Below are 69,428 nucleotides of genomic sequence, written 5' to 3' on the forward strand. Positions count from 1 at the left end.
TTTTAGGATGTAGACAGATCAAAAAAATATTGTAAAAACATTAACAAAATCCCATGAAAAAAGACTACAAATAAGCAACAAGATTTTTTCAAAAGATTTTAGGAAAACTCAGAAAGGTATTGCTTTAAGTGACTTTGGAAGAATGTTTAATTTGACCTGTCTCTATATTATAGGTTCAATGCTGCGTTCCATGAAAAAACTTGTTTGCATACATGTTTACATCTTTATCTTTTTGACTGAAATAAACCAGAATGAAGTAGTCACATAAAGTTTAAACATCTTTCAGTCAGAGGAGATGAATTGGAACCAAGAAACTTCAGTCTCCATGTTGCATTAAACAAAGCACCTCCTTGCTCACAAAAGAGTCATTTTTTTCTTGCACTTTCAAGGATTCCTACATGAATGTACTGATAATATTACAGATGCATGCAACCTTGTGGGTTGAATGCATGATTGTGGCTCTCTTAATGCAGTATAGATACTTTGTTTGAGTCATGCCTTTGATTTTAGATAAGAATTTGCAGCATACTTTTTGAAATTTTTAAATGTGTTCCATATTGATAAAGATGGTTTAAAAGTGTACATTTTTTCCAGGAGATGGTTGCATCTTTTCCAAGACATTCCCTATTGTAAGGACAAAGTCCAAGCTGTATTTTATTCCAACGCAATACATTTTAAATAAATATATTGCTTATTTGATCAACAAAAGGATTATGCTGAACCTATAGACTGCCGCAACAATAGGGAAGTGGAAACTTTAGGGGTAGTTTAATAATTTAAACACATTAGATATAAGGTCTAAACTTTACAAAGTTAAGCAGACTTATAACACAAATGTATGCTAAATTTGGATATTTTCAAATAAGGAAATACAATTTGAGCTAAATGAATTATAATAATACATTGTCTCCTATTTATAGTCATTTTGTTTTTTACTGATGTGTAGAATAAAATGGGGATGTATGTACAATATTCGGCTTTGGAATGTCTGAAATGCTACTACTTTTTAATAACTGTTGGCTAATGCAAAAACAGATGTCTACTCTCGGGTTTTATACTATCCATCATCTAAACTTGATTAAATCATTTTCAGGGTTGCTGGAGCCTATCCTAGCCGGGCTACAGTTTGCCATCCCATTGCAGGGCCTGTAATACTTTAGCGAATATCTAATGTTGTAATCTAATATCTGGATGGAAATAGATTGCACATTCTATGTAATTTGGGATTAAAACATAGTAAGCAATAATTATAGTTAACCCTTGTGCTATCCAATGGGGTCAAGATGACCATTGACGTGTTATCCCTGCCCTGACAAAGGTGGATAAAGGTGGAGAGGGTTTCATGTAATCCATGGAAACCAGTGAAGATCACAAATCATTGAAGAAAAAAGTTCAGCGCACTGTCTAGTGGGTCTAGATGACCTCACTCCCATTTTCAAAGTGCTTAGTTAGAGAATTTTGAGTGTGACAAGGAAAGCGCACATCAAATCTAGGACACTAGAGAATGAGTGCAAAGAATGGGGTGCTGCTGGAACATGAAAAACACACTGTATATGCGGTTTTCTGTGACACAAACCTTTGGGCAGAACACTTGGGCCATTGCATCTCACACTCAATGGATAATCAGCTGGTATCTGCGCTGGTGATGAACAACCTTTCCCTCGCAGGAAGGATGAAAGATGGGGCACAGGGACTGGTCAGGGCTCTCATCAGCTGTTTCAGGACACAGCAGCTGGGCTTACAGAGAAACAAGAGTGCAGTTGAGCAGCAGACTGTGCACAAATTAACATCCAAAGTAAACAAGTTACAATAGAAAAAAAAGTGGAAAAACATAATTATAGTCTACTTTAATTACCACCACTGGTTCCATTTCAGCCCTTAACTCATTCAGAAGCACATATATTGTAAGACTTGATGTTGGAAAGCCCATGACTCAATAATCTTTGCCTCTGGCTTTCCAAAGTATTTGCATGAGCAGAAAAGATGCACTCTCTTTGTTGCTTCTCATTGTACCAATGCTTCCTGACTGAAACAATGACTGCATGCAGTCATTGTTGTGCCATCAAGGTTGTGCCAGTTTGCACCTGCCTTTCAGACGTGCAAAATGTAGACACAAAAAGCTGGATCACATAGCAGATTCTAAATATCAATGCACAATTTTCAATTTTTTATGCATTCTGCTAGGATCGATCATAATGCAAATATACACAGTGAATTACATGTGTGATGTCAAGTTGGCTTGTACTTTTATGATTGCAAATCTTTGGAAAATCAGTGTCAAAGTCTTCTATTTTTTATATTTTTAAGTTGATGAAACTTTTTGTTGTTGCAAATTAAATGTTGTTTTTACCCGCTGATCCACTGTGCTGTTTGACAATTACAAAGACACCTTGCTAAATCATGGTTCACCTTTCATCTCTGTTTCACGGATTTTTCAGAGAAATTTTGCATATTTTTCGCTGTTTTGTTTTTTTTGTACATTGCAATGTGTTCTGCTTCCTGATTGGCTGGTGACTTTGTCAGTCAATCTTCTCTGTGCCATTTCTGTTTGCCAGTTACATACATTTTTGATTGCCAGCAAATCTTTGTTTTTTTTTCTACAATACTGGACTCAGTGTTCTGTAAAGGAGAGAGTTTAAACAAAAGTGTGAAAATGAGCATGTTTGTCTGAGAGAAGTGTATAAAGTGTGTAGTGAAGGGTTTTACAACCTTAGAACATCTATAATCCTAAAACATAGATTTTACCTATCACAGGTGTCTCCTGCGATAAACGAGGGAACACTGTACTGACAAGAAGGTTGTTGTCCATTTAAAACAAAAAAAAAAAATAAGAAACACCTCTACATTCCCAAAGTGTTGAAATGTGTTGCATGGATGATGATGCGTTTTTTGTGGTTGTATAGTCAAGACAGAACATTTTTGGTGAAAATCATTTACATAAATCTCAACTAATTTCAGCAGGTTAACAATAATTGACTTGTTTAAGCTAAAATTTGAATCAAAACTGTTCAATTGGATTGCCTCAATGTTTCTCGCCATTTTTGTTGAAGTGGTAATGTTAGCTTTGGAGTTATGAGGTGAAAGGGAAAGAGAGTGTACTATCCTGCTTACAACTCAGAAGCAAACCTCTAATGAAGTACTGCCATTCTGCAGAAACTATGTCCTAGAAAACAAAATTTGGCTAAAAACGACATAATCATAATTAAAAGACCACCTGAAATGCTTTTTCAATAGATCAAAAGATGATTGGAGTGGGACTTTAATGCACTGCATGCTGTGAGTTCACAGTTTCAATCGACTGGGCTGCAGTAAATCTAACTAAACCATGCCATGCACAGTTTACTTAGACCCGGATGATACTTTGGAAGTTCTACCATGTCATTGTTGGTGACAAAGCTGCCATTTATAGTGAAAATCATTGTAATTAAGCAGTCTCATGATGATGGGATTTTTCTGTCTGTTTGTGTTTAAGTTCACTTTTTCTGTTAGAAAGACTCAGAGCTGTGTTTGAAGGGAACATCTGTGCAGTTTGTGCGTGCATGCCATGTGCACACGATGTGTGCGTTTGTTTTCTTTTGCGTTTTTCGGGCTGTTTTCGGAGCGGTGGAGAAATCTGCTGACAGGTAATGTGTCAGGAGGGGGACAGTGGCGCTTTTGAGACAGACACAAGAGACACGTCTCAGAGAGAAGGCGGGAGAAAGAGGGCCTCTTTCATGTGACTCTGCATTCCACCAAGGCACAGGCCGGGGGAGGCACAAGACGAGACATGCGTCCCCCTCGTCACTCCCCTCTACCCCCCTTTCAGTGCCCATTCTCCCCGCCCTCCCATCCTATCCAACCTCTGTACCTCCCCTCCACCAAACCACCTCAAATTTTTATCAAGAACGCTCATGCTGGAATTCCTTCTATGCCAGTGTGCTTTGCAAAGAGGCACAAGTGCACACAAATGTGCACACACAGTGTCACAGAGCAATCGGTTTTAAATATTGTGTCGCTGTGTTAGGGCTGTCCTTGTTCTTCGCCAAGGAGACTTGCCTTGAGACACTCATGCCCAGAGACAGGAACACATGCTTGTACACACATTCTCTTGTCCCCCTTGCTTCTTTATTGTACCTCCTGTCACTTGGTCCTATTCATTTAACCTTTCATTAGTGCAAGCAGACAACGCTGTGTGTGTCTGCTCAGCTTTAGGAACAATGCCAAAAAAGCCCCACTGTCACAGTTATTAGATTCCTTTAGTCCCCTTTTACCCAGGCAACTCAATATTAGGAGAGTCAAAGTGTGGCAGCAGGGTGTGCGGGGAGGAGAAGGGGGGGGGGGGGACACTGGGCTCCATGGTTTAAACCGCTGCCCAGCTCCTATTGTGAGGGGTCTTTTTTTTAACTTGTCAAGGACATGTGCCACATGTTGATAGTGGGCAGATCCCCAACAGGGTGGTGAATGTCAGTTACAATAAGGAACAGAGACACAGACAAAAAGAAGCCGTCATCGACTGCTGTGGTAAGCAGAATACCCCTTTTAGAAGCTAATAAATCACAGGTTGTGAATGTATTTGTCAAGAAGGTGTAAAATTACCAGGACGCTATATTTCTTTTTTAACATTTCTAAACTATAAACCAGCTTAGTGACTCATCGGGTTCCATCCTGAGACTGGGAGGTGTCAGCTTGATTCCTCAGGTGGGTCATACCAAATACTCTAAAAATGGGACCCATTGACTTCTTTTTTGATGCTCAGCAGGGAGGATTGCATTGGGGAGCTAGATTGCCAAATGTATCCGAGGACGACTGTTACTGACTGCAGATCCCTCCCGCCAGGGGAGAGTAATGAAATGGGGAACAAACTTTCCACACTTACCTGAAGACTATCCAAGTTAGCAAACTGGTCTGAACGGAGCAGCATTTTTCTCACTTTAGCACTGACTAACCAGAGCACACTAACCTTATTTTCCTCTCACAGATGTGTCTTTCATGTCCACAAAAACAATTTGTTCACCTTTCAGCATATCCCTTCAGTGGTCGCCACAGTGATTCGCACAGGTGGTTTGGCAGAAATTTTTATGCCTGACACTGGATGCCCTTCCTGACACAACCCCGTATTTCATCCGGGCTGGGGACCGGCACAGGGGGACCCAGACTTGGGTTCTCTTGTGGCTACATAATTAGGCAGTAGCGTGAAGGGTCTTGCCCAAGGATAAAGCTCCTCACGCTGCCTGGGAAACGAACCCTGGTTTCCCAAGTGCCAGTCCGACACGCAGCTTACTGAGACAGGCATGTCCAAAGTCCGGCCCATGGGTCAAATGCAGCTTGCATTCAAATTTCTACCGGTCTGCAAGTTCCTGTGATGAAATCAATAAAATGGTGCCCCCAGGACTTTCTAAGTACTGTGTACGGTTTCATAACCTTTGTTACATTTCACATGAACCCAGATTTATTGTTTATGAAAGTTTTTTTTTTCAGACCGACTTTGTCTTTATTTAAATTCTGGGCTCCAAATTAGAAATTCACAGTAATTTTGGTTTAAATGTCTTTAGATATATTTCTAGTCTATGCAAAGAAATGACATTTGTTAAAAAGGTTATTAAGTATTTTTCATTTGCATTTTATGTTATCATAACAATTAGACTGAATGGTTGGCCCTCACACATAATCACTGCTCCAAATCTGGCCCTGAACTGAGCCATCCAGCCACTTCATTTCCACAAGAACAACTAGTTGCCCTAAAATTCCTTGTTTTTTTATGCTTATGAAAAAAGTCAAAATAATATATCAAAAACAAGTTCGCACAGCATACATTCATGCTCATTTTTGTTTTCTACATTCATAAAATCTCTCTTTTTTGTCATACTGTTGCATTTGCACCCTCTAGCTACTTGTTCTGTGACTATATTCTTCTTTAGTCTTTGTCTCTGTTTGGCCTGAACAGTATGTGTCTGAAATCCTTCCTCTCATCCTTTCTACCCCCTCCTTCTTTTGCCTTACAGGTGTTGATCAGCCTTGCTCTCTTTCACACAGCCATCTCTCCCTAATTCCTGGATTGGACGCTTGTCTTTTCCCAAGACTGGAATTAATGTTGGTTTTATTGTGTTCAGTTGCCTAGCCCTGAGGTGCTTCCTTCAGGTCAGCACAGCTCCACCAAATTCTGGGAATGTTACTTTAAAGCACTTCTGCTTTTGACTATGAATGCACGCTTTTGAATGTGCACACTTGTGAAGATGTAGAAACCAGAGGTCACTTATTTATCTTCGCTGTTCAAGCTATCAAAGAGCAGATTTCAAAATTCTCTCAAATCAAAGCGATTTTGACATTCACATTTGAACTCATGTCATTTTGAAAAAGCGACAGGATTCCTTCAGAACTTCATGTTTCTTCTTGCTTAAATGTCAAGAAATGCTTCCCCTTGATCACACAAGGTGGAATGCACACAGTCGCTTAGATGTCTTTGTTTGCTCAGGGGTTGATTCTTTGTATAAACAAAATCAATTTAAAAACATTTTAATCAAAAATTGTTGAAAAAAAGTTCCCAAAGCACCGTAATGAAATATTAAATGTCTTCGTTCTTTAGTAAATACTCCTTATTTGGTATCCTCAATATCCTATTTGTCAAAGAGTACAATCATCAGCAACAAAAGAAAAAAAATAGTATATATATATATATATATATATATATATATATATATATATATATATATATATATATATATATATAAAAAATTGCAGCAGTTTCATTGATAAGACTGTCTTTCTTTCTTTGTTCTTCTGTGGTGCTTCAAACATCCTCTTTTTTTTGTCACTGTATTCCTTGCTTTCTTTCTTTCCCCAATACCCCCCCCCCCCAACATGGACCTTGTATTTATTACCCTTTAAGTAATCACTTTGCTTTCTCTTTTGATAGACTGTTATTGCTCTAACTAGCTGAGGTCCCTATAGGTATTTGGAGGCATTCCAGTTTTATTAGACAAAGGCCTCATTATTCAAGGCCAGCATTAACTCTACCATTAGGTCCATTTTGCCCTCTAGTCACATGTATCTAGTAGCAGCCAATTCATATTATAGCCTCTGAATACTTAGTGTTTACAGGACAAACACGCTAATTGTATTAAGGCAAAGTTAAATAGTAAAACATATTCAGAAAGTGACTTTATCTTTGATGAGTTGATTGAAGTGCTCTCTTGTCTCCTTATATCAGTAGATGATGCGATTATGAGACATTAGCCAGTTTTGTCAATGAAAATATGTTACGTCTATTGGAGTTGCTTTTTTTAATGACTTTTTTGATTGTTAATGCTACGTTCACTCAGGCTCAGAAACGCACATTCGAGCAACCACTTCCAATGGAACAAAACACAAAAGTCCTAAACGTTGTAAACATGATCACGAAGGAGAAATTAATAATTGCGGTTTGTGCCCGGCCAGAATTATATGACACCAAGTCTGTCATGTATTGGAACAGAGCTGTGTAAGAAAAAGCCATGAGCTAAATTTGCTGGGTTTGCCCCGCTTTGACTTTTTGCACCAAGCCTCTACCAATTGTAGGTGGCAAACAAGCGCTAGTAAACAGTTAAAAAACAGAAGAAGAAGAAGCCTCTCCTTGTTGCTTCCTGCTTGTCTGGTGTGTGAACACCACTGGCTAAATGCCCATTTAATGCCCACCCTGTAAAGTGCATTCTTGACATGTCTGGTGTGAATTTAGCTTGACATCCAAGCATCATTACGCAAGCTTTCAAGTGTTTTGCGAGCTCTACATACAAAACGTGCAGGCATTGAACATGCGCTGAAAGTTAAACCATTTGAAATTTGACCAATCAGGGACTTGGATGTAGTAGTGACGCATGGGTTACGTCCTTTTCAAACTTGGAAGTGCCAACCGGTTGGAAATTGATCACAAAGGAGAAATTAGTCACTGTGGTTTGTGTCCGGGCGGAATTATATGACACCAAGATTTGCAACACTTACATTTCGCACCAAGCCTCTTCCAACTGTAAGTACATGCTCTTGTATTGGGTACCAACAGACCTGTGTGAACACCAGATAGTAAAAGCGCATACAAAAACCCACATTCGGCACATTTTTGAACGTGACACACATGTCCGGTGTGTACATAGCTTTAAGAGAGAGTGCTAATAAGTGAGATAAACAAACTAATAAAGATGCTATGACGTTGGCATCAACTGTACTAGTCATTTGAATAAATGTCAATACATTCTAAATTTAAAACACATCAGACATGTTCACTCAGCATAAGGAAATTGACCTATCAAGGCAAAGCATTAATTTAAAGCAGTACATCCATCCCTTTTTACAACTTCCTTAATCCTGTTTGGAGTCACTTGGTTGCTCGACCTAATACAGAAGAAACAGTTTTTTTTAATGAAAAACAAGTGCTTCTTGTTATTAAGTGTTAAGTAGGTGCTCATCACTGACTAAATGAGCATCAACTATTCCTGCCAGTAAGCACACAAAAACATTGTACAGTGTTAGAAAATTGTTCTGATTTTGAGATTTCTACAGAAAGAAGAAAATGTTGCAGACTTTGACATTTGACACAGCCTTCACATCAACCCTGGAAGAAATTCACGACTGGTAGGTATATGTGAAAACTGTTTGAGACTCAAAGCTCCTGCCACCACTGTGTCACTGTGTAAGTGCAAAAATGAGTACATGTTTTTTTCTTATTACTATGTCAGTTTTGAAGGACAGGCCAATTATTTCCCCTTTTTTTAATGGGATTTAGACATGTCAAAACAAGGCTAAGTTTGACCGACATCACAGAACTTGTTGCATGAAAATAAAACATTTTAGTCTCAATGTGTCACTTGCTGTTACATTTCAAAAAGCCTGTATGTAAGCTTTCAGCACATGGGGTACCCCACTGCTGTCATAATCGCAGGAAACTTTTAAACAACTGAATATTACCTGTTGTACCTGTTCTTCTGTAAATGAGTCACAACTCCACAAAAAATTGAACATTTGTATTTTAGTAAAACTTTCCATTTGTGATTATAGCAGGAGGATTTTAAGATATCATTGATGTTCAAGCTAGACCATGAGAAGTTTTGGAGAAATCTTTTTTTCTGCAGAGCTGGACGGTGATGCAGTGGTTAGAGCTCACGGAGAAAAGACCCTGTCTCAAATCCCAGCTGGGTCCTTTCTGTGTGGTGTTTGCATGTTGTCCCTGTGCATCTGTAGGTTCTCCCCGGGCACTACAGCTTCCTCCCACAGTCCCAAAACATACTTTAGAGGTTAATTGCTGCTTGGTGTGCATGTGATTATGTTGCCTTGCAACCGACTGGTGATTTGTTCAGGGTATACCCCAGAGCATGGCCCAACAGTAGCTGGGTTAGCCCTAGCGACTTCATGACCCTGTAAGGGGTATAGTGGGTTTAGAAGATGGATGCTGTTTTTAGCATAATTGTCCACAAAGGTTTTGCAATAAAAAACCCACAATCAGTTTCTTCAACTTAAAGGCTCTTTCAAAATAACAATTTCTATAGTTCATAGTGTCTCTAACATGTTTGTGTGTAGTGTACTGTGTAGTGCACCCATTGGCCATTCCATCTATCATCAATACCTTTTTAGCCCTGGTGGAGTCCTGGCGATCCCTGGAGCTTATGCCAGCTATCGTCTTTGTCCTTTTTTATGGGAAACTTGTTGCTGATGGTCTTTTTGGAACTTCAGTCAACTTTCTATTATTTTTGGAAAAATATTTGGAGCAACATTACCACAGAACAAATGTGTTTGTGGAGAACTGCAGATAATTCAGTTTGCCTTGAATCCTTTATTTCCTTCATGACTAATCAGAAAATACCTGACATGATACTGAGAACTTAACTGACCTGAAAATGTCTGTGTATCATATCATATTTCCAACATTTTTTATATAAATGTTCCCATAACACATATAATGCATGCAGTAAAGCTCAAAAATATGTATATGACTTGGCATCATTACAAAAAATTTTTTTAAATATTTTATTTGACACGGCAAATATTTTGCCAAATCAAACAACATTAATGCTCCAAAGTCAACTGAACATTTGATGCTGACAATTTGTGTGTAGCACATCTTTTCTGAAAGTTTACCGTTGTGGCTTTTTCTACTCTCTAGGAGCGAAATCTAAGGTGCCCCAGTTTTGATCTGGTCTATTTCTTTGTTACAGCTTTTTAATTTCTTTTAGCCACCTGAGTGTCCAATATGATCCTCATCCCTCCTAATCGATGGCCCCTTATTGACTTTCTTCGTTTGGTCAAATATCTCATCGCTTTCTGCCCTCCAGGGCAACAGGATCCAAACTAATAAGAAATCTCCTCAGTCTCTTGGGTTGGTTCTACAGATGAAAAAAAGTATTAGTGCAGAAATTGTTTGTATCTGTGACCAAAACCAGATTTTCAACAAGTTTGCTAAGTTGATACTAAAGTCTCTGACAAAGATGTTACCACGTAGACTGAAATGGAACAGCATGTTAGTAAAAGTCCCAATTCGTGAAGCTCACTGTAGAAAGTCTTTATCTCTCTGTTCAGTTATCCGTTACTTTTCCTTTTGGGTATGAAAATCCTAAAAAAATAGTGCAGAGATACCTTCATTTGTGATAAAGACATAAATATAAAGAAGAATTCTCTTTGTTCTACATATCTTCTTTCAATAAAGGAATGACGCATGACATGTCTTATAACATATCTCAAATGTTTTCAGTTATTCCTATCACACCGCATTTTTTATTTTCTTTGCAATAAAAAGCTGTTTAATCCTGTAGGCAATACACTAATTAGTTATCCTTGTATGACCTTTTAGTTGCTTTATCTTCCACTTGCATCCAGCATATAATAGGCAGAATGAGAGGAAGAAATATGTTTTAAACCTGTGATAACCACTGGACAGAATGACATCAGAAATATGTTCTGTGGTCCACTTCATCTGTGGTTTATTCTACTTAATTATCTTTTTTTGTGCAAAGGGAGTCTGGGTTCTTATGGGTTAATTTCAACTTTTTTAGAAGTTGGAAAATTTATATATTTTAAATTATACCAAATGTTTGAATTATTATTTTGAAAAATCCAATAGGAAATATGTCCTGCTGAAAAAAAACCTTTTATTGTGAATGTATAAAAAATATGAGAAAAGAAAAGTGTTCCAACATGTTTTAGCAGATATAGAAACAGCTAACAATCACTTTCTCTGTTTTCTACATTCAATGGTTTCAAATCTTTGTAGAAAATGTCAAAGGTAGCGGATTCTAAGGTTGAAAATATATTAGAGGGTGAATTCAGACTGATTTGCTTTGTTTTCCCCGATAAACCGGAACAAACTTCCAGTCTGAGTACACTCAAGTGGACCCTGGTCTGGATCCAGAATCCGCTCTCTGACCCATCTTTGTAGGTAGTCTCGGTTTGTTTCTAGTAGGACTGAGCTTCGGTTCGCTCTGAGTTTCCTCAGTCTGAATACAATCTGTTCCCGGAGCAGAACAACTGAACCAAAATGGCTACCGTAGCCGGTTACATCACGTGATGTAAACAGAGTAGGAGCCTCAGATAAATGTAAAACAACAGTTGTCACGTTATCAAAGAGTAAAAAAAGGGTCAAACTCCTAACTTGTTAGAACGTTTATTTTAAAGCGCAAGACTTCCATTATTTCAGACTCTAGTTGAACCAATCAAGGTTGAGGACTCCATCCAGACCAATTTAAGCAGATTCGGTCTGGACCAGTCTGAATACACCCAGAGGTATTTTTAAATTTATTTGAGGGGAAGCTTTGTAAACAACGTTTTAACACCAAAGCTTTATCTACAGTGTTGATATTCTTTGATAACTGCAACTTTTCAACCATTTACACAATGAATGTGATTCTAGCAGATTCGGAAAGTGGAGAAAAATAATCAACGTAAATCAGTTTCTTCTATCACAGAGAAAAGCGTCTTTGCTTTTCTCTGCGATGTGTTGCATAACGGCGCAAAGCCCATATGAAAAATCATCTTTCTCCACATCAGGATCAGCTGATTCATGTCAATCGCATACATGATTGAAGATTTACAATATTTCAAACAGTGTGTGTTATTTAGGGGTTGCCGGTAACGCCTCTGGTATCATGATCTTTGAGCTTTGGAATACGAGGTCGCTTCTTTTACTGTTTTGCACTGGTGTTTGGTGAAGTTAAAAACTATGGTTGGCTCAAATGAAACTCTTTAAATAAATGGTCCGCTGCTTGACATTCAGCATTGAGGGTTTGATTGGGGAGTTACAGTAAAACACTAAATAGTTCCAGAGCACAGCTGTGACTGCAGCTTAGTGCTCCCTCAGAGCATGGGTCAAATGTGGAGAACACTTTTTACTTGAAAGTAGTAGAAACAGTCAGAGCCACCTGAGAGCCCTAAAAGTAACTGAATCTGTGTAAACTTAGAAAATGTAGTGTATGATGCAGGTCCACCCTGTATGTACAGAGATAATTATACTGTTAAAAAAGGGGGAGAGAGACAGCCTGCCTCTTCAGAGCACAGCTGTCATTACTCTGACGGATCCAGTTGCGCACAAATACTGATAATGGGAATCTTTCAACTGCCCGATCACTGTTATTTGTAAAATCAGGCATTAATACAGAGGCTTTATTCCCCTATTATTGTTATTTTGTAGGATTGACTCTCTTGATTCTACTGTGCTAAAAATAAGGTTTTAGAAGTGAAAGTGGATAAAAAAATGTTTGTGTTGCAACAATAATTGGGGCTACTCTAATGGAGAAGAGGAGAAGCTTGTTTTTTTCTGGATCTCTAAGAGGGGTTTCTGCCTTCCTGCCTAAAAATGCAACAAAATGATTTGGCTGAGACAAGGAAAAATACTTTTTTTTAATGTGGCAGGTCAGAATAAGACCTTGGTGCAAATTTAATGCTACATTCACACTGGGCATGTGTCGCCCGTTCTTGACCATGAGGTGTTCACACTGGACTGTTGCTACTAGGGCATGTACTCATAGTTGGAAGAGACTTGGTGAGAAACGTCGAAGAGGGGAAAATCTGACGAATCATGCTCCAGACTTCTTTTTTCACAGCTGTTCTCTCTGATATACGAAAGACTTGGTGTCATATGATTTCGGCCGAGTTCAAACCGCAATTACAAATTTCTCTCCCATGATGAATGTTCAGACGTTGGGCATGTCCCTGATTGGTCAAAGTTCAACTGGTTTCATTTTTAATGTGTGTTCAATGGCCTCGCATTTTGTATGTGCAGCCCAAAAATGAACTTAGAAAGCGCAAAAGTTTTGCAAAAGTTTTAAATGCTGATGCCCGAAACACGCATATACACATGTTTATGCTTAAATGGGCTTTTCATTGGAATTAGTCTCTTGAACGTGTGTTGCCGAGGTCTGTGTGAACGTAGCATAAGACTAGCTGGAAGGACTTCCTGCTATCTTCTGTGCATCTAAGGATCTTCAAGCCCAATCAGGTCCACCTTCTAAAGTTCAAAATAAAGATGAAGAAGTCAGAGAACCTTAAAAAAATGTACATAACTAGACTGAAGGTTGAATAAATTGTGAAGATCTCAGAAGCTTTTTCAACTCCCTTTGTATTCTTCATTTGTATATTTAGTTTTATTTTATATTAACAGCTCCCCAATTGCTTTAATAGTTTCTCTCTGTACCGTCTCCGATCTACAGTGATTGGACAAACACTGATGTCCCTAGTGATACGAGAGGAATAGGATGAAGAGCTGTTGTGGTTTTCAACAGCCAGGCTGTGTATTGTTTACTGGGTTTGCTTGATTGCTCTCTGTCCAAATCAGATGGTACAGGCAGTCAGGGCAAGGGTCTGCAGGGATGGCCTACGTTGTGGAGTGTCCCATTGTGCTGAGAATATTCACTCAAGCCATGGTTCTGAGCTGGACCCTTTTCCATAGCTCAGTAAACACACACAAACTCACACATAGTGGGAGTCATACATTAGTCCACCAGGGAGTATATGGCCATGCATAAAAATCAGGATGTGTATTGAAGGATGTGTGTGGTAGGAGGCCCTGTCTGTCCTCACGTCACAAATAATTACCCCCTGTGTGACTTTGCTTTTCACAGTGGGAAAACACAGCAGACCCTCCTCTCAATGACAGTTCCAAACTAACAGAACTGAAGTTGTTTTATAAAAAAAAATACATGACAGGCAGGCTATGTTTGTATTAAAAATTTCTTAGCTTTTCAGTTTAACTTCTCATATCATCACTAGGGAATGTCCAGTTCATTTACAGGCAACAAATTCAATGAAAAACCTAAATAAAGAGGGCGATTCTGTAAGGTGTAATCTGCTACCTCCCAACGTAAAACTTACAAAAAAGCCAATTAATGTTTCTTTTTATATGACTGTAACTCATTGACTAGATAGTGGGTATATCCAAAGAGCAAGTTTGCATCTGATGATAGCTAAAGGCCAACACAGTCACTCAAACTTTAAATACTTCCTAAAGAAGGATTTTTTTTTGTTAATTTCACAGTCTTTTTTTCTGAGCTAAACTTGTTTTCTAAGTTTCATTAAATTTGTGTTTCATGGTCATGGTTACAGAGCGGGTTTGGTCCTGCAGGCTTCTTTGCTAACCTTGTTAACCAGCAATATAGCATTTGCATATTTTATCAGAGCAAAGCGTGGAATTAAAAAGTGACTTTTATTTATGTTAAACCTAGAACAATAATTGAACATGAGACCACTTATAAAGACCCACTCCGATGAAAATCATGTTTTGGGTGTTTTTAACATGTTCTAGTGATATTTTTCTCATAATGGAGAGCATGTATTAGTCAATTAAGCTAAAAATTGCATTTCTGATTATTTTTTTATTCAAATCATTGTGAATCAGGAGCAGACTAAAACAACATTTAAACAGGGCTTATTTGTGACAGAAAATATTGGGGGGATAGCTTTGTGTCAATCACAACTCAGATGTAAAGTCCTGCCGCCCTGCAGAAACTATGTCCTAGAAAATTACATACAAGTTTTTGTATTTTTTATTTTGGCTACAAACAGCATACAAAAGATTATCAGAGTAGGTCTTTAAGGGCCTTTTCACAGCATCTCATCTAAACCAAATGGTCCCGACAATATGATGGAGATTGCTTGTAACCCCCGGACCCACTCAAAGACCTTCTTTACTATCTTTTCTTGGCACGCTGATACAGCACAGCTTTGGCAGTCTCCTTTGCATCACCAACACTGGAGGATATCTGCAAGTGTTTTTGTGTTTTGTCAATTAGCTCCAGCATTGTCTCGTCAGCTAAAATTTTCAGCTGAGACTTAGCTAGCAGATGCTTAAGTTGTAGACAATATAAGCCCCTTAGTTGTCATGTTTGGAAGTTATTTGTCATAGTCATAAATGTTTTACATTCTATGTTTTGTCTCTTTATAGGAACCATAAAATTATATTAGGATAGTGTTTTTCCTGTTTTGTGCTCACAGAATGAATCAGTTTTAGGGTCATTATGGCATTCAATGCCTGAGAGTAGCAGCAAAGTGACCCCAGCAGCAAAACAAATTATACTGTGATTTAGTAGTTTGTGCTAGGAAGTGGAATTCATCCACAATCCAAAAACATGCTTCACAGGATAATTTTGACTTTAAGGGTGTTTTCCGACTTGAAAAATCAGTTGGTCTGGTTAATTTGGTCTGGATTGTGTCCTGAACCTTGCGTTTGGTGTGTATTCAAACTTGATATTTTGCTGACCAATTTTGAACATCTGTATTAAAATTACTTTGGTCCAGCGGAATCATGTTTCAAGGTGTGTACTAAGAAGACATCGGCTATCAAGTATGCTGATAAGTGTTAATGATATAAATAGATTGTCAGCAAAGTAGTGTAATCTGCAATGTGTATCATGTTAAAAGTTGTTTTAATGAGCCTGCATTCATTCAACCATGTTTCAGTGAGCTGCCGTGTCTCATCATTGCTCTCATTGGTTGCTTCTTTCCTGCTCTGTTTACATCATATGGTGGCTGTTTTGGTCCAGTTGCTCCAAGCACAGAGCCTATTTAGACTGAGAAATCTCAGAGCAGACCAGAGCTCAGTCCAACTGGACATGAACCGAGACCACCTCGAAAGATGGATCCGAGAGCGGTTCCTTCTCTCGGACTGGGTTCTGCTGGGGTGCCTTCAGACTGAACATTTGTTCCAGATTATCAAGGGACACAAACTCTGGTTTACTTTAGGTGAACCAAATGTGTCCAATCTGAATACCCCCTTACTTGTAGCTTAGGAATGAGTGTGTGTCTGGCAAAGTATCGAGGTTGTACCCCGTCTTTGCTCTGAAGTCAGAACAGATAGGTTCCTAAAAACAGGCCCCAGCAACCCTTATGACCCTGTGATCTTTATCTTTTTTATTTACTGGATATTTTGTTGCAGTGATTATCTGTACTTTACTTTATTTTACATCTGTACTCAATAAAGTAAAACCAAATAACTGTGTGTAAGTCCTGTCAGTGTGTGTGCCAGTGCTTGTTTGTGTGTATGTTTTTTGTTTACACCAGTAACACAATTTTTTGTTCAACCTTTTAAGACATGGGTATGGTCATGAAAATACACCAGGGTGACAATTCTTCTAATGTTTCCACACTGTGGTGAATTTGCAGCAGCTGAGTGAAAAAGTATTTGATTATCACTGACAAAAAATTGAGGGAATTCAATCTGTGTGTCAGTTTGGTGCTTTAAAAGTTTTGCCTGCGTCTTTGGGGATTGTGGTGGCTTGATGTTGTTTAGATTTATCTCCCATCCTTCTTTCCCAAGAGAGCTGTCTTCATAGCCATCCAGCATCCTGTTCCCTGCTTCACTGCATCCATATCGCACTAATGATCATGAGAGTGGACAGCTGCTTAATGCAGTAGTGTCATCAGTTCTACTTTCTGATAGCAGCTCCATTGCACTTGACGCGACTTAAATGTATCTCCCCCATTCGAACCCCCCGCATAGATCGGCTAATGTGGTTTTGAAACACCTCGGTAAAGGTGTATTAGATAGGTGCCAGATCACATTTTCAGTGTATGATTACAGACAAGGTTCCCTTTCATTTTTCATGGCTAAGGTAACTGTCAAACGTTTAGGCACAGCATTAAATCGTGTAAATACACCATGAATTTTTTTGGAAAAAGTGCTTAAATCCTGGTGCTTTACGTAATTTAAAAAATAAATAAACAAATACTCTCAGTCCTGTTACTTTCTACCATTTGTTCTGGTCTCTCTAAATATTGACCCATTTTCTTACTAAATAGCTGTACATAACCAGCTTAAAAATGTGAAACCATCAGATGTCTGTAACTGGTTGTAGGTTTTCCAATGAATTATTGCATTAAAGTGGCCATCCTACATTATAAAACTATTACATTTGTTAGTTTATTTATTTTTCCTTTACAAGGAAGGAGTCATGTTTAGGACTGTAACAAACTGGATTCACTGAACAAAGGAGGCTTTTTTCTATTTAACTAATTTTTTTAAATAAATAAAACACATTGTTTAAAGCCCATCTCCTGAACTGTTTTATTGCATAATTACACTCGTGAGAAATACTAGGAATCTGGAAAACATAATGCCATCTTTAAAAAATACCCACAATTTCCATTAAATAAAGAATTACACAGTGGGGATTGTCATCAATATCAAACTCGTCAGGTCAGCTCTGGTGATTTGATTGTTTTTTATTCGAGATGCAATTGTTTGAGAAGAACAGTGCTATTTAGATCTTCTGTTGCATGAAGTCAACTTTCTAGGAGGGCAAGGCTTATTTGTAACACATAGCATTTCAAAAGGATCTTAAAAATAAGATACTTGCACTATTTACAATAACTCTAATAATTTGTATGATTTGTTATTATGAGATGTATGTGTTGTTGGTATGATGGGTCCAAAAATGAAATTGTCTTGATTTTATTTTAACATGTGAAGCTTTTAAGGTAAATATGATGAATTTGGTAGGGTGAAGTCTCTGGTAGAGTTACAAATGGCAACATCAGAGATGCCATTTGCAACTTTGCAAGCAGTTTTATTATTGTTATTATTAATATTCATTTTAAAACAGCAGTTATTTTAGGTGAGGTCCTATTGCAAATGCTTATTGATGATTCTTTTTAAATATTTGTCTATAATGATACTAAATTTGCCTCAAAAAAAGGGAGGGGGGGCTTTTTTCATGGGGGGCAATGAATAGGTTCATTTTACTTTAACGTAAAAACGGCCAAGTTGAAACTGATCAAGCCATTATTGCAGTCCAAAGTGTGGAAACACTGTTACAAAGTCATGTGAGTCATGTAACCATACAGTGTGGCAGAATATTGTAATTATGATCCCTTATGATTATTTTAATGTGGAAAAACAGCAGTGGGCTGAACTTTATGAAACTAAAATGTGAATGGATTTGACAAACTCTTGGTTACTTGGTTGTTTGTACACATATTTAATTTACTCTTGATTATCTTGCAAGAAATACAAGGAATCTGGAAAACCTCAGCTTCACTGTTCAGGACCCAGATAGTTATCTCTTAATCACACTGATTGAATTTTTGGCTAAACATGTCCTGGATTGATTTGACGTCAGTGAATTAGATTGAATCGGATTGTTTAGAACGAACCAATATTGACTATGAATAATATCATAAACTATAAATATAGCTATGAATCCAATCGTTGTCAAAATGGATAATTAAAAACCTACAAAATACAATATTAAGCATTAAAAACGAACAAAAAAGGTGTTTACCATTGGAAAAGCTAAGTTTACATACACATTTTGGCTGTTGGCATTAGATAGACTCGTATGGTATAAATTAAGCCCCACAGGTGGCACTGACTCAAGACTGCCGGATATTCTTAACTGGCCTCTCTATCGTTTAAATATTGAGGTCATCACATGTGTACAACTTGGCCAGATTTGTCACTCATTACTGAGTCAGAGTCAAGTTCCTATTTCAGAGTCACAGGCAGAGTATGCTAATCCTACAAACTTTTAACTCTTAGTTTGAGGCAGACATACTTAACCAAAATAAAATGAGAAAAATACGAAACTAAGATGAAGCCAGAAAGACAAAATCTGTTTGATAAAGAAGCACAAGTTACCCCCAGTTTTGGTCCAGTGTCACAGGGCGAGGGATGTTGCTCCTTTTGAGAGATGATGTTGATTTAAAAAAACATGAAAATTGATTTGACCTCATTTAATTAAAAATGAGTTGTATTTTAATCTATTTAAGCAGATAAAACAATTCATTTGAATTAGTTTAGTATAAAATTGAGTTTGAGCAGAGACTTTCATTGCTTTTCTGAGGAATTAAGACGAGTCTACAACATAATTGTAGATCTCATTGTAGATCCATGTCTGTCCCTCTTGTCTTTCCTCTCCTCCTTTCATCTGTCCCTCTTTCTGTCCTCCCTTCTTGCAGTTCATATTTCAGTTTGCTCCCAAGAGCTCACAGGTCTGTGCCAGACGGAAATTCGCTGAGGCTGCAGGAGCCCCCTTGGAGGCCACATGGAGGTGGGACAGGAGGGGAACAATCAGGCCCAGTCCTCCCTGACTATCCCTCCCCCGTGTTCGCTCCCATGTACTTTTTTCCTTTTTTTTCTCTCTTTCTTACTCATGTTTCGTCTCTCCGGTCTCCGTGTGTCCTCTATCCAGCCTGCCAGGCTACACAGGTCCTCAGGGTGACTTGCTCTTGGCTGGGGTCCCTCAGTACAGAACCTTCCCCTCACCTCCTTTACCCACCGGCCCCTTTCTTTCCCCCACTCTCCCCTTTCCTTCTCCAATGCTCTCCCCAGGGGCAAGACAGCGAGGCCATCCAGTCCCGAGCTGTCCATCAGCCAGGGTGTTTACTTGCAGTGTGACAGGCCGACACATCTGGAGCACATATTCACCAATGTTCTCAGTCCATCTCCATCTCACTCTTTGCTGGCCCTATACATCCTTCTGCTGCCACCAGACACATTCCTTCCTCTCATTCTTTGTCCTTGTTTTAATGATCCTACTTCTCATCTACATACACACATTTGAAATGCACATAAACACACACAATTTTCCTTTTTCTATTCACCCTTCCTGTGGTTTTTCAGTTGCATGACAGAAATTGGAGTTAACTAACAGTAGGGGTGGGCTGGTGGCGAAGGGGAGGTAAGTAATGGCAATGGGGGCAAAAGTCAGGTTTCTTTCATCATTTTCTTTTTTTTTCTTCTCTCCTTCCTTCTTTTCCCCTTCTCTGTATCTTTGCCTCTCTTTTTTTCTCTTTCAGCAAATTCAAACTCATTACAGCAGCTCCTCCACCACCAATTTGGAAACCCATGACTACTTGTCTAATGAAGTGTCACCTTTTCTTTATCCTCCAACTTTGTCCCCCCCCTTCCAAACTCATCCTCCCATCCTGTGTCGCACCCACCATCCCACCCTGTCTGTTTTCCCAACATTCCTGCGCTGGTGTGTGACTGTGATGGCTTGTCATCTCGTAGGAATGTCCTGCTCTCCCACCTCGTCCCCCCAATTTGGCGTGAAGCATTTGCTCCTGGTTTCCGACTGCACATGTACACTCATACCCACCCACACGCATGCAGGCACACACTTGAAATGCTAGCTTTAAAAAAAAAAAGTGTTCATGCAGATGGTGTCCATTGGGCTGCATACCTACTCTTGGCGTGTGGCCACAACAAGCACAGCCATTCTCAGATAGTCCCCAGCTTGTTTTTCAACTGTAGCAAGTGTGCACAAAGTTATTTTATCTGATGTTGCCTGTGGTAAAAAGAACCATTTACTCTTTATGGTAAATCCGAGGAATTCTCTTGATTACACCATTGAAAAATAATCTGAGTCTTTTTAAAGTCTTTCAAGTAGTTTCATATATTGAATAAAGTTAACAGTGAGAGGGATTATGTTCTTTGTATAAAATATGCTGACATTTTTTTTCCTGAATAGTTTTAACAAGACTCCGATCTACACAAGTGCTCTGTACCTACAAATGGAAGAGATTTTTATAATATGAACCACATGTGACATTAGCTTGCAAAGGGATGCATAATGACTTTCCAACAGTCTAGGCATGTCTTATATTCCTCTATCCTTATATGGAGCGGACATATCACAGGTTAAACAGAAACTCAGGGGAGCAGGTTTAGCAAAACACAATAAAAAGCAAAGATTTGTACTTTTTTGATGTTTTACTCTTTGTGGGTATGACCTGACTGGCTTGGGATCTTCTGGATGTGGTTGGTTTGTGGCCATCTAAGTGACTCTTTGTTCGAGTGAATTTTTATTTTGTGTTGTTTGTTTACATCATGTCTAATGATTCGTTCACACCAAATGTGATTCTCCTCTACTCCCTCTTTTATGCCGTGAGGCAAATTCACTCCTATTTGTGTGTCCAGTTTATGAGGGAGTGTGGGAGAAGCTGCCATCATTTTTGCTGCGTTATTGAAGACATTTATGATGTTAAGAGAGTATCTTCAATTTATTTGTTTTAAAGAGCTGTGAAAAGAGTCTCGTCGTGTCTCGATGCGGCAATATGGTTTCATCAAATTGCAGAGTGGAGCCAACAGAAAACTCAAAAAACTTAATTAAGTGCAGGACTCTCTGATGCTGGAAGCTGAGACAGGCATATTTTAAAAAAAATAGAAGCCTTTCATAATAAATATCAATATTAAAATAGATGGACACAATAGACACCCTAAAACCCCAGGCTTGCACATAGAATGAGGTTTTTTTTCACCCCAGAGCCTACATGCAACCTTCCCATAGCTCAGGTGTGCGGTGCCCTACGGGTAGTTCAATTCAATTCAACTCAATTTTATTTATATTGCCCAAAATTACAACAATCGTAGAAATAAAATCACGAGAATTATAAAGTCATAGAATTCAATAGGTAAATTCTAAACTAACTAAACAGACTACATTAAACTTGTCCCTGCCCTTAGACCCTCCAAATGCCCCAACAATTGGAAGGGTAAGGAGAAGCCGTATGGGTAGGGGAAGAATTCGGTTTTGGCCAAACACTTCAAGTGCTACAACCTTTCCTGGCGTAGTGATAGCATTGGTTACCTTGCCTGTCCTTTTAACTCTTCTTCTGTACATTTTGTTAGTTAGCACATTTCAAACCAGTAGTCTACAAAAAGTTTAGAGAATGGCATAAATATTATTTTTATGTGAGTGAACTGTCAGAATGATGGAAAAAGTAATTCTGGAGTAAACAGCTAGGTTTTAATACTGGAGCTGTCGCCAGTGTAGCTTTTCATAATTTTCACCATAATTCACCATAATTCTTCAATAGGTTTTGTAATTAAGATAATTCCAATGGATTCTGAAGCTGAGAAAAGCAGCTTTTGGGCAGCTGTGGTGCGGTTGAAGGGCGGTTGACCTCTGGTCAAAGTGTCCTTGGGCAAGACACTAAACCCCACCTTGCCTCTGGTGTAAGGTTGGCGTCAGTGTCCAGCAGTCAGTGTGTGAATGTGTGTGTGAATGGGGCTGTAACTGTAAAGCGCCACAGGCCTTCAGGGAAGGTAGAAAAGTGCTTTACAAGTATACGCCATTTACCATTTGTGACAATATGCATATACTGCCATAATAAGGATAAGAAGGAAGACAACACACAGTGGTAACACAGTGCACCTTGCCCACTGTATTTCCATGATCGATTTGGTTATTACTGAAATTTTTGTCCCTTTTTAAGTTGAATTTATCCTTAACTATAAAAATATCGTTTTATTTGAAACCAAACTGTAGCTAAAGAGATACAATGAAAAACACAAAGTTATTTTTTAGAATTTATGGGGTTTTGTAAGAAATGAGGAAATAATCTTTAAAAGAACACAAATATATTACAAAGATGCAGTAACGACTGAGAGAACTATTATTAAGTATTATCAATTTGGTCTGATTACTTCCGTATTGAGATAAACTAAAACGTTGTGCATTTTGCAAACATGTGTATCAGGTTAAATATTGAACATTTTGGAAATGTACCTGTATGTTTTGTGGTCTTGTGAAACCAAACTTTGACTGTTTGGTGGTAACAACCTGCAACAGACTTAAAGAAAAGAAAAAGGTTGGGAGCTCACACGTCTCTAAACACTAAGCATAGAGGTGGCAGCATCATGTTTTTAATAATTGGCTTTGTAGCAGGAAAGACTGGTGGCTCTTTAAAAAAGATGCCACGTGTAAAGAAATTTGCAGAGATGTAGAAATAACATTTCAAGAGAAGAAGAAAGTTAAAATTGTCTGACATTAATAAGCTTTTTATATAGGTAATAACCTCAAAACATTACAGCAGAATTTTACATTTTCATTTAACCAAGTAGACCTACTTTTGTGTATCTGCACAAACCACACTAACTACGGCTTAACCAGCAGCAGGTAGTTTTTCATGTGTAGACTAGTTCAAACAGAGGTAACTTCAGTTTTAATACAAAAATTTTAAAACAGTACTTGTGCTTAATATTTAAAAGTTATTGTACATTTGTGTGTGTTGCCACGTGTCTGTGGTTTGTCATGTAGATTTCCACTTTGCTGAGGTAAACCCCTGCATGTGTGTATTTGAGAAGACCTATATCTGTTCAGGTAAAACGACTACTCTGGAGAAGCCTCTGCAAGCATGTGTTTGTCATTTTGCATGTATGTAAGTTTGAGCACATGTCAATTCAGACTTAGTCCCTGCGCCAAGACATAATGTTGACTATGGCTATGTTCCCCAGTCTGGTTTGCCCATAATAAATGCTGCAGATTAGAAAAGTAGAACCACATTGGGTTGATAAGTAGCCTTTGGAGCTCGTTCGCCATGCCATTGAGGAAGGAGGGAATGCTTTTCCCTCTTCACCTCAACTCTTGAGTATTGCCTTTACTCATGGTCGAAAAACTTTTTCTTTTGCGTCTGCATGCAAGCATGTGTATTCAAAGTGTTCACTGTGGTTTGTATGTTTAGAGTGAGGGTGTGTGGACTTTGAAGGAATGACCATAATGTGCCTTGCCAAATCGCATTTAAATACAAGTACTGCAGGGAGCACTCTGTAAGCAAGAGCTCACAAGAGGGCACACAAAATGTAGCAAAACACAGGGAGACGACAGAGAGGTAGTAGAGCTGGAACAAAAATACAAGAGGAACATGTCCTTACACATGAAAACTCAAGCTTGAGTAGGGAGGGTGCCGGTGAAACTCCTACAATTTCAAATGGTTGTTTTTGATACCAAGTGGCTGTTGACTCAGTGTGTTTGGCTTTTTTCTACATTTTGTTTCCCTCTTTCCCTTTTTAATTTATATTTGTAGCGAACGTCTGAGCACCTGAGCTGACACTCACACTTGCACTCACACTGAGTTGACTCCACTGATTCCACCGCCTCCTCTGACATTAGTGTTTCTCTCCCCTCCTGTCTCTGTCTTCTCCTTTTTCTCATAACAAATAACAGTGGAGAATTCCCCTTGCTTTTCTCCTGGGGAATTTTCATTACCGCCCAGTCCCCCTGCCCAGAAGGACTATCTCTGCCTTGAACCGTTCAACAGCTGTGGTATGGACATGCTCTTCCAAAAACAGGCCCACTGTTCATAAACACCCGCTGGGCTCAGGGTGGGGACTCAATGTCAATGTCCACTGCTCTAGAGACAAGCTTCTCTAACATGTGGCCCACCCCATGGTCTCTTTTCCTGCAGAGAGAAAGAGGCCTGGCAGTTGGGCCTTGCTGCACCTTATTCCTCTTATTCCTCTGTGTTAAACTAAGGTAAAGAAAAACATTATTTTGTTTTGTATTTCTCTTAGTGGCTATTTGTTGTGACAAGATTTTATTTGTACGATAGTCACCATCTATTAAGGATTACAAAAAAAACAAGTATATTTTTTAGATCTTGGAATATGACATTAGCAAACCAGGTAAAGTTAAAAAAATCTTTTGACCATTTCCTTAAAATTGTATTTGTTCATATTTTAATGACAATGCAAAGCTAGTGGAACGTTAGCTGAATTAATGAAACTCGTTGCTCACTTTTGTGGCATTGCCATGTAAAACTCAAACTGTTGTGACAATGTTGTTGAATTTGGTGCAAATATTTGCAAACATAATTTTATACGTCTTTTTGTGGGTAGTAAAGCTTTTTACAGCACCAGGTTGGCTGTGTCGAAGTTCATCTAGCCTCAAATTACGGCACTTTTGGTTGTTTGGGTTGCTCTTGTGTTGTCTTTGGGCAATAGCCCCTGGCCTGCCTTGCAGTGGTGCCAAGTCCAAGGCCCTGGTTCCAAACTAGACAAAAGTACCATATAGTCACAACCATGAGGCGCTGCTAAAAGTCGTACATTTTTTCCGAAATGTACGCTGAGCCCTATGCCTAATGTGTTGTTGTTGTGTGACTTCAGTAAAGAGGGCGTGGGAGAGGACAGCATGAGAACGGTAAGGAGGGAAGTGTGGACGTGAAGGAAGGCCCCACCCAAATAGTACAAAGTGTAGGTATGTGCATCATGCAGAATAAAATCGTTTTGGTAACCCTAAAAATGCCGCCTGCAAAGAGACACACTTATGAAGCACAGTTTAAACTTCAAAATCAGCTATGTCACTGAGTTACATCGCTAGAGGAGACACGCCCGCTTGGAAAGCCTAGCCAATGGTGGCGGAACGCGACACCATCTTGGTGAGGTCGCCGGCACCCAAATGACAAAGCCTTTAGTGGCATCTAAGTAGCTTTCAAATAATTTATATATATTTATATATATATTAATATAATATGAATGTATATATATATATATATATATATATATATATATATATATATATATATATATATATATATATATATATATATATATATATATACACACATCTATATATACACATTTGTTGTTGTTAAATAAGAGAAGCAGTCAGCCTTAAAAGCTCAAACTTAAATGAAAAATGCATAGTAGCAGGACTTCTTACAAATAAAAAAAGATTACAGAGAATTTTAAAAAACATCTTCTAAACATTTAGAAGTTTTAGACCTCTTTGACATGTAATTTAAATTATTTATTTAGAAAAGCCTAACAATATGTCAATAATTATAATAATAATATTAATAAAAATGAATAATAATAAATCAATAGTAAGTTAATAATAAATAATAACAATAAATCAACAAAAAGTCAATAATAATAATAATAATAATAATAATAATAATAATAATAAATATTAACTGGTGTCCATGGATTACATAAAATCCTCTTCACCTTTATCCACCTTTGTCATGGTGGGGATAACACGTCAATGTAAGGGTGGGGTCATAGGATAGCGTAAGATTTAAGTCTGAATCCATTGGAAACCTCCAAGAAAAGTTCAGTCACTGAGTCAGAAATTTATAAATCTATATTACTATAATAGCCTAGTCTTGGTATACTGTATATAGGTTTAACACAATAAATTTTACATTTATGTCAACAGTAAATTATACGTAGATCATGCCTACATGTTGATAATAGCCCTGCAGCATCATACATGTCAACATGTGTACTATTAATGACGCCACTGCAGCATTAAAAGGAAAAAAAATATAGTCCTTACCAGCAAAATGTTATGCCTTTCTCCTTCGAGGACTCATTTCTCAGATTTTGGCAGTTGAAACCTGCACAATGAACTGGCATTTTGCAAAAAAATGTGTTCACTTGCATGCACTGCAGCAGTGAGTTGACCTCACCAAGATGGCGGTGCTCTCCTCCCATGAGAAATCAAGTGATGTCTCCTCTAGCGATATAACTCATTGAGGACCATGGGAATCGAGCAGCTGCGAGTGAATTCAAGATTAATGAATCCATGGTTCGCAAGTGGAGGAAGCTGGAAAACGAACTCAGACAAGTCAAGAAGATGCAGCTGAGTTTCTGCGGAAACAAGGTGAGGTGGCCCGAGTTGGAAGACCGACTTGAGCGATGGATTATCGATCAGAGAACAGCCTCTGTCAGCAGTAACGCTGGCAGAAGAAATGAAAATTGGACATTTTCGAGGAGGTCAGTCTTGGTGCTTCCGTTGTATGAAACGGTGCAATCTTTCCATCCGGGCAAGGACTACGGTGGCGCAGCAACTTCCAGCTGATTACAATGAAAAGCTGTCCTTCATCCGCTTTTAGTAAGTCTTAGTCTTTTACTAAGACTGGGAGGCAGCGCCGGGTGAGTTACACCTCAGTTTGTAATTGAATTGTAGATCCTTGGGTTAATGTGTCTCCTTGCACTGTTCTGTGAGCTTTCGCAAATGCCGGCATCATTCATGATGAGCCGCGCAGCAATGAGACGGACTCTGACAATAATGAAAGGGAACCTTTACTACAGTTGTTCATTTCAGAGACAGAAGATGAGGACTTTGATGGATTTTAGGATGCTGATTGATGACTAAAAATTGAAAAATAAATCACAACCAAATCAGTTTTGCTCCCATTGCCTTATTTTAAAACACACACAAGCATTCATGTTTTACCGGTATGTTTTAACATGCCTGCGCCTTAAAACACGATGCATCTTTTGTATGTAGGAAATACAGGAAAAGCACCCTTAGCTGAAACTGCACCCTATAAGCCAGTGTGCCCTATGGTCGCAAAAATGTGGTAGATTGTCTTTTCTGGCTTGGTGGAGAGTTCTTGACCCAGGTGGAAGAGTTCAAGTATCTTGTGGTCTTATACAGAAATGATAGGATATCTGAGCGTGTGACAAAGTCTCAACAGGTAGATTGTGCAGTGTGGTGCAGTGTCTACTTTTATGTGGTTGATGTGCCTGTTTACTGGTCGATGTTTGTTTTAACCCTTGTCTGTGGTCAGGAGCTCTGGGTCACAATCGAAGGAATGAGCAGTCCAAATGAGAAAAGGGGTGGCAGGTTGGCTGGGTGCTTCCTCAGAGAAAGGGTTGGGAGCATTGTCACCTGAAGATAGTTTGGACTGCTGCTCCTCCTGAAGTGGTTGAGGTATCTGGTTTAGATGCCTCCTGGATGCCTTCCTGGGGAGGGGTTTTGGTCATATCCCAACTGGATGGAGACCCTGAGGAAGACCAAAGACATGGTGATTGTTGGCCGGCCTAGGAACACCTTGGGATTCCCCCGGAGGAGCTGGATGAAATGTGCTGAGAAAAGGAAAGCCTGGACACCTTTGGTTAAACTGTTGTCCTCATAACCCGACCCCGGATGAGTGAAAAACACTGGATGGAACAGTACATCTTGTCGGTACAACAGCTTCAAGTGTTACAACCTTTTCTCCAAGTCTGTTTCCTTGGTCTAACTGATTAAAAAAAAAAGACATGTAGAAATCCTTTATAAATGAACAGTGAGTCTTGTTTTTAGGCATTGTTTTGTCCAGACTATTGTCAAAGTGAGCTTTTACAACTGGCAAACTAATGTGTTAACCTGCTGGAATGATGACTGTCAAAAGTCCAGCTTGCCCTTTTTGAGCAAAAAATAAGAAAAAAAACAAGGATCTCAGTGCAAATTGAAAGAAGCACATCGTCATAACCCTTGTGCTATCTTGGGCACTTTAACATTGGGTTGGGTCATTTAGACCCACTAGACAGTGCTCTGAACCTTTTTTCTTCAATGATTTGTGAACCTCACTGGTGTCCATGGATTACATGAAATCTTTCCACCTTTATCCACCTTTGTCATGGTAGGGAGAACACGTCAATGTAAGGGGGGGGGGGGTCATCTAAGATAGCACAAGGGTTATAAAAAGGCTGAACATGACTTTCAGACAGATGTGAAACAGTGACATAGTGAAATGCACTACTGGCACAATTAAGTAGCTGGCCCTTGTCCTTAGCTTGCTTTTTTCTTTCTGGTCAATTTTGGTTTTCGGGACCACCACATAAAACCAACAGCTTTTGCAACTGCTCACTGTTGTTTGAGTAGTTTGGTCCACCACTAAATGTGCAGTGTGAAAGTTCTGTAAACCAATATACGATGTGATGGGACATCCATCCATCCATCTTCTAAACCAGCTCAATCCCTTTTCGGGTCACTGGGTTGCAGAAGCCTATCCCAGGCTCTACTGGGCGAAGGCAAGGTACAACCTGGACGGGTGGGCAGTCACACATATACATAGATAGATCAAAGGCAATGCACATCTCATGCTGTGATGCCCTACAGTAAAATGCAAAACAGCTTAAATACAGAGGCTCTTCCTCTGAATCCATGAAAACTTCACTGGAGGAGGGTTGCCTTGTTACCTGCCTGGCGACATCTCTTTCTGCCTATTCAGCAGATTGTAAATCTGCTGGTGGGGGCTCACTGGGGTGCAGTGTGGTGTGTGTCATAGTTTTTCTCCGAACTGTGAGAATGTGTGTTTACAGGAGATTCTTATATCTCAAGTCTTCCTTGGAAGAAGCCAGCAAAACTTGGCAGTAGTAGCAGTGGAAGTCCCCTATCCTTGGCCACAGTCCTGTGTGTGGATGTATGTGTGGATGAGTGTGTTTCTTCACATAGGAAACAGCTCATTTAAGTGTACCGAGGCAGGGATGGGATTAATGTGTGGGAGACATTTTGTTCAAATACCAAACATGAGATTATTACGGCCCAGACAATACATAGTTTACTCCTTACTCACATCAATGTCACAGGTCATTTGTGTACTGTCATGGATAGTTCACTGCAACACATAAATTCTGTCATTGTTCTAATTTCTTTCCCATCTACAACCACACTAATGAAAGTCACAGCTGGTAAGATGCTTCCTATGAATCCTCTCCTTTCCAAAAAACACACATCCTGGCAGTTTTCAGATTATCAGATTAAGATGAGAATTAGCACGGTTCCAAAGACAAAAAGTAGGATGAGCAATTCATGCAATGTAGCATGTAACCACATTACATATTAACGACGTTCCTGGAGCAATGTGATGATAGATAAATAAACAAATAAATAAATAAATAAATAAATAAATAAATAAATAAATAAATAAATAAATAAATAAATAAATAAATAAATAAATCCTTAAACATAGCACAAGTCATGTGATTAACACTTTCAATTCTGGTATGCAATAGGTATGCAACAATTCATTTCCCCCACAATTTATTTCAATGGTATAACATACAATTCGGTTTTAAACCTAGAATTGTGGCATCCCTGCTGTGCATGCCTTTGTCATAGATCAAATACTGGTAATGCTACGTACACACCAGACATGTGATTTGCATATGCAGGTTCTTGAACACGCTTTTACCGTGTGGTATTAACACTTGTTGCTCCCTGATACTAACACATGTACTCACAGTTAGAAGAGGCTTGGTGCGAAATGTCGAAGCAGTGCAAATATGGTTAATCTAACTCCAGGCTTTTTCTTTTACAGCTCTATTCCAAAACATGTAAGACGTGGGGTCATATAATTCTAGCCGGGCACAAACTACAAATATTTGTTTCTCCTTCCAGATAAATTTTCAAACAGTTGGCACTTTAGTGAATTAAAAAAGGGAGCCCTCCTTACCTGTCCCCGATTGGTCAAAGTTCAACTGGTTTAAGTTTCAATGTATGTTCAATGATTGCATGTTTTGTATGTAGAGCCTAAAAACGGACCTAAAAAACCTACATAGCGATGCATGATCACAAGAATTTGAAACACAAAAAAGCCTGAAAGACACATTCACATAGACTTTTCATTGGAGGTGGTCACCAGAACGCATGAGTTGCCAAGGCTGGGGTGAGCGGAGCATAATAGTTTCATGTACCTTCTTAACTCAATGGTCGAATCCGACTTGCTTCCCAACCCCTCCATTTAGCCTTGCAAGTGGAGAGAAATGGAAAAAATTGTGTCTTCAAATCTGGACGTTACTGCCGCTCGATGACATCATCAGTAGCAGCTAGTCATCTACTTTAGCGCGTAGCTGCCAGTGCTTGGAAAATACAAAACGTCGGTTTCATAACTTTAAAAAACGTACTCAACTTAAGTTAAACTTCTGTGCTTTTTTTTTGCCATGTTAAATAGAACGTCTGAAGAAATGCCTTTTTCCCCTTCATACCACAACGCTACGCGGATCACCCCACTGGCAGAGGGATAGCCAGCTTTAAGTCGGGATGGCCCCTCTTTAAAAAACACTTCAGCTTCAAATGCCCTATACAATTGGAACAATAGGGAGGATCCAGACGGCTAGGAGAGCGATTTGGATTCGACCTATTTTGTACAAGTATGTCTTTATTTGGATTCCGAAATATTGCAGTTCCATGTTTTATTTTTTTAAACAATTATTTTAAAGGATCAGCTAAGAAAGAGAACTAACTGACCAAGCGTATGATGTGTACAGGATAGGTTCAGGAGACAGTGGGAGGCAGAGCCACAATGTGAAGTAGTTTATTTAGTTGGGAGACACCTGGCCAGAGTGGAGAGGCTTGAAACACTATCAGCCTGCTGGTTCTGACCTCTCTGCCCCTCCTTCTAACCCTTTTCTCTGTAGTCGTTCTTCAGTGGACTGTTTTGCTCCTGTCCTCCCTGTCTGTCCACATTCCATTCTCCAGGATACCTCTCCATCTTGTCCCAGTGGAGTGTGTGTATTTGAGTGTGTGTGCCTGTGTTGAAGGAGGTGGCCCACAGGCCTTGCCTCTGGTCACTTTATTAAAGTGTGTTTTAATTTTCTCCTAAGCTCCTGTGAGCCCCAGCACATCCTGATACATACATACACACACACACACACACACACACGCAAACACACACACACGCACATAGACGAACACATGCAGCAACCTGTCCTGAGACATGGCTTATTAACTATGCTGCTGTCTGCCACATACTTGGTGGTTATGGGGTTTGTATGTATGTATGTATGTATGTTTGTGTATGTTTGTGTGTTTCTGTATAAGGCTGGAGACAACAGACTCATCCTGACATTATAAAAGCAGACACTATTAAAATCTGCAATCAGACAAATCACAAAAACAAAGACGTTTAATTATGTTGCCCACAATGAAAAAACACTGACTGCCTGACCGTGCAGCTGCATTTAAATTTGTAATGCTTTAAATTCTTTAAATGTGACTTTTATGGTTGCATCATCTTAAGATGATCATATTAAGATCATATTAAGATAAAAAAAGCTGTTTTAAATATATGTGTTAACTTTCTGTTGAGTTTTATAAAGCTTTTATATCACTTCAAAGTATCCACCCTTCTTTATATCTTTATCTCCCATGTCTTTTATTATTTATAAGTCCCCCCCTTGTGTACATTGTTCCCAGAGTTTCCCCTATGTCGCAGTATTAAATATGAAGGGGATTTTGTCTCTCAGGAAGGGAGAAAAGTCATGTTGGGCTATCCTAAGGTCCTTGTGTGTGATGCTGGGGCCTCGGGCTCTCACCGTAGTCTCACTAAAGAGGCTTCAGGGCACAGCCAGGAGGAATTTTCTGTATACATTTGCAACCATGCTCCTGTCTGTGTGCGTGAGACACTTTCCCTCTGTCTAACAAGGATTCCAGCCAAGCTAAGCTTTGTGTGAAAGGTTTTGTGGGATGTTCGCCTTACTTGTGTATCCATGCGAGTGTGTCACCGTGTGTGTGTCGCCACGGCGGGGTAAGCGGATGTATGAGGACCGAGACAGTCTGCTTTACATGTGTCACTTGTGAGTTGCTTGCAAAAAATGCATTGAGTGTGGAAGGGCCAGCTGGGGTAAGAAAGGAGCAGAGGAGTGAGATAAAGGAGGAGTGGAAGGAGGGAGGGAATCAGGGAGTAAGGGGCCCAGCTGTAGGGGATTAATGCCCAGAGCCGAGGAATGTTCCCCAGCGCCCCCTCAAGAGGGAGGTGAGAAGGGAGGGAGGGGAAATAAAAGACAGAGTGCATGGCTCAGATGTGCCCCATCCTATGCAATCTGTATTTTATGTTTGTGAAGGAGGAGAACATGATGGTGTTTTGGCTTGTCGGTGCAATTCACTGTCTCAATCCCCCCCCCCCCCCCCCCACACACACACACACACACATGCTCCACCCCACTACCACTCTCCACAGGCATCTCTGAGATGAAGAATCTAAAATCTCAAAAAAGAATTCTTAGCTATGATAGTAGTAGGTTTAGGGGCTGTCAACTGGACTTGGTTCTTAAAGTTAGAAGACGTTTCACCTTATCCAAAAGGCTCAGAATTGACAAAGCCTTTTGGATAAGGTGAAACGTATTCTAACTTTAAAAACCAAGTCCAGATGACAGCCCCTAAGCCTGCTACTATGATGGAATCAACCTGGATGAATGAGAGTCTTCATAGACATATTCTTAGCTATGACCAAAATATTGAACTATTATTCATTTAAATTCAGTCAAATTTCAGCAGGCAGCCCAAGGTAATCAAGATTGACACATTCGGTAATATTAACAACACTTTTTTGATGGTGGACATATATCAAGAAAATTAAGCATAAATGTGCATTTCTTAGTGTTTCTTTATTCAAATTGGTGTGAATCAGGAGGAGACAAAAAATGCAGTTTGAAAAAGCCTTCAGTAGCAATGTAGGCGCTACAATCGGCGGGCCACGAGCTCCCTGCTCCACTCCATTCCGATGCATCCACTTGCAGACTAATAGATCCACGTGCGTCTTTGTTTTCCTTTTCTGAGCTTCGGTTAAAAATGGCGTAATCATAATTAAAAGACCACTGGGAATACTTTTAAAAATAGATCAAAAGGTGATTGGAATTTGAGAAGTTTTGTTTTTTAAAAAAAATGGAGGCCTTGCTCATTTTTACTCCCTTGTCTTGGAATTTGGCAGTTTATTGTTGTCTAGAAGCAGAACTGAATTCCTTCTCCCCAAACCCACCCCCAAATGTTTTCACTCTCAGTAGTTCAGTTTTTTTTCCTCCTGTCACTTCATCCAGATCCTGGTGTTGACAGTTGTCAGTTGAAGCCCTCTCATTTTTTCGTGTAGTGGTCAGTGGGGCTTCACTGATCTCCGCTGATGACTCTGAAGAGGTGACTGCAGCAGTGGAATGGAGGGCCTGTCACTGCGACAATAAACCCGTCTGTCTATACATTTGCCTGTTCAGCCGTGTATCTCTCCTCCTCCCATTTGGAAACCATCCACCTAGCCTGGACAATAACCTCCCGCATGCTGGTCTCCTCGTCTCGGCCTTAACATTTCTTCCAGCCACTTAGGTTGTGATGGGCTAAAAGGGATGCTTCAGGCAATGCTCAGACTTAGCAATGTTATTATTTGCTCACAGTCTTGTTGAAAGTGCCTGACAAAGACTTAACCCGTCACTGTGTGTGTTTTTGTTAAAGTGTGCAAAAAAATAACAAAAACCTGCCCAGATGGAAATGACCAGAGCTGATGGGTGTCCATTAAAGTTCCTACGTGCGTTGGGTCATTTTAATCTGACCTCTACAATAACTGCTTCCTGTTGAAATGATTTACTCGACTGTAGGAGAAAGACGAACTCTTCTAAACGTACCTGTTCAGACACTCTTCCCAATCTGGAGCAGGGTGGGGTGTGACAACAGGCCAATGAGCCAAGAAGGAGCTTGGTCCTCCAGGGATGCAGGTCTCAGCACGTCACGTCTCAGTGACTGAAGTTCTAATGCTCACAATTAATCTCCTCCTGTGCAGAAAACGCAAGATCAGAGACATATTTTCTCTTGAGGACACTGGCTGACAAAGACCATGAACACCAGGTGACACCATGCCAACTTGGTAACACGCCACAAACCAAATAGACTTCATCTTCATACCCTGGGAAGATTTCTTTCTTCTTCTTTTATATAATAGACATTGCAAAACCCTTGACAAAGCCACATTCTGCTTTAAGAATGAAGTATTCATGCAGTCAAACAAAGTTATTGGCACAGTGACAAGACATTTTCAGTAAAATCCTTCACATTAATTTTAAGTCTTAAATCACCTCATGTAATCCAGTGTCGTGATAAACCATTCCCTGAAACTTTTAAGTTTCAAACTGTGTACGCAGCAGCCCTCTGTGTAGCTGATAAAGGGATAATGGTCTGAATGGGGGTCATTAATTACTGTTCCCGGTGAAGCTGAAGACAGGAGTGTTTAACTTTTTTCCCCCACATAGCTGTGGTTACCTGAGGACATTCAATTTCTACAGATACAGGACAGCTTCTTGCAAGTCTCCTATGGGTATGTTGTTACAGGTGTTTCATTATAAATGGGAATCTTGAAATTACAGCAGACTTTTTTCCTTTTTATTAGGGGAAACCCTGTACTTTTATGTTTATAAATGGCTCTTTAAAAAGCTGGTGTTTTTATCTCTAATGGTACTATGAACTGAAAGTCTTCAGATGGGATGGAGTTAGAAGATGTTAAAAAAAACAAAACAAAAAAACAAGTGAAAATAAGGCACGATTCATAAAATTAAATGATTAGATTGTTGTCCCAAAGTAAAAAAAAAAAAAAAAAAAGAATCAGAAGGCTTACGCCTGAGTTTATGGTACAAGAAAGAAAGTAAATAAGAAAGTAAGAAAATAAAAACCACAGGGGGAGTTGGAGGCAGGGTGGAGTGTTTGTAGGTGTCTGGCTGTAACAGCATGGGTCTCTCCCCTGACACCTCCACAACTTATCATTCCTCCACATTCCTGCACAGGGACACTCCCCTGCCCGCTACCACTATGTGTGTATGTGTGCTGTTTTATGTGAAAGGGCATGTCGGCCTCCTCCTCCACGACATATGGCTGCTGAAAGTCTTTTGTGCAAGACATGCTTATGTGTGTTTGTGTGTGTGCGCGCACAATTGTAACACCGATGTGATATATAAAAGCGTCAGGCAGCAACAAAGAAAGACAGAAACAGAAATCATTTAAAGAAAGAAAAACAGAAAGACAAATATTTGCATTCTGTACAGCAACTGTGTCCTAAACATTGTCTTCCCTCAACACCTTAGCAGGATCTTGTGTTGTGGCAGAGTACAGAAAACATCTCAGGGATTTCCTGCCATTCAAAGCAGCCCCCCCGAGTCCCTTCTCCTCTCCAACCTCACCTTCTGTCCACCTCCTCAAAAGCTCTTGAAGTGAAGGGTGTGGCCACATCAGTTTGTTCATTTATTAAGGCGTCCAATCTGTGTGTGTGTGTGTGTGTGTATATTGTCAGAGGAAGGTCTTTGTGAACTCTTACTGATTACAGAAGAGAGGATGTGTGTTATTACAGTAGCTTAGTAGACAATGTCATGAAGTTACAGGGTTGGAACTACGGCCAACTTCCTTTGTTGTCAATTCCAAGCCAGCAAACCATCTTGTCATCCCACTGTGCTTCTCTATTGAAACACGGGATCATCCTGGGAACTCCTGAGTTTATATAAAAATGTTTTACTTTGTTTGAAGTGCGTTTTCGGTATCTTTGTGTTTCAGTTGTTAGCCTCTGGCCCAGCTCTCTCTGCATGTGCCGCATTTCTGGCCTGCCTTTTCAGATCTGATTTTAAAAAATCAACTTAAATATTCATTCATTTTTTTTTTGAATGAATAAGAAGATGAATGAATGAACTTAAATATACGCATAATTGTTCATTTTGAAAACAATGTCCTTTTGGAGTTTTATGTAGTCATAAACAACTGTTTACTTGTGATGGCTTCTCAGACTCATTAGTTTTGGTAAAAAAAAAATCTTTTAACTTTAGTTATCATCTCGTCCATTGTTTGCCATGAAAAAAACGAGATTAGATCTATAAATAAAAACAATGTAACATAATTACTAACCACTTTTTTGCCTTTTTTGTATCAGACTATTTCTTTTCCACATCAAAAAGTTCAGTATGCTGTGAGTGTGCTGCTTTTGCACAGCTCTTGAAGCTTTAGTGTCTTTCTGTTAAGACGACACAACACCTTTAACAGTTGGCACGGCAGACTGAAGCCAGAAGACAGCTCTTTGGAGCAGGGTCTTTGATGAAAAAGTGTGTGCTTGTTTGTGCAATAGGTTTCAACTTCAAATGCTGCCTTTTTCTTTTTTTATGAGCCCCTCTTTTCATCTTGGCCAGCAGTTGGCTTCTGGATCTTGATTAATTGAAGGGGGAAATGCTGCTTAGCACAACCATTAAATGTTTGCTGTGCCTTGCAGGAATGTGTTAAAAGTTTTTCATTCGGTAGGAAACAGAATATGTCGAAGATTATTTACTATTACGGAAATTGAGATTATTTAGTCATTTTCCTTCCAAAATGTTTAAAGACACACTTAAAAGAAAATCGTGTTTTTGAAATGTTCTTGTAGCATTTTTCTCATGATGGATTACAGATATAAAGAACTTAAAAATCAAAACTATGCTTTGGAGTTTTCTTTATACAAACGTGGTGAATCAGGAGCAGACGAAAAATAGAATTTGAAAAAGTTTGCAGTAGTTACGTACAAACTACAATGCTCTGCTCCATTCTGATGTATCCTCTTGTAGACAAATGGACGTCTTTGTTTTCCTTGTCTGAGCTGACCTCTGGCTCAAAACTGTAAGGCTGCATACCTCCAAAACTGTTTGCCATTTTTGTTGCGCCAGTAATGTTATGTTGGGGGTTATGAGGAGCTGCATGAGCGGGAGAACGTGTAAACAAAGGGATGATGGGAACTAAGCGCAGGTACTGATATATACAGACAAAACCATATTTACGCACACATCAGTTACAAGCACATGAGGGGTTGTGAGACTCTTCACTACTCCTGATTTATGCTTGGATGATGTGTTTAACTGCTGCGAGAATACTGGTTTATCAGAGTTTTCTTATTAACCACTTTGATCAGATCGATGCAGGGATGTACAATGGATAGACTTGATTGACTCTTTCCACTCTCTAGTGTAATTTCAAGTTAGATTAGATTAGATGACTTTATTTATCCCACGATGGGGAAATTCATTTATCCGTGGCAGCAACAACGACATTCAGAAATAACAGCAAAAAAGGACATCAAAAACCTGCTTTGTGCGTGCCTGTACTATGTCTGTATGTTTGCTGATATTCAAGTGCACATATGAATGCACTATTACAAGTACACCCGCACACATTTATGGTATGACCATCACACACACAAATCCAGTAAGTCTATTTTCTCTTCAAAGATCAACCAACCATCTGTTCATCGGTCTGTCAATATTTGTTTACGGTAAATAAATATATAACTACATATCATGTACACACATTGTATACATTTGTGTGTGTGTGTGTGTGTGTATAAAGACTAAAGAAGAGAGTACTTGTGTGGGCCAAGGCATTGTGCCCTTCCCTGTCTCTATGCCTGGATGCTAACCGCTAGTGAAGGCTAGCCAATTATCCCCAATCAAGCTGCCCTCTCTGGAACTGGTGTGAGGGGAAGCTCCCACAAGAGCTTATACTAGTCATTATGGGGCACATCCTGACATTAAATTTTCTCTTTTCCTCCTTCACTTAATCTTTTCCTTTCTTTTTTTCTTTCTTTCCCTCTTTCTTTCCCAGGTATTGCTGCAGTAAAGCAACAATCACACAAACAAACCAAAAGCATGTGTTCCAAGTCATGCCTTTTTAATGATTCATTTAGGAAATTTGAAGTTGATGATGGAGAGGAGAAGCGTAGAATGGGCATGTACACATATGAAAGGGAAATATGTCTGTTTTGCTCAGCCATCTACAGATGCACAGGAATTTTTCGTGTTAGTGTGTTCCTATATTGACGCACATGCATGCTTTTTCCCCCCCCGCCTCTGGAGACTCAAAGACAGATTGGACTGAAATCAACTCAGGTAATTTACCCAAACAGGGACAGTGATTGCTACTCCGTCTGTCCATATGGCTGCCATTCTTTACTCCTTCGACTCTCCCAAAGCCTCTGAAGGTCTTTCCACGGGGAAAGACGAGACAGAGAATTTACTGTCCTCAACCCTGTTCAGGCAGAAATCTTAGTTTGATGTGAACCACACTATGTCATTGCCTTGTCGGGGCTCAGTCAGATGGGTGAGCATTGAAAGACAGACCAGACGAGGTGTGGTGCCTGTAGGTGATCCACTTCATTCTGTTCCTGTCTTGTTGTGACAGGACTGGCATTAAATAAAAGGAGTCACTAACAGAGAAGTGACAGGCCCCTTCCTTCCACCCTCCCTCTGGTTTTGTGTGTCAACGATCTGTGTGTTGGGTGTGTGCATTGCTATGTGACACAGAAGTTAGCTTATCAACCTTCTTAGCCACTGCGTCACTTTGAAAATTTTACCTCATTTAAATTCCATTGCAGGTAGCGACCCCCCCCTTCCCCATCAGGATTTTACATGTGTAACTAGGCTCTGGAGCCCTAAGGAGCTCTGTGTCTTTATAAGTTGGAAATTATTTTCAAATAGCATCATTCAATACAACCCACTTCCTCCCTCAAATTTTGGTTCAATATTACAGTCAGGTTTTAGAGAAAGAATCAACACAAAAATGTAAGAGAATTTTTAATAAAACAGAAATACCAAAGGAGAAATTTAGTCTTCAGCGTTTTTTTTGATACTTCTAAGTATTTCCCTGGTACAGCATCATCATAAATACTATCCCGCTCATATCCAGCTCAGATGCTCACATCACACACACACACTGCTATATTATTTTCTCTCTCTTCTGTGGCTCTCTGCTGTAAAATGAGTTTACCCCAACTCCATTAAAACCCGCGCCAGCCTGTCCCCTGACGCTGCTGCTCTATTTGCATGTTCAAGTGAGCCACTTCCCAGAATGAAGGATCTCCTCTCTTCCTCCTTTCCTCCTCCTCGCTGTCCCACCGGAACACACAATAAGTGGGCAGATGACATTCACGCAGAAAGACTGCAGTAAAGTGACTCTGTCTTCCTCCCCCTTTTTCTCCTGTCACCTTCCCTCTGTGTCACGACATCACAGGTAACGAGGGGATATTACAAATGACACAACCAAACAAGCTTTAAATGGGCACTAATTTGATTGGCATCTGAGCTGCTGTCACAAAGAACAGCAAGGAAAAATGTCCAGGCAGTGCTTACCCAGCCAGCTTTAGTTAAGTCACTTTTTGTCCATTGGGCCCGTTTTCCTCGTCCCTCTCCTTTACTCCATTAGCATCTCCCTCCCTTGTCCTACCACCCACCAACCTCATGCCAGATTCTAATTCCGTGTGTTCATCTTCTCAGACCAGTTTTCCCACTACCAAAGCAGCTCTTTTGCATTGAGTTTGTCTTCTAAATATGCTGCCTCATGTCGACCCTGTACTTTGCAAACATCACCAAATTTGAAAGAACAATATTAGATCATTTATGTTGGTGATAGCTATAATTATGACTTCTCACTTTCTTTTTTACATGTGCTGCTGCTACCATCTCCCCATTCTAAAGGTAAGCTCCTGTCATCCTTTTGTTGAGCAGACATTCCAATCCATAAAGCCTTAAAGACCCACTCCGGTGAAAATTGGGTTTTGGGTGTTTTTAAACAATGTTTTTGTTGCCTTTTTATGATGATATAGGACATAAATGAAGAAAATTAAGTTTGAAATTGAATCGGTTAGTTCAGAAAGGGGCCCAAGTCCACAATTTTTCAAAATAGAGATATTATATGTCCTATGGTCTTCAAGCTATCTGACTATGTTCAAAAAAGTCCCAAGTCCGTTGTAATGTATTGACTATGCTTGAAATTTAAAATGCATTAAGTGCAAAATTCCTGGAATTGGGCCTCTCTTGCATGGGTTTTGCTTTATCCCATAGATGGCAGCACCAGTTATCCAATATGGCAGCACCCCTGTTTAATTCAAGAAGGGCCCAAGTCCAGAGACTTTAGTTTGCTAGTCCTCTGAAATTATAAAAGTGAGGTGCTTCATATTATAGCATTTTTAAGCAATGAACTGGTGCTAAATCTGGGTAAAGTATTGATCATTTGGTGTAGCCTCCCTTTAAGCTATACAATTAAAATCATTTCCTGGAAAAACAAACCTCTTGGACTTGGGCCCCTTTTGAACTAACCGATACAATTGCATTTCTTCATTCATATTGTTGTGAATCAGAAGCAGATGAAAAAACTACAGTTGGAAAAAGATTGTATTTGAGATGCCTAAATGCAATCAGCAGGCCACAAGCTCCCTTCTCCACTTCATATTGATGTATCCATTGGTAGACAACTATAACTGTGTTTGTCTTTTTTTCCTCTTCCGAGCTGACTAGCTCAAAACTGTACGGCTCAAAAACTCCAATATTGCTCACCATTTTTGATGCACCAATAATGTTAGGTTGGGGTTGTGAGGGGCTGCAGGCTAGCAGGAGAGAGAGTAAACAAATGGATGACAGGAAGTCAGTGCAGAGTTGATCTGCAGTAACTATGTCCTAGAAAATGACCCTTTTTTTTAGTTTGGCAAAAAATGGCATTATCATCATTAAAAGATCACTGGGAACGCTTTCAGATCAAAAGATGATCGGATTGGGATTTTAAGCGTGCATGAAAAGTTGCCAATATGCATGTTGACTCACAGGCCATATTTCCTCATCTCTCACTATCCAGTCATGTTTAATTCAGAGCATCACACCTATTTTTTCTCTTTGTTTCCCACTAAGTTTCACCAGATGTCTTTATTTATGTCTGTGATGTTGAACTGTGCCAGCAGCTATGCCAGGGGCAAACAGCAGAGGCTGTGAAGTGCTAAGAAGTGTCACTCCAACATACATGAGTTGTCAAATGTGTTTGAGCTAGTGTATAGATGTGCTTGACCTGCATGTCATTGTGTTAGATGCATGTGACACAGGCTTTATTAAGCCTTTGTGACTGCAACTTCACAGAGTCTGACAAGCTGGGGCGCCGAAAAAGGGGGGGGGGGGGGGGGGTAAAGGTGGTTGATTCCAGGGGCCCAGACTGAGAGTGGGGGCCACAGAGGCCCCTAACAATGATGAAATGATAAAACAGAAAAATAATTTCAGTGATTCATTAATACATATATATTCATATATATATATACACCCCATATATATTCATATATATATACACCCCATAGTCATTTTAAAATGGGTTGGTCCAGCTGGATTGAACTTTTACAAGAAGCACAGGCACGTGCTTTGTGACAGACAGGGCCACATGGTGTGAGGTAGAGAAGACATACCTCAATAATCAGGATGCCAAAAAAAGAAGGAAAATAAATTAAGAGAGAAAAAGGTGTTAAAGGGTTGAAAATACAGTGTTCCCACACTTATTCGCGTTTCAATATTCGCGGTTTCACATATTTGCAGATTTTTTTTCAAGTCATATGACTGACTGAGTTCATCACAAAAATTCAGACAATTATTATAACAAAAAGCTCTGATGTTTTCCTGCCTTATTCACACATCAGATCTGAAGTGAAATACATACCAAATAGAAAGGGAGGACATGGAAGAAAAATGTCAAGAATGTAAAAAAAATAACAATACGCTTTACATTATTTGCTTTCTCTGAGTAAACTAAAGGAACAATCAGCCTGACTTCATGTAGGATTGCGTAATCTCGTGCTGCAGAGCTCGCAACCTGGAAATATGCACAATTGCGATTTTGAGGTGAAAATGATTAGAATTAAACGTATAAATTGCATTTATAGAACAGGTTAGTGTCAACACATATTTATTTTACTATCCATAAGCTTTACATCTCATGATGGCACATGAGGAAGATGACAGGTGAAGCACTGCCTGTCACCTACCTCTCTCGTCAGACCGCACTTCCCTGCTTGAAACGTGTTTCAACCAGAAACTAAAAACTCCCGAACCGATCCCCAACCCGCCCAAATTCTGTCCATCCACCTAAAGCAATTTTTACCCACAAAGTCACAATAAAAACCACCCTATTGAGCTGGAAACCATCCAGTCTGGCAATGCTACCTCTTCTTGCTAAAATATTGCGAGTCTCTGCCTGAACTTGCTGTTGACTGGAATATACCATTGCTGCAGAAGGACAGGGGAGAACACTTTTACATGATCAATCTTATGTCAGTTCAGTGATTTGGGGTGTACAGACGTAAAATTTAGACATTTTTATTAAGTGTTCAGCTCGGGACCACAAGAAAGTTGGAGGCCCCAGGCAATCGCCTCCCTTTACTTAATGATAAGTCCGTCCCTGTATTTCATCCAGCATTTCAGAAAAAAAGGTGGGCTTGTGGTAGAAAATTATGGAATTTTAACTTTGTCCCTATAAGCTGGCTCGCCTTTCTCACCATGTTAGGTCAAGAAAAATGGATTTTTACATTTTACTATTATGTTAGTTAAATAATCGATTCATTCAAACATTTATCAAGCTGTTCTTATTGAGTAATAGTTGACATCCCCTCTGTCAGAAAATTTCCTAAGAATTCTAAACAGTCAAGTGCACCAGCATCAGCACAAACAGCATCTGCAGCATCAGTCTGATAATAATAATAATAATAATAATAATAATAATAATAATAATAATAATAATAATAATAATAATAATAATAACAAATTTTACCACAATAAAAAAACAGAGGTGAATCTGTGATAAGAATGATTATTAAAGTTAATGAAATCAATATATTTTAACAATTTTAATAGTGAAAAAAAAGGTCTTAAAAAAAGAAAGAGAAAGAAAATGTGCAATGAGGATGGTGTGTAAGGGGCCCTGTAAAAATGATTATCATGGAGCCCAAAATCTTTAGCGGCGCCCCTGCTGACATGAAAGAAAAGCAAGAAGAGGCAAAGCAAAACAATGCATATCTAGTCTACAAGAAATCACAGAGCTGGATGTTGCTAAAATTATTGGCTCATTAAAAAATTCTAAAGCCAAGGATGTCCATGGGCTGGACACAAATATCATCAAACTATGCAAAGAATCCTTACTTTTACCAATAACACATATGGTCAATTTATCATTTAAGCAAAAATGTGTGCCATTGTCTTGGAAAATGGCTACTGTCACCCCAATTTTTAAATCTGGTGATAGTTCAAACATAGACAATTATCGGCCGATCAGTATCCTTCCTGTGGTCTCTAAAGTTGCTGAGAAGTGGGTAACAAAACTGATAAATGAGCATTTAAATAAAGGCCATTCTCTTTTACATCCAATGCAATTTGGTTTTCGTGAACATCATTCAACAGAGTTTGCAAACTGTCTATTTATAGAAAAGATCAAACACATGTTGGATTCTAATCCTTGCGTCGGCGCTGTATTTCTCGATCTAAAAAAGGCATTTGACACAGTGAATCATGAGATTCTTTTGTCTAAATTAACATACTTCAACTTTTCTATGGATGCAATTCAGTGGATAAAATCATATCTGGAATTCAGAAAACAGTGTGTTTGTATTAACAGTGTCAAATCAACTTTCTTAGATGTCCCTGTTGGTCTACCACAGGGATCAATACTTGGGCCTTTATTGTTTTCTATGTATATTAATGATCTGCCAAACACATGTGGTAATGTTGAATTTCAAATGTATGCAGATGATGCTGTCATCTTCACTAGCGCAAAAAATATTCAAGAAGCAGCCTCTATTCTTACCTCAGCTCTAGTTCCTGTAAATGAATGGCTTTCTAAATCTTGCTTATTGTTAAATACAACTAAAACTGTTTGTATGGTGTTCACTAAGCAACCATTGGACATCAAGCATTCAGGTATATTTTTGGAAAGACAGGAACTGGAAATTGTCTCTAAATTTAAGTATCTTGGTGTGACTCTTGATTCAACTCTAAGCTTCAAGAGCCATATTAAAAAATATCGAATAAAGTAAAATTCAATTTGAATAATTTTAAACAAATACGACCATTCATAACACTTGGAGCTGCTAGAATGTTTCTGCATTCAACGATTCTATCACATATTGAATACTGTATTACATGTTGGTCCTTGGCGGGTGTAAATACGAGCAAAACCATAGAATCACTTTATAAAAAATCCCTTAAGGTCTTATATAGAAAACCAATGTCATTCCATGTCTGTAATATCTTGAAAAAGTACAAGTTGTTAAGCTTTGAGAATTTTAAAAATTTTAAATTTGCTTGTTTGATGTACAAGGTGTTACATGGACTTGCTCCGCCTCCCATGTCTGACTTTTTTTAAAAAAGGACTCACAGCGCTCTCAGGACTAGGGCCTCGTCTCGGGGGGACTGTGAGGTTCCATACAGAAAAACAGCCTTTGGACAAAACGCTCTCTCTGTAAAGGCCAGTAAACTCTGGAACAGTCCACTGTACATCAGGGAGTGTCAAACATTACAGACCTTCAAAACACAGCTCAAGCAGTGGCTGAAAGCAAACCAGTCCTGTAGCCACTGACTTTTAACTCTCATAATGTACCACCTTCTTGTGTTCTTATTGTATCTGTCATTCTGTCTTTTGTTTTGTCCTGTTTTATGTTTCCTGCCTAGGGACTATGGATGCAAATTAGCATCATTGCTATAATCCAGCATGTTTACGCCTATCATTGTTTGATAGATAGATGTTCATTAATGTGCACTGTCCCTATTAAATAAAGCTTAAATAAAATAAATAGTTTTATTTACTGATTAGGAAAGTCTGTAAACCTTATATGAAGTATAGAAATACCTAAAAAAATATGTCAGATAAAAAAGTAATAATATGGGATCAAACAAAACTAAATAACATACAAAGAAAGTTCATGTTACTAAAGTTATTCATTTTGGTTTAATTAATAAGAATATGTTAGATAAAGGTCTAATATTTGATTCATAAGAAGAAAGAGTTGCATCAGACCTGCAGAAATACTTTCACATTAGGAGCATAAAAACAAAGGCAGCTTATCATTTTACTTTAAATTATCAAGACAAAAAAGAAAGCCAAGTGTTTTCCTACCAATCCACCAAATTTTGCAGTCTGTGATGGTACACATCTCGGAGCTCCTGCAGAGTGAGCTGGATGACGATCCACCATCCTGGGAAGATGAGAAGAGATTCCCCGAAAACTGACAGTAATGGGCTTGATTTTAAAAAACATGAAAGGTATCGCAAGTGCTGAAGAATGGAAGTAACATGAGGCTAACAGCATAGGGGTTGAGTAGAGGTTTTATTTTTAATGCGACCGTGCATCTGGCTGCTTCTTGGGCTCAACTTTTAGTGGTTAGTTTTTGGTATTGAGGGGCGGGTAGCGCCTGCGGGCCATGCAACGCCGCTTGCTGCTTTAATTTTCTTTCTTTTTACTTGCTTGTACATTTAAGAAGAAACCCAACCAGATATTGAAAAGAGTTTAAAAAATAGTTTGGTATTTTGTCATGCTAGACAAAATATGTGAGAAGAGTTTTCATCAAGGTCTAAGTTGAAACCATTGACTGTATAGGAGACCTGGACTGAGTGACCCCTCCCCCCTTGCATTCCAAATGGCAGCCCTGTGACCCCAAAAGGCAAAAATCTGGTTTAGAAAACGGATGGATGTTGTGGTTTGTGACAAAATGTTTAACCCAAAGATTAGTTTCTTTAGAGTAAAGAAGAGTGCAATGTCAAATGATCGAAATGTTCTCCCTGTTGTCCTGAGTCACAAAGTAAATCAATCATATTGCTACAAAAACCTTAAACTTTTCTGTGAAACTTTTCATAAACTACAGTAAAACTAATGCCACAGAATACATTTTTCCATAAAACAAATATTTTTACATGACGGTGAAGGAATAGGTGTGCGATTGGTTTCCCTTGGGTTTTGTTGGACATGATGAATAAAAAAAAACTTCCATATTGACAAGTATAGTAATACTTACGATGAAAGGTGCACAACCTTGTTTTAACTTTCTGAAAACTCTGTTGTACATATTCGGTCATCAGCATCTTTTTGTGTGCGATCAGAAGCAGTAAACATATGATCTGATCAAACAAGAAAACCAGGTTGTCCATTAGTCATCTGCTGTTATAGTCTAAAAAAAAAGCCACACGAGCCATTAATGGCTTCTCTGAAATAATTGCTGCACTACTTTTTCTGTTCCTATTCACTGCTGCATGACATGCTCTTGCTCTGACCATTGCTGTACTTGTCAACATCCTTGTTCTGCTGCTTTACGGATGATTCCTTGAATAGAGAGGCTCTTGGTAGGATGGAATTCTTAAAGGAAAGGCCTTTTTTTCTCCCTTAGTCTTTTTTCCAGCTGTCTGCCAAATTTCCTTTACCTTCTCCTCTGCTCTCTTGCTTGCAAGCCCTATTCATGTTGAAAGTAAACTGCATTCATGTACTCAAGCTAGAGGCTCTCAGTACTCGAAGGGCCATTTTTTTCATCTGCACTTCACAGACCACACATAAGCACATCTAATGGTTTGGATAAGCCAAATGTTGTGGAGACTGGATTTTTTTGATAAAGGGCTGACCCTCTTGCCCACCTTCACAATGAAATACCCTACTTCTCCGGTGTTTTGTCACTGTAAGGTTTCTTATACAAGTCTGATGGGTGTGACAGAGTGGGAGACAGGAGGGAGGGTTAGAGAGGGATGAATAAGGAGTCTCACAGGTCCGTCCACTCAGCCCAGGTTAATGGAAACCATTATCAAACACAGCCATTCTGTCTGGACAATCAGACACCTTCACTCTCTAAGGAAGGTACTTTGTCAGTTTTTTCCAGACACACACACACACACATGGACACAATTTATTCTACATATTGTCTAAAGTTGATTACTTGTTTTGCTTGACACTCCTGCTGAAAGTTATAACAGAATGAGTCCTCATTTACACCCTTTAGGTATCACTATTTCAGTACATGGGAGTTATTTATGTCGCGATGAGCTTGATGGTCAAAGTCTCCACTCAAACTTTTGTTCATACGTATTATATGCAGTTATCCAACAAATCATTTTCATGCGGAAAAAAACTATATTTAGGATTTTCTAATGTTTTGTTTAATTGAAAGTAACAAACTTTGTTTGTCAACAAAGTGGAATAATCAGTTGTGTCTAGTAGTTGCAATTGTACAACACTTGGTTACAATTAGAAATGTACTTAAGTATTAAAGACCCACTCCAATGAAAATAATGTTTTTAACATGTTCTTGTGGCATTCTTCTCATGGTGGAGAACAAATGTTGAGAAAGTTAAGCTTAAAATTGCGGATCTGAGTATTTCTTTATTTAAATCATTGTAGCATCAGTGGCGGACAAATTAGAAAAAGCTTGTAGCCGTGACCTAAAAGCTAAAATTGGTGGACCACACACACTCTTCTCTGCTCCATTCTGATGCATCTGCTTGCAGACAAATAGAGTAGATCCATGCACGTCTTTGTTTTGCCTGTCTGAGCTGGGATCTGGCTCAAAACTGTACGGCTGAATAGCTTTTGCTGCATGTTCTGCTAATTACAACAGCACCGCGCATTGTCACTAGCTATTTTTAACCCTTGTGCTATCCTAGGGACTTTAACGTTGGGAGTTGGGTCATCTAGACCCACTAGACAGTGCTCTGAACCTTTTTTCTTCAATGATTTGTGATCTTCACTGGTGTCCATGGATTACATGAAATCCTCTTCACCGTTATCCACCTTTGTCATGGTGGGGATAACGCGTCCATGTAAGGGTGGGGTCATAGGATAGCACAAGGGTTATAATCTAAAATAGCTGCAAAGAAACTTTTCTTAAGATTTCAGATTCATTAAACTTTTCAATATGTTTTAATATTGCAAGTTGTACAGTGACTAATCAGATGCCTCAATAAAAGCATTTGGTCTGACATCAAATCGTTTTACAGATTCTCCCAAGTGGTAACAGCGTGGCGTTGCAACAAGCTCACCTCAATTGGTGAGAGTGGTCGCCGTAGAAATGTTGATTCAGACCAATCATTGCTTACTTAGGATTTCTGGGTTCAACATAGCGACGTCTGCATCGCAAAAAAAAAGGCAACTGAATTTATTTGGGGCCAGAAGTAAGCCATCTTCTATGGGTGGCGTCACACACACTAGGCTCAGTTTTCATATACGGTACATGCAATGACTACACATCAGGCTGTGTTTAGGTGTGTGATGTGTAACCCTTGTGCTATCCTAAGCACTTCAACATTGGGAGTTGGGTCATCTAGACCCACTAGACAGTGAGCTGAACCTTTTTTCTTCATTGATTTGTGATTTTCACTGGTGTCCATGGATTACATGAAATCTTTCCACCTTTATCCACCTTTGTCATGGTAGGGAGAACATGTCAATGCAAGGACAGGGTCATAGGACAGCACAAGGGTTAATACACATTGTACAGTTGCTGAGCATTAGTATTGGTTCTTCAGCTGAAAGCTGTGTTTTCTTTTTTGCTGTGTGCACACTGGGTTGATTTGGTCTCAATCAGAGCAGAGTCCACCCATCACAAAAACCACAATATTGCATTGTAAACACACATTCACACACATAGATACAGGCGTGCACGCGGGGCAGTTAGCCCGCATCTCCCTGTAAACAGTTTACAGTTCCTTCTCCCTCCCTCATGCAGACACAGGCCAAAGTGTCAGTGTTGTTTTCAGCTAATCCCTCTGTTTAGGCTTTCTTGACCGCCTCTCGCAAAGACAACGTAATAGCACATGCCCTGAGAAGTAGCTTTTTTTCATTTGTAAACATGTGATGTTTTTGTCACACATGCTGTACGTCAGCATCCTGGACTGATCTTCATCTGTATGTATCTCACAGTTTGTTTGGTTTCTGCCTCTTGTCCATGAACTTCTCTGCCCCGCTCCAGGCTCTTTTGTTTAGTTGAGCACATGCTTTTTTTCTTGCTGCTCTCCCCTTGATTAAAACTGACCCAACCATCTGAACAGCCCCACCTCATACAAGCGCAGATCCTAAGTGCGTGTCGAGATATCATGTGATTTTGGCTTACCTTGTTCAATAATTGCTCAAGGTAGGAAAGGCTTTTAAATAAGTGTGTTTTGCTGTCCTTTTGGGTGATTTTCCTGTTGGATCAAAACATGTTTGCACCCCAAGCAGAGGTTACCCTTAAAGACCCACTTCAATGAAAATAGTGTTTTTAACATCATCTTGTGGCATTTTTCTTATGATGGAGGAAATATAAAAAGAAAATTAAGCTAAAAATAGCATTTCTAATAATTTCTTTATTAAAATTATTTTAAATCAGGAGCAGACAAAAAAAAAGCTTGTAGCAGTGACTTAGATGGGCCACGAGCTTCCTCTACCACTCCATTCCAAGGCATCCACTTGCAGACTTATAGACCCATGTATGTTTTTGTTTTCCTTGGAGCTTTAACATGGACTTTGCACATAGTTTCCCTAAAAGACGCACTACGATCATCTTTTGAGTTATTTTTAAAGGCGTTCCCAGTGGTCTTTTAATCAGGATTATGCTGTTTTTATCCCAAATAAAAAAAACTGTCATTTTCTAGGACATAGTTTCTTTAGAGCAACAGGAGTGCATTTGAAATTCAACTCTGAGTTAGGGGCGGGACTTTTGGGGCGAAGCAACCCCACCCCCCCTTCCAGTCATAAATGCAAATTTAAGCCTAATTTCATGTATGTCCTCCATCATAAAAGAAAATGCAGCAAGAACAACAAATTAAAAACACCCAAAAAAATTTCATCAGAGCAAGTCTTTAAACGAGTTTGCGAAGGTGTTTTTTTTGGAGGGCATGGTGGTGAGAATATGTGGGCTTCAAACATATTTCTTTTAGTATCGTTCATTAAAGGTGCTTGGAACTGCCAAAAACCAAAGTCCAGCCAACTAGAGCACCCAAATAACAGCTTTTAGAAAAAAAACTAGCTGACATTCAATGCCTGTTCAGTGTTTTATTAGAGGAAAGAAGGAATAATTTGATCAATAAAGTTGTGTGGTTTTCTTGTTTTCTTTTAATAGGCAGTCCTTAACTGAGGGTTTTTTGGCAGGAGATTTTTTTTGTTTTTCTTTTTGATAAAGGTGTGTGTATCCCTTGTGCTATCCTAGGCACTTTAACATTGGGAGTTGGGTCATCTAGACCCACTAGACAGTGCTCTGAACCTTTTTTCTTCAATGATTTGTGATCTTCACTGGTGTCCATGGATTACATGAAATCTTTCCACCTTTATCCACCTTTGTCATGGTAGGGAGAACACGTCAAAGTAAGGGTGGGGTCATCTATGATAGCACAAGGGTGTTAATGAACATGGAAGTGTTGAAGAAGACATAACATCTTTTTGTAATGAACTTTCAACTTTAGTTATGGGCACTCAAGACTACTAATAAAAATAATTATAAATAGATAAATTTTTGAATCTTTTTGTAGTTGTCTATTCCTATAAATTAAAATAAAACTAAAAAAAGTATTTAATATAATGTTATATTATATAGCTAAATTTATTTTAAAAAATCAGATTTATAATAGAAAATGCTACAAATTCACATCATAAACTATATAGCGTTGTTCCAATATTAGCGGAGTCAAACAGATTATACAAAAAGTTTTAAGGCTTACACTTGTTTGTGTTTCTCCCGGTTCTGATATCTCTGGAGACTTTGATTTGATTATTATTATTCTAGCTCTACAGAATTTGTTTAGATTTTTTGGTTTTAAGCCCATGGAATCTTTACTGATATTTTTAGGACTATTTTTCAGACATTTGGCAAGAACCTGACAAAAAGTGAAGGAACAATACCAAGATTTCGGCTTTGATTTTGTTCTTTAACAATCTAGGTTTTCTCTTTAAAACATGTTCTAAAATATACAATTCTTGGTTTAAAACCAAACCACGTGACAAAGTTGAAAAGAATCGTGACAAAGGTGAATCGGTTCATCCCTACAGATACAGGATTACTTTGAAAATTTTATTTTGTTTTGTAATACACAAAACATAAATCAAACCGAAGAGTTTTGAATTTTGAGGTTTAAAGAATCATGAGGAAATTGTCGTTGCATCCCTAAAAAATATGCAACACATATAACACATATCTTAATAGTGTCACAACATTTTGTGGTTTGTTTTTGCAAAAATCTCTGTTACTGACTTGCAATTGTTGATGTCATTACCATTCAAACAAGAACCAACTTATTGTATGACAAAGTTTTTTAGTTAGGCAGCAATATAAGGCACTGAAGCATAGATAAGACAGTCACATTGGTGTTTTAGTTATGTCAGATGTCATAACAGCCAAAAAATGAACTTTTATTTTTCTAGTAAGCACCCTTTAGGAACCAATGAAAACAAAAAGCTAAGGTGAGCTTGAGTGTGCGACAGCAGAGCAAATGGCAAAAGTGCAGTTTTGTCAGTGCACTCAGCTTTATGTGTAAAAGGAGGAAGCTGCTCTGAAAAGTGTTTGATGTGATCAGACACAAACACCAGAGACAACTCCACCACACTCTAGTGGTCCCAGCATCATTACCAGCTGCATCTCTGTGCACTGCCTTATCTACTGTGGCAACTGATACAGTGGCATTAATTCCTGCAGCTCTCAAACACTGTGTACTCACAGAGAGCTCAGCAATCGGAGGCATGTTGTCCCCACGGTGTCTCTTCAGAGAAGAAACTGTGTGTGTGGGTGTGAGTGTGTATAGTGACCGAAAGTAGTTCAGAGTGAAAGCTGTTTTCACTCAAATATCAAATGGTTTATATCTAATGTTTGCTTCCTCAATAATGAAATTTGGTGCTCCCCAAAGATCAGATCAAGTCAGGAGAGGGCAGTCAAGTCTTTCTCTCAGTTGTTTTATAACTTAAACACACACAATCAAACACACACACACACACATACCTGCTTGGCTTATAGTACATGTGCACTCTTGTTTTTGCCACCTCACTGAAAATCTTCAGCTCCACATGCCTTTGATTTGTGAGCTCAGCCGATTCAGCCATTAAAATTACCACTCAAGTGGGAACCGCGGCTGTATGTCGAAGCGTGTGGAACTCAATTCAGTGTAGCGGCTGCCACACCTGTTCAGCTCGCCACGTTAACATTCTCAAGTGATCTCAGACACATTAACGCTTTGAACCATGAGCACTCGCTCATATAAGCTCCTTAAAATCTAGTAAAGTTCATTTTTATGTAGCTGGAGCTTTTCTGTTCATATGTCAAGGCTCTGCACAGCTGTGCGTTTTTGAAATCTGTGAAATGACAGTAACTGGTTGAAATTGTAAAGCCAATTTCCTCTTTATGTCTATGTTTAAACTTTCTTTTGCTGCCATTTTTCCTCATAGATTTAGATATAGATAGATGGTTCGCTTCGTATGACTAATAGAGTGTGTTTTCTTTTTGGCTGCATAGGATGACTGTTGTTGCCGTCGTAAGTCCCACTCCTATTAATCATGTGTATCTGTGTGTATCTATTGGTGTGCAAATAAAAAAAGCTAAAGTTGTTCTCTCTGTGAGGGTTAGGGGTTTTTCAATTACTAAATAAACTGTTTGTTTTGCAAAGTATTTAATTTAAAAATGTTAACATCAATCCCAGATATCACATCAGCTTGCCAATAAAACTCACAACTGTGTTGGTTTTTAAATACATGCTTGATTTTAACACACACATTTTTATCACATTTTTTGTAAAAAGTGCTACATATAACTACAAATATAGCTTAGATTTTGGGATCTGTTTGTGAAGCTAATTTAAATTAAAAATGGATGATAGTTTGGCTGCAGATTAAAGGTTTTCCTTAGTAACTGCTTAAAAAGTTGTAGTTTTTAATTAAAAAAACCCAGGTTTTTGCAATTATTGACATAAGTCAATAATTAGTCAGTAATTTTTGTGCCACAAATAATTGGATACAATCACTCATAGAAAATGCCTGATTATCTGTATGAAATAGTAAAAGCCATTGTAGCTGCATTTTTTAATTTTAGAAAGAAACCATGCCAAATTGCTGTACATTATAAGGGTGTAACATAAAATGAGCAAATATGTGTTTTAAATACACACACATATAAAAAGAATCTAGTATAAGTCTGTTAAAATAATTGCTTCCAATTTATTGTATGACATTAATGTTAATTTAAGATCAATCGCAGATTAACGGTATATTTACTGTTGTTTGTTACTGCAATTGTAAAAGCTTTTAATTTGAATTCAAGTCACAAGATTTCTTAAACAAAACGTTTATTTTTGTAAGAAAGTTCAGAAGTTTGAATTAAAACATTTGCTTAAGACATACAATGTTAAATATTAAATTAATTAAACTGCAACATTACAAAGTAAAATAGCACACTATATTGTCGAACTTCCAAACTGAAAAAAAAGAGGTTCAAAACAACAAAATTCCAAGCAGCTTTAATTAGAATTCTAAATTCTAATTTGCCATTATTTTTATCATTCCTAAACTGAAAAACTGAACTGAATGACAGACTGCTATAGGCTGCATGTATATCTACGGGTAATGTTTGCTCAAGCTTACAGACACACTCTTTGTCTCCTCCTCTTAGATGATTGAACACTTTTAATGCCTGTGATTAGTCTGGATTAGCTCAAGAAAAGGATAAAAAAACTTTTGCAGGTGAGCAGACCTGAGCGTAGGGAGGTGAATCTGGGCTCAATTTAAAGAAAAACTGGAAACAACTCTGAAACAGAAAGTTTGACTAACTTCATGTCCATACCACACTATGATGAAACTTCTACTGTTTTTCCCTGCTGTCTCTGATTTGTTTGATGGGAACATGAATGGACCTGCAGTTCTATTGTTTATGGCGAAATATAGATTCTTATGAAGGCATTTATAGGTCTTGTTAAAGTCTTTGTTTCTCAGTTGTTTTTTTCAAACATGTGATTAACATGAGATTACATTTTTAGTGTTTATTAATAATCTGAGTTAACATATTAAAAAACACAATACATTTAAAAGTGATTGAATCTTAACATGTTCCTCTCCGGGCAACAACAATTTTAGAGTGGGTGTATTATTTTATTTGATCATCAGAAGTTTGAAGATTTCTCTTTAAATCTGAGTTGTAGCATAAAACATGTTGGCTGCCCCTCCATTAGGAAACATATGTCCTTAGGTATTTATCCTGGCCACTTTATAGAAGAGTCCTTACAGTAAGTACCTATAAAGACAAGAGTTTTTATTAAACCAAAAACATGTGACCGAGACTTTTACCATGACCTTTATAGGAGATTATGACATTTCAACAGGACTTCTTAAGGCTTTGGAAATCAATTAGTCCTCAAATTCTGAAATTAGCCCAATCTGCACTGATATCAGTTAGAAAAAACATGTCCGTGAGGGAGGACACCTGCATCCTTTTCTGTTTAGCATTAGCAACTGTTGCAAAAAAGGTCTACCGAAGGTTCAATTTAGCTTTGTATGTTAAATGCATTACCGCTGTAGGAGAATAGTATTTTTAACTTTACAGCAACACATGTTTTTTATTGGAAAACTCCTAAGCATCAACTATAAACTATTCAATGCAAACAGAAAATATCAAATGAGCACCTGCTGTCACCTAGCAACAGGTGCTGGTTTCTGAACAGATCAAAGCATTTTTTAAGAGTGTAATAATTTAAAGACTATAATGAATACAGTGGGGCAAAAAAGTCTACCACCAATTGTGTAAGTGCTCTGACTTAAACAGAGAAAAGGCCTGTAATTTTCATCATAGGTATACCTAAACTTTGAGAGACTATGAGAAAAAAAAATCCATAAAATCATTTTTGTCTGATTTTTAAAGAATGTGTTGGTAAATTATGATGGACAATAAGTATTTGGTCATTAAAAAAAGTTCAACTCGATGCTTTGTTATATACCGGTACCCTTCATTGGCAATGACAACAGTCACCACAAGGTTTTCACAAACTGTTGCTGGTATTTTTGCCCATTCCTCCACGCAGATCTCCTTTAGAGCACTGATGTTTTGGAAAGAAAGAGAGATTTTCACTCAAAATCTGACGATACATGACCCCGTTCATTCTTTCCTTTACATGGATCAGTCGTCCTGGTCCCTTTGTTGAAAAACAGCCCCAAAGCATGATGTTTCCACCCCCATGCTTAACAGTAGGTATGGTGTTCTTTGGATGCAACTCAGCATTCTTTCTCCTCCAACTACGATAAGTAGAGTTCTTACCAAAAAGTTCTACTTTTGTTTCAATCCTCATTCATATAGAAAGAGGGTTGATAGCACTCTGTATCAGACATAAGTCGTTTGATTTGCCTTTTTGACTAATCTGCTTTCTATGCTCTAGCAAAAATATTTAATTATAAGATTCTTTTTACACAGGTTCTTAAAAATAGGTTTATTTACATCCTCAATAAATGCTTTAGTCACAACTGCCGTTTTGGCTGGATATGGGGTGTCTGTGGGTGAAAAAAGGGCAAACCTTTAAGGGGTGGCACGTACACACTTTTAAGGTCGTAGACAATCCAGAGAAGCTGTAGAGCGAAAATGTTCATGAACAATTTTTCTTAGGCATGCTGCGGACGACATGTGGTCGCAAATACTTAGACAACACAAAATGGTAAGTTCAAAGTTTGAATTGTTACAAACCCCCCCGTGAAACCTGCGGGGGCCGGTTAGTGTTCAGTTGATAAGCGCGCACTACTTGCTAGCAGCGGGACTGTTAGAAATGAGGAAATTAAACAATCAGATTGTAGTTTAGGTGGACATCCTACTTGCGCAACCCCATGCGTGCAGCATTTGCACACGGTCAATAAGGAGCCGGTGCATTCGCTAATTACTGGAGTGAAGCGTAAGGGCGTAGTCATAAGGACCTGCAACTCACCTTACGAAGACTTGATGATACACTTACTACAAAATCGGCAATGGTACGTTCCATTTTGATGATGTCCCCTGAAATGGATGCATGAGCCTCAAGGGAACTTCAAGACACACCTGCGCTCCCTTTAAGATGCGGCAACTGTCTACGACCCTCCATGGGTCTGGACAACACTAAAACCTGCAGCACCCCTCCTACATGTGTCTAAGGCAAAATGGTCAAACCGTAACCCTTGTGCTATCCTAGGCACTTTAACGTTGGGAGTTGGGTCATCTAGACCCACTAGACAGTGCTCTGAACCTTTTTTCTTCATTGATTTGTGATGTTCACTGGTGTCCATGGATTACATGAAATCTTTCCACCTTTATCCACCTTTGTCATGGTAGGGAGAACACGTCAATATAAGGGTGGGGTCATCTGAGAAAGCACAATTGTTGAAAATGGTGTTCCTCTAAACAGCCACATTCCAGTTAAGATGTCTTGGTTATATAATTTAAATGTATTTATGACAAACTTTGTATAAAGAAATAATTGTTCTAATATTTTGACTCTAGGCTTGTGAAAGTACAGGAACTATCTGCTTTGTTTTTGAACTTTTTGTATGAGCGCGCATGTACATTTATGTGCAAGAGTGACCGGGAACGCAAGCAATTACTGGCAGTAAGGGTCCTCAGACACCCACAGTGCCTCTTACTCTGGGCTAAACGGAATGCAACCCCCTTCTATTTTTTCCTCTGTCTTTTTCATACCTCTCATTTATTTTATTTTTTACCTCTCTTTTCTCTTTGATCTAAATTACATTTGTATGAGCCGTAACAAAGGGCCAAGGATAGGGCTCTTTCCATGTTTTATTGTAGGAAAATAAAATATAAAAAAGGGGTGGGGGGCATTTTAATTCAAATCACATATCTGTAATTTGCACAAACAAGTCCTGAAAATACCAGCAGTAATTACATTAAACCTGATGTTTGGTTTTTGTCTCTGAGTGCGTGATCAGTCGTGTAGAGAAATGGGAGGAGATCTCAAGTTGTTGCATTGTGCTTATTAGTATGCACGGCCTGAACTATGTAAGAAATGAGTTTTTGGTGGTCCCTGCATCGTGTGGTTGGGGCCTTTTTGTAGCCAGTATGCCTTACGCCAGGAGTTGTTCCAAATTAAATTCTATTTTGTGAACAGATAGTTGCAAAACAGTGACCACCTAAAAAGAAGCAAGAAAGAATTATGAGTATCACGATTTGGTACTTTAAAGTAAAGCTTACTGGAGGAATTGCATGTCTCTCCTTTTCTGTCTGTAGAAACCTCAGAAGACTGTATCAGCCATGTGTTTATGCCCTCAAACAGACTCTAAATGAGATAAATAAGCTCATACTAAATTGGCAGCAAGTGTCCAAAGTGATTATTCTTTCCGTAATGTCTTTCCGTTGGAAGGATGGCCTGCATGGGAGTACTACAGCGGCGCTTCCCATCATGGCAGTCAAGGTTTTTCAAATGCACATAAACATGTGCAGTGTTTCCATGCTCTAACCCTATTCTCTTCAGCTTGTCTCTAACCCCCCCCCCCCCCCCCCCTCAAAAAAAAAAAGAAACTTGGCGCATGAAAGAGTCTTACATTCCCATCCAATGAGTCGTAGTGTGGCAAGTCAGCAGAAGGACCCCAGATTGTGCTGGCTGCGACGCCTCCTGTGTCGTTTGGGAGCGTGCCTGGGCCCTCCGTCTCAGTAACCTTGGTTTGCCCCCCCTGTGTTTGTGAATTCCAGTCGGTCCAGTAGGACCACACTGTCCCCAGCAAAATTATTTTCTGGCGGTTGGCAGCTGGTCTGAGTGGTGGGAAAGTAAAGTGAAATCTCAGATATTTATTAAGATGATGAATCAGCTTGAATGTAATGTTTTAGCTAAAAATGGCGTGGGAGATGTCCAAAAACTAGTAAAAAAAAGATTTGTGGATGATGTAAAAGAAAAAGAAAAAACTTTTTTAAAAGGAGCCTCAACATTTCTGTTATTCTCTAACTTGGCCTGGGCCAATATACGTCCTTGAAGTTGAGCTAATGGTTGAGATTAGTTGCAAAAGTCGCAGCAGATTTGTCACATGTCGTGCAGTCGCGGTGTTTCATGTCTGCCAACACTCCGTCTCTGGAGTGTTTAACCTTCACCGCTGGTTCTGCTGTCTAAGGAATTTCACAGGCATAGTCATTTTCCCTGATGTCTTTCTGTTTTTTTTTTAATACATCTGGTTTCAAATCAGAGTTATTTGTGGTGCGGCACTGTGCTCTCTGTGGTTCTCAGATTGGCTGTATTATCCCTGAATTGAGCATCTAGTCTTTCACCGTTATGCTAGAAGAAGTTTCTTTCACTGGACATAGCTGATTACTAAAAACTATTTTGTCATTGTTCTTCTAATGTTTCAAATCAACCACACTTTAGTGCATCAACAATTAAAATATTTGCATTTCAACCAAAACTTCTGTGACCTACCATTGATTTAAATTTAAAAAAAAGAAACAATGGGAAATCTCTTATTGACTTTGTTTTGATTATCTGCTATACAGTAGAAAAAAACAACAAGCTTTCTGTCTATGAATGACACATGTGAACCTTTTTAAAATATTACAATTAACACAAAAATAAGCATTCAACGCCTTATAATTTGCTGCAAATTAAAATAAAAGGACATGGCTGACACGGTTTTTTCCAAAAAAAACTTGCAGTCTGATGGCGCTGCTGCAAGATTTTTCCAAAAACGCGTGTTGTAAACCTGCAAACTAGCTGCAGCTTAAAGCATTATGATGTGGACATGACTGCTTTCGTAGTATGTCTTTCAGTTTACATTTGTCCTAAATAAATAATTTCAGTTCCATTTAAAAAAGACCCTTTGCTCCTCTGCTTCATAAAAGTTCCTATGTGTTTCAAGGGTTTTTCATAAATGAAAATGAGTTTTGTACTGTATTTCTTTTATGCCTCTGATATTTTTATATTACTACAGATTCCTGCAAAAATATTTGTCAGAAAAAATATTTAAAACTCTACTCTAAATCATATTCTGATCTATTGTTAAAGCATTCTCAGTGCTTTTTTAGTCATGATTATGCCATTTTGGGAGAGGAAAAAATACTGTGATGTTTTTTATTGGACATAATTTCTGTAGAGCAGCTGAAGCTCATTTGAAAGTTGTGGGCAAGACTGTTGTCGTGGAGAAAAGCCTGTGCCTATTTCCCATCATTCCTTTGTGTACACTCTCTCCCGCTAGCTTACAGCCCCTCACAACCCCAACCCAACATTACCGGTGCAACAAAAAACGACAAACAATATTGGAGCTATCCAGTCGTACAGTTTTGAGTTTTGCTAGCGCGGACGAGAAAAACAAAGACGTACATGGATCTATTTGTCTAGAAGTGGATGCATCAGAATGGAGCATAGAAGGAAGATTGTGGTTTGCAGTTATAGGTCCTAAGTCACACCTACAAGCTATTTCCAACTGCGTTTTGTTTTTGTCTGCTCCTGATTCACAATGATTTGAATAAAGAATCACTCAGAAACTGAATTTTACACTTAATTTTCAGTATATATGGCCTCCATCATGAGAAAAGTGCTACAAGAGCACGTCAACCCTTGTGCTATCCTAGGCACTTTAACATTGGGAGTTGGGTCATCTGGACCCACTAGACAGTGCTCTGAACCTTTTTTCTTCAATGATTTGTGATCTTCGCTGGTGTCCATGGATTACATGAAATCTTACCACCTTTATCCACCTTTGTCATGGTAGGGAGAACACGTCAGTGTAAGGGTGGGGTCATCCAAGATGGCACAAGGGTTAAAAACACACAAATTTCATCAGAGGGAGAGTTTACTTGTAAGACCAGGTTTGTTCCCTTTAATCTGCCGCCATGCTTGCTGTTCTTTTCTTGTCTGTTTGCTTGACGGTCCACTGTGTCACAGTGCTACTAATGGCCACTGCTGAGCCAGCCACTTTCTAAATGACAGCCTCCTCCGCTCAATACAGCTGCCTTGCAGTAACACACCCGCTCATCTCTGCCGTTTTTCTTTTCCTCCCCTCACCACTTCCTCTCATGCACAGCACCTCGGCCTCCCTCTCTGGTGGAGGAAAAGCAGTTTGTTGTCAGCTTTCTCCCAGAGTTTTCCACACAACATGCCTCTTGATGAAAGATTTACCCAGTCATACATCACATATCACAAACTGAGTGACTGACTGACAGTGTGTGACAGGAGCACATTCTTGCTGTTGATATCACTCTCACAAGCTCGATGATCTGTTCATTTATCATTCATTGCTCTCCCACTCTCCTCCTTCTTTTTTCCCCTATTCCCTCGTCATGCAACTCTCCATTTTTATCATCTTTTTCTCAGTGGGCATACCTGTGTGTATCTGTTTTGCAGCAGAGAGCGGTGAGGTGCACCAATCAATGGCAGAACTTGTACTAAAGATGTTACAGCCAAATCAAGTTTGGCCTTGGTTTGACGCCATTAGCCCTGCCAGGCTAAATCCTGGACGAAAACTCAGTCTTGATCACTTTCATTCTCTTCACATATCAGCTTTCCTGCTTCTCTGCACACCCCAGGTTCCACTTAGATTTAATGCAGTTCAAATGACTTCTTTAACTCGCAAAGGAAATTCAGTAGCACTCTTGATGACTGAAGCATTCATCTTGCATTTCCCCTCAATTTATCTTTGCTGGACCTCACACATTCACACCCCCCCCCCCCCCCCAACAAAAAATAACCCCCAAAAAACTCAGTGGTTGTTCAGCAAGAGGTTCTGAAAAAAATAAAAAAAAAGGAAAAACTGGTGGGTGATGGCAACGTTTTGGCACTGGCAGCACATAACTGGATTGCTGTAATTATTCATTGGGATAGTGATGCCTTCCAGGGGCTGAAGATTGATTAGGTTTGATATGCAACTCAGTGTAATCTGTCTTTGACCAAGGCTCCTGTCCAAATTGGCAGGAATAATAAAAAGAGAGGGAGTTATTTTTTATTTTTTAAAGAAAGGAGAAATGACAGAGAAAATGAAGATAGGGTGGGTGGACAAAGAAAAGACAGGAAGAATGAGGCATATCCTGTGTCGTGTCTCTAGAGGCGCCCTTTGCCATACACAAACCATCAATCTGCAAACAACAGCAGCAAAGCAACCATTTTGTTTACAGTCGAGCATAACTTGGGCTAAGTAAAGCCATTGGCTGCTTCGTTTACTGCATCTTTTATTGACGACATCAGAGTGTCTTCAATTCAAATTCTTGGCTTATAAACTCTGCTAGCCTCCTTTTTTATAAACTTGTATTTGTTAGCCAGGCTCACGTGAGTCTCAGTTGTCTCATTTTCCACGACTTAAGTGTGTCTTCAGTTAATCCTCCTGTGTAAGCATGGCAGAACTTAAAAGGCTCTGATTAGGCTGTTGTATCCCACAGGTTAGCAAGATGTAAACTCGTGACACACTCACAGTGCCCATACGTACCCCAGAGACGACTCTTTGTGTTAATTAGAGGAGTCTCAACTGCAATTAGCTGGCTTTACAATGAGCACACACACATATCTTGAAACGAATATGTGGAAAAGGCCACAAACATTGTTCAGAGTTTCTTAGACATCTGTGTTTCTCTCTCTCTTGTCATTAGCTGCCTGTGCCATATTGATTTAAAAATCACAAGTGATTGTGATGACATGAAAACAAAGAAAGAACAAAGACGATGTGGGCTAAAATGCAGTTTTAAATTCAGATCATGATCTTAGGCTATGGTTTTGTGGGATTTCTTTGTTCATAATGAGACACTTCACAATAATAACGTTCCTTTGAGTCTTAAAAAAACCCTGAAAATGCCTGTTTTGAAGTGAATGTGCATACAGGTAAAACACTCATTTTTATAATATTTTGTTGTTGTTGTTGTTGTTGTTGGTGTTTTGTTGCCAATATACTGCTGCTTTTAAAATAAATCTTAAAAATGTTGCAAATGGTAGGTTAGGGATGTATACTGTAGCCACAAAGGGGGCACAAGCCAGGGTCTCATTGTGCTGGTCCCAAGCCCGGATAAACACAGAGGGGTGTGTCAGGACAGGCATCCGACGTAAAATCTTCGCCAAACCAAAAATCACAATCAGATCTAAGCTGATTTGCAATGGCGACTCCTGATGGGAAAAGCCGAAAGGAAAAGAAAAGAAAAAGAAGAGGTAGGTTAGTGATGTGGAACTCGTATTTGTAAACCTAAATAACACACACTCTTTGACATACTGTAAATATATGAAATTTTACAAGATCAACTTGAATCAACAGATTCTGATGTGGAGAACAGCAACTGATATACAACATTTAACAAAGGTAAAATGTTGCATAACAGCGCAAAGCCACTTTTCTTTGTGACAGAATCAGCTGATTTGCGTAGCTAGTGTAAGCACTTCACTACTGTTATGCGTTGCACATCGGTGCGACAGCTGAAGCCCCGGCAGGGACCCCCCCCCAAGGAGCACCGGGCCTATACCCAATGCCCTGACCGTTTGAGACCTACTCCGGCACCCAGACGAGAGGGACGCCACCGCCCGGGAGTCCTGAGCCCCCACCCGCCCCCAACCCCAGAGGCAGGCCGGCACAGCCCATCGTCAGCCCACACTGCGCTCCCGTGCAACCTGCCGCCAGCCCCACCGAGGTCGGAGAAACTGACCACCCGAGTGGGAAGGCGGACGCAGGCGACCAGCGGAGGCCCCAGACAGGGCCAGGGGACGGTGAGGCTGAGGACCAGGCTCTAGTTGCTGTAAGCAACGATGGAAAAGACTGGAGTGTCCCGGTATGCCCAAGATAGGGGCTCCACCCGGCCCTAGGGGATGCCGTCCAGCCCGCTCAGATGTTGTAGACTCCCTCCCTGCACGGAAAAACAGCCGCAAGATCTGGAGCCCCCACAGCGCCACCAACACCCCGGCAGCAGACGCCGGCCCATCTTACACAGCGTGGGGGGCAGGGGACAGGGAGCCACGTGACCATCCCCCTCTTGTTGTGTGTGTGTGTTAAAGAGGTGCTGTTAAAATTGGTGTACAGGGGCGATACAGACTCCCCATTCTACAACAGCAGAATCTAAACACCCAATTGTGTCCACCACAGGGCCCTACATGAGTAAATGTAACATTGTAAACATTGTAAACATTTTTAAACGTGTTCTTGTTCCGTGTTGCGTGTTCTTGTGACAAGAACACAGAAACTGTCACGGCGGAAATACTGCTGCATTTTTACTTAGTCATTATTCTTATTTAGTTGTTTTTATTTATTCCTATATCTACCTTAACTTATTTTCTTTTTTATTAGTTATCCTTTTTTTGTCCTACCCCTCACACTTTTTTATACCTTGCTAGTTTGCACGAGAGCACAAGACACCGCAAGACAAATTCCTTGTACATGCGCTGTACTTGCCCATAAAGCTGATTCTGATTCTGATTCTTTTAATAAAGTTCTAAGCAAAAACCTAAAGACAACATGGGACATTTTTAACAATAGTCAGAAATTGGATTTCTCATAAGGACATTCTAAACAGTTTAAAAAAATAAAAAAGTAAAAATAAAAGTGAAAGCTATAAGAATAAACTCCATTTTGATGCTTTAATAGAAAACTTTGTATTTCTTCTTTCTTGTTAAATTTTAACATGACATCTTCATTTTCACTCCTTGTTAGACTTTAACATGCATACTTGGTTGGTGGTGGCCACAATTCTAGTCATCTAGTCTACTTGTGTACCAAATTAGACCAAAACTCTCCCCATGTGCTAAAGCCTTGTCTGCAGGAAATCAAGGCCAGATGGAACTTAAGTGAACGAAACCCCTCTTTGGCACATACTAGTAATGAAAATGGTGGCAAGACCGAGGCCTCCCTGGGGCTAGTCGGAGGTTTGCTGAGGACACACTGACGTGTACTTGCACAGGTGTGCATACCTATTTTCTGAGGCTCACACGCAGGGCAGCAAACTCACCGAGGATGTGTGCTGTCAACTTCGCGGCCATGCTGCCTTGCCACTCCTCTCCCATGTTTACTTATTTATTGACTACGATGGCTGTGATGACAGGGCCACTCACCCTCAGACAGCCTCCCTGAGCTCCACAAAGTCCCTTCAAGCAGGAGCGTAAAATTTTTAAGAGCCCCAGGCCCGGTTTGATGATTTTGACGCGCGTTAGCGTGTACTCAAGTTGTCGGGAGCATTCAGGGGGCTAACTGTTCTAATGCGTTTACCCTGCTGCCTTATGAGTGTGTTTGTGTGTCTCAAAGCGAAGGGTCACTTAATAATTTAGTCGTTGGGTTTCGTCCCCCTCTCCATCCATTCACAGCTCTTTATGTTTTGCCTCTGGGAATGTGGAGGCCATTCCTCTCCCTTTCTGGAAGTGATTGAACGTGCAGAGACAGGTGACAGAGTCTGTTGCAGTGTGAGGGCAGAGTTTGGAGAACTGCAGCAAGGCAGAAATTTAGACTTTATGTGAAGCATTTATGTGAAAGGCAGCAAACAGCTGAGGTTTGGACTATAGTTAGGGTGAATATGCTCATGTTTTTAAGAATTTGTGTTTATTTTTTAAAAGCCTTTATACATTTTGTCACCCGTCTTTAAAGGCTAAAAGTGATATCATAGATAAACCAAATAAAACAGATCCGCACTTATCACAGGACATATACACATTCCTAAATTTATAGCCTCTGTGAATGTAAGACACAAGCTACTTTGTTCTTCTTATCCCTGTTTTATGTTATTGCTGCTGCTGGTGGAAGCAGTTTTATGTGCGAATAGAGAAGTCAAAGCTTGCATGACAAACCTGTGGCTGCGATCGTAATAATCAAATAATGTAACTTGGCCACATGTAAGAATGTGCTTTAATACACAAGAACTTTCAACAAAGTCCCCCAATGCCAATGACCTCCTATGTAGTTTAATATGACTTGATGTTCACTTAACCCTCACTCCATTTTTTTGTAATGGAAACCTGATGGTAGAATTATAATGGCTTCTTCATACTTGCTTTTTTGCTTCCTGGCTGTCTGTAGTATTGGAGAAATGGAGGGGAGCGATAGGCAGTAAGATAAGACCTTCAAATGTGCTGGTCATTTGGCTGGAATGGACTTTGACGTTTGATGCTACACTTCCAAACTCCTTCTTTTTGTGCACAGCTCAACAAAGTACTGGTTGTGAGGCTCAACCCAAACTTTAGTTAAACTTTCTTTCCTTCATGCTGGAAAAGGTTTTTACTGCAACGGAATGATTTGTGTGACATTTATTTGGGAGTATTTGTTGGCAAGGGGAATCACTAGTGTTTGTGTGTTTGTCGTGGTGTTAGCGGTTATGTTCCTTGTCATGTGTGTGCCATAAATAAAGAGTCTCCAGGCTAATGTAATCCACATGTGTTTTGTTTCCACCTCCTTGTTCGGCATTTGTTTTTCAGCGAGTTTTCAGATGGTATACAGACCCTCTGAACCGCATCTCAGCTTTTGTGAGGTCATGGATTTATTTATTTTTACATTTTTTTTTTTACATCAAAACAGCTGAGGACTTCCCTGTTACTCACAAAGGTTAATGGGTATAAATTTCCGCTACCCCATTACAGCAGCACTGCCCGACTGGTTGTAGATGACCTCCATCAGAACATATTTGCAGCAATACTCACCAAAGGTCTGTGTGTGATTTGATCAACTTTGGTTGGTACATTTAAAATGTATTTGCAGAAAGTGTTCTCAGATTGATGCGCTGCTTAAACAAAAGGCTAAATCTGCTATCAGTAGTTGAAATGTATTCTTTACACACTGATAAATCAATGTCACAGATGGTTGCCTGATAGTTAATTTACTTCCCAAACATTCTAAAATGTTAGATTCCCTTCTGTGCACATCTGCTGAGAATACAGTTGAACACCCAAACACATAAATTAGAAATTTAGAACACAATTAAATGACAACTTTGGCAAGCAAGAAAGAAAGAAAGAAAGAAAGAAAGAAAGACAGACAGACAGACAGACAGACAGACAGACAGACAGACAGACAGACAGACAGACAGACAGACAGACAGACAGACAGACAGACAGACAGACAGACACTGTATTTCATCCGGGCTGGGGACCGGCACAGGGGGACACAGACTTGGGCCCCCTTGTGGCTACCTGATTAGGCAGTAGTGTGAAGGGTCAACCTACATCAGAAATATCATTGAAAGACAACTGAATCAGAGGACAAAGCTCTAAGTTTACTGGTCAATCTCTATGTATGAGTTGTGGGTTCTGGAGGAATCACTAGAATCTTGGATGTAATCAGCGGAAATTAGGTTGCTTTTTTGGGTGGCAGGGGTGTTCCTTAAAAAAATAGCTCTGCCTTTCAGGAGGAATTCAGAGCACGGAGCTCGTTCAGGTTGGACATATGTTGAGAATGCCACCCGCAGGTCTTACTACAGAGACCTTACAGGCATGTCAAACCGGGAGGGGGCCCCCCAGTGGATTCTAAACTTGCTGGGTAGATCATGGTTGTACTTGGAACACCTAGGTAAGCCTGAAGAGGTGGCTAAGGAGATGAAGATCTGGGTTTTCCTGCTAAGACAGAAGAAATATTACAATGATAACAGCATTGTAAACAACCATCATAACATTTTTCCTACTTTTCTAAACACCTTTGGAACATCTGAATTATTTTTGATGCTGCCTTTAAATAAAGATTTGTAGGACCTTAACGCAACTGGGGGGAGATGTCAGAATTCACACTGAGGGGACTCAAACCAAATGGTAAATGGTATGTACTTTTATAGCACTTTCCTACCTTCCTTGAAGGCCCAAGGCGCTTTGGAGTCACAAACCCATACACACAAACATTTAGATACTGTTAGTAGCTCCGCTGCCAAACACTGGTGTCAACCTTCCACCAGAGGCAAGATGGGGTTCATTGTCTTGCCCAGGGACACTTCAACGTATGAGTTGGCAGGGCGGGGTCGAACCTGCAATATTACGATCAGAGGTCGATCGTCCTATCGCTGTACCACAGCCCCCCATAATCCTAATCCCCTAATGCCACCGGGCATGTCATGATCATTCCTGAATGCCCTAAATAGGCATTCTTGGGTACTAACACGTGTTATCCCAGTTGGAAGAGTATTGGTGCAAAATGTTAAAGCAGTGCAAATCTCACAAATATTGCTCCTTGCTTTTACAGCTCTATTCAGATAAATAAAAGACTTGATGACATATAATTCCAGCCAAGCGCAAACTCCAGTTATTAATTATTAATTTCTCCTTCATGACCAATTTTCAAATGGTTGGCACATCAGTGTTTTGAAAAGGACGCCATCTAAACGTCACCACCTAATCTAACTTCCTGTTTAGTCAAAGTTCAACTGGTTTAACTTCTAATGCACATCCAGTGGCCGCTCGTTTCTCGGGTAGTGACACATGAACGCGGGATTTTTGAACGCAGAAGCCCAAAATGTACATATACTTGCAATTATATAGGCCAGGGGTCCCCAACATTTTTGAGACTGAGGGCTATTTCATGGGCACTAAGTGGTATGAAGGGCGCCACAGGACCTGTTTGCTAAAAACTTCCTATCCCCCCCCCCCCCCCCCCCCCGCACACACAAACTCAATTTGAGGACATCCTTTTGTGTGCCCTATTTTTATTTGCTCATTTTACACACAAAAACATGCATGAATTTTCTAGACTCAGGGTGAACTCAGTTGCAGAAGGGGGGGCCTAAATCCAAAACACATTTTAGGTTGCGGGCCGAACAAGATAATCATTTATTGAACACACTAAAGCTAAACTTTTAAACCTTTAAAACTTTAACTTAACTTAATAATAAATATATTCTGTCAAAATTATGCAAATATGAATAAACAAAGCCAGGAAATATTAATACCGTATTTTCCGGACTATAAGTCGCCCTTTTTTTCATAGTTTGGCAAGGGGTGCGACTTATAAATAAATTGAAATAAATACATTGTTAACCCTCCTGTTATGTTCATTTGTGAGGAACAGAGATGATGTTCCTGGGTCAATTTGATGTATGAGGTATGTTAAGTGTTAAGAGTATGTTAAGTGACTCAGAGAATCAGCAAACCCTTTTTTTTACAGTAAGATCTTGAAGGCTAACAACATAATATTCTATTTTCCGATGATTTCATAGATTCAGAAATGCAATAAAAGTGAAAACTGTTTCTACAAATACAGGATGAAAACTGAGTATTAGTTGGACAATGATGCTTCATGAAAAGAATAAATAAATAAGTTTGAGAAAGAATTACTGTGAAATTATTAGATAAACAGTCTGCTATGATTGTGTCATATAAGGTTGTGAAAGTTAAAATGCGACTTATAGTCCAGTGCGACTTATCTGTGTTTTTTTCTACTTTATAATGCATTTTTGGGCTGGTGCGACTTATACTCCGGTGCGACTTATAGTCCGGAAAATACGGTAATTAGAAATAGTAAATCAAATTATTCCGTTTTCTTTGCTCTTTTTTCATTTTTTCAGAGCTGAACTCCTGACATCATTTTTAACGATAAGTTCATTTCTGCTTGGTGTGTGATGTTCTGTGTGCGTCTCTGGTCCTGTGTGTGTCTCTGGTCCTGTGTGTGTCTTTGGTCCTGTGTGCGTCTCTGGCCCTGTGTGTGTGTCTCTGGTCCTGTGTGTGTGTCTTTGGTCCTGTGTGTGTCTCTGGTCCTGTGTGTGTCTCTGGTCCTGTGTGTGATGTCCTGTGTGTGTTTGTTCCTGTGTGTGTCTTTGTTAAACTTTTAAGAGGGATTTGTTTATTTAAAAACCTGTTATTTTGTAAATCCTGTTTAGGTCTTATAAAACATTAAAAACTAAATTACAGAACTCATCACGGGAATTACTCCAAAACTATTTGGCATTTTCCTAATTTTGTACAACACCAACAGTAAAAACCCTCCAAAATCCTCAATACTTTCATAAACAAATGATCTATTGTTTATTTAAGGTGTGAAAAAGTACAGCTGTTTTCCAGCCTGCATTACCTGCTGTCTTTATTTATATGTTACTATCACCAACTAAACAACCGTAAACATAAATGGATATGGAAAATACAGATAAGTATTAAAAGAGTCAGCAAAAGTTAG

General features: G+C 39.3%; 1 long non-coding RNA gene across 1 annotated transcript; it reads right to left on the minus strand.

Annotated features, from left to right (window-relative positions):
* Positions 1–1,410: 1,410 nt before the first annotated feature.
* LOC111948960 lies at positions 1,411–37,039 on the minus strand. The gene is made up of 3 exons (XR_002874947.1): positions 34,307–37,039; positions 27,825–27,939; positions 1,411–1,732 (listed from the first exon to the last, which is right to left on the minus strand). It is a non-coding gene; the product is annotated as an uncharacterized LOC111948960 (long non-coding RNA).
* Between the last annotated feature and the right edge of the window lie 32,389 nt (positions 37,040–69,428).

Source organism: Oryzias latipes, chromosome 1 (assembly GCF_002234675.1).
Source record: "Oryzias latipes chromosome 1, ASM223467v1".
NCBI lineage: Eukaryota > Metazoa > Chordata > Actinopteri > Beloniformes > Adrianichthyidae > Oryzias > Oryzias latipes.